This window comes from Oncorhynchus keta, unplaced genomic scaffold (assembly GCF_023373465.1).
Source record: "Oncorhynchus keta strain PuntledgeMale-10-30-2019 unplaced genomic scaffold, Oket_V2 Un_contig_29610_pilon_pilon, whole genome shotgun sequence".
NCBI classification, from domain to species: domain Eukaryota; kingdom Metazoa; phylum Chordata; class Actinopteri; order Salmoniformes; family Salmonidae; genus Oncorhynchus; species Oncorhynchus keta.
This window is the reverse complement of record NW_026286640.1, coordinates 1-60,000: the sequence shown is the minus strand read 5'-3', so window position 1 is coordinate 60,000 and position 60,000 is coordinate 1. Positions and strand designations below refer to the sequence as shown.

Sequence of the window (60,000 nt, the reverse complement as noted above, 5' to 3'; positions counted from 1 at the left end):
GGCTCCATCATGTTATGAGAATGCTTGTCATCGGCAAGGACTAGAGAGTTTTTTAGGATAAAAATAAACAGAATGGAGCTAAGCACAGACAAAATCCCAGAGGAAAACCTGGTTCAGTCTGCTTTCTACCAGACACTGGGAGATGAATTCACCTTTCAGCAGGACAGTAACCCAAAACACAAGGCCAAACAGACACTGGAGTTGCTTACCAACTGATGCTGAGTGAATGATCCTGAGTGGCCTAGTTACAGTTTTGACTTAAATCTACTTGAAAATCAAATGGCAAGACCTGAAAATGGCTGTCTAGCAATGATCAACAACCAATTTGAAGAGCTTAAAGAAAATATATATAAAAAAGTGCCAATATTGTATAATCCAGGCGTGTAAAGACCCAGAAACAGCTGTAAACGCTGCCAAAGGTGCTTCACCAGCGTATATGGACCGTGAACACGTATGTAAATGAGATATACATTTCATATTCAATACATTTTATAACATTTCTGAAAACATGTTTTCACTTTGTCATTATTGGATATTTAATACATAAGTCCAAATGTCTGAATACCTTCTGGAAGGCTCTGTACCTTTTCAAGATCCCTGGACAGGGCCCAGGGTTTAGGGGCTAGGGGTCGATTCTGGACAGGGCCTAGGGTTTAGGGGCTAGGGGTCGATTCTGGACAGGGCCCAGGGTTTAGGGGCTAGGGGTTGATTCTGGACAGGGCCCAGGGTTTAGGGGCTAGGGGTCGATTCTGGACAGGGCCCAGGGTTTAGGGGCTAGGGGTCGATTCTGGACAGGGCCCAGGGTTTAGGGGCTAGGGGTCGATTCTGGACAGGGACTAGGGTTTAGGGGCTAGGGGTCGATTCTGGACAGGGCCCAGGGTTTAGGGGCTAGGGGTCGATTCTGGACAGGGACTAGGGTTTAGGGGCTAGGAGTTGATTCTGGACAGGACCTAGGGTGTAGGGGCTAGGAGTTGATTCTGGACAGGGCCCAGGGTTTAGGGGCTAGGGGTCGATTCTGGACAGGGCCTAGGGTTTAGGGGCTAGGGGTCGATTCTGGACAGGGCCTAGGGTTTAGGGGCTAGGAGTTGATTCTGGACAGGGCCCAGGGTTTAGGGGCTAGGAGTTGATTCTGGACAGGGCCCAGGGTTTAGGGGCTAGGGGTCGATTCTGGACAGGGCCTAGGGTTTAGGGGCTAGGAGTCGATTCTGGACAGGACCTAGGGTTTAGGGGCTAGGAGTTGATTCTGGACAGGGCCCAGGGTTTAGGGGCTAGGGGTCGATTCTGGACAGGGCCTAGGGTTTAGGGGCTAGGGGTCGATTCTGGACAGGGCCTAGGGTTTAGGGGCTAGGAGTTGATTCTGGACAGGGCCCAGGGTTTAGGGGCTAGGAGTTGATTCTGGACAGGGCCTAGGGTTTAGGGGCTAGGGGCCGATTCTGGACAGGGCCTAGGGTTTAGGGGCTAGGAGTTGATTCTGGACAGGACCTAGGGTGTAGGGGCTAGGAGTTGATTCTGGACAGGGCCCAAGGTTTAGGGGCTAGGAGTTGATTCTGGACAGGGCCCAGGGTTTAGGGGCTAGGAGTCGATTCTGGACAGGGCCCAGGGTTTAGGGGCTAGGGGTCGATTCTGGACAGGGCCTAGGGTTTAGGGGCTAGGAGTTGATTCTGGACAGGACCTAGGGTGTAGGGGCTAGGAGTTGATTCTGGACAGGGCCCAGGGTTTAGGGGCTAGGGGTTGATTCTGGACAGGGCCCAGGGTTTAGGGGCTAGGGGTTGATTCTGGACAGGACCCAGGGTGTAGGGGCTAGGAGTTGGTTCTCGACAGGGCCTAGGGTTTAGGGGCTAGGAGTTGATTCTGGACAGGACCTAGGGTGTAGGGGCTAGGGGTTGATTCTGGACAGGATCTCACCATTACCAGGCTAGGAGCTAGGTTTCATCTAGCAGAGACCAGATCTCATCATTACCAGGCTAGGAGCTAGGTTTCATCTAGCAGAGACCAGATCTCATCATTACCAGGCTATATTACCTGTCTGTCTGTCTGTCTGTCTGTCTGTCTGTCTGTCTGTCTGTCTGTCTGTCTGTCTGTCTGTCTGTCTGTCTGTCTGTCTGTCTGTCTGTGACTGTGTGTGTGTGTATATGACTGTGTGTGTGTGACTGTGTGTGTGTGTGTGTGACTGTGTGTGTGTGTGTGTGTGTGTGTGACTGTGTGACTGTGTGTGTGACTGTGTGACTGTGTGTGTGTGTGTGTGACTGTGTGTGTGTGTGTGTGTGTGTGTGTGTGTGTGTGTGTGTGTGTGTGTGTGTGTGTGTGTGTGTGTGTGTGTGTGTGTGTGTTGCAAATCAAATATGGAGAATAACTTGTTACATTTAGACAAACAGGCCTCAGTCTCTCAGACTGGCTTTTTCCAGCCATGTAAATCGGGGGGAGAGGACGGTGTGTGTGTGCAGGTTATGGGTGGAGTGTGTGTGTGTGTGTGCAGGTTATGGGTGGAGTGTGTACACAAGCACAACGAGACACTTGTTGCTGGTTGGGTGTGTATCAGAAGTGGGGGGGCCCAGATGTGTGTGTGGGGGGGTTGAGAGTAGAGTGATCTCTCTGTTCCAGCGCCTCTGACTGAAGCCCTGTTTATTCTGACGTGTGTTTGAGGACCGTTGAGTGGGTATAACTGTGTCTGTGGACATTTCAAATCAAACTTTATTTGTCAAATGTATCGGATACAAGTGTAGACCTTACAGTGAAATGCTGACTGACAAGCCCTTAACCAACAGTGTAGACCTCACAGTGAAATGCTGACTGACAAGCCCTTAACCAACAGTGTAGACCTTACAGTGAAATGCTGACTGACAAGCCCTTAACCAACAGTGTAGACCTCACAGTGAAATGCTGACTGACAAGCCCTTAACCAACAGTGTAGACCTCACAGTGAAATGCTAACTTACAAGCCCTTAACCAACAGTGTAGACCTTACAGTGAAATGCTGACTGACAAGCCCTTAACCAACAGTGTAGACCTCACAGTGAAATGCTAACTTACAAGCCCTTAACCAACAGTGTAGACCTTACAGTGAAATGCTGACTGACAAGCCCTTAACCAACAGTGTAGACCTTACAGTGAAATGCTGACTGACAAGCCCTTAACCAACAGTGTAGACCTCACAGTGAAATGCTGACTGACAAGCCCTTAACCAACAGTGTAGACCTCACAGTGAAATGCTTAACTTACAAGCCCTTAACCAACAGTGTAGACCTCACAGTGAAATGCTGACTGACAAGCCCTTAACCAACAGTGTAGACCTTACAGTGAAATGCTTAACTTACAAGCCCTTAACCAACAGTGTAGACCTCACAGTGAAATGCTGACTGACAAGCCCTTAACCAACAGTGTAGACCTTACAGTGAAATGCTTAACTTACAAGCCCTTAACCAACAGTGTAGACCTCACAGTGAAATGCTTAACTTACAAGCCCTTAACCAACAGTGTAGACCTCACAGTGAAATGCTGACTGACAAGCCCTTAACCAACAGTGTAGACCTCACAGTGAAATGCTTACTGACAAGCCCTTAACCAACAGTGTAGACCTCACAGCGAAATGCTGACTTACAAGTGTAGTTAACAAAGAAGAAAATATTTACCAAGTAGACTGAAATAAAAAGTCATAATAAAAAGTAACACAATAAGAATAACGAGGTTCTATACAGGGTGGTACCGGTACTGAGTCAGTGTGGAGGTTATATACAGGGGGTACCGGTACTGAGTCAGTGTGGAGGTTATATACAGGGGGTACCGGTACTGAGTCAGTGTGGAGGTTATATACAGGGGGTACCGGTACTGAGTCCATGTGGAGGTTATATACAGGGGGTACCGGTACTGAGTCAGTGTGGAGGTTATATACAGGGGGTACCGGTACTGAGTCAGTGTGGAGGTTATATACAGGGGGTACCGGTACTGAGTCAGTGTGGAGGTTATATACAGGGGGTACCGGTACTGAGTCAGTGTGGAGGTTATATACAGGGGGTACCGGTACTGAGTCAGTGTGGAGGTTATATACAGGGGGTACCGGTACTGAGTCCATGTGGAGGTTATATACAGGGGGTACCGGTACTGAGTCAGTGTGGAGGTTATATACAGGGGGTACCGGTACTGAGTCAGTGTGGAGGTTATATACAGGGGGTACCGGTACTGAGTCAGTGTGGAGGTTATATACAGGGGGTACCGGTACTGAGTCAGTGTGGAGGTTATATACAGGGGGTACCGGTACTGAGTCCATGTGGAGGTTATATACAGGGGGTACCGGTACTGAGTCAGTGTGGAGGTTATATACAGGGGGTACCAGTACTGAGTCAGTGTGGAGGTTATATACAGGGGGTACCGGTACTGAGTCAGTGTGGAGGTTATATACAGGGGGTACCGGTACTGAGTCAGTGTGGAGGTTATATACAGGGTGGTACCGGTACTGAGTCAGTGTGGAGGTTATATACAGGGGGTACCGGTACTGAGTCAGTGTGGAGGTTATATACAGGGGGTACCGGTACTGAGTCAGTGTGGAGGCTATATACAGCGGGTACCGGTACCGAGTCAGTGTGGAGGTTATATACAGGGGGTACCAGTACTGACTGAGTCAGTGTGGAGGCTATATACAGGGGGCACCGGTACTGAGTCAGTGTGGAGGTTATATACAGGGGGTACCGGTACTGAGTCAGTGTGGAGGTTATATACAGGGGGTACCAGTACTGAGTCAGTGTGGAGGTTATATACAGGGGGTACCAGTACTGAGTCAGTGTGGAGGTTATATACAGGGGGTACCGGTACTGAGTCAGTGTGGAGGTTATATACAGGGGGCACCAGTACTGAGTCAGTGTGGAGGTTATATACAGGGGGTACCGGTACTGAGTCAGTGTGGAGGTTATATACAGGGGGTACCAGTACTGACTGAGTCAGTGTGGAGGCTATATACAGGGGGCACCGGTACTGAGTCAGTGTGGAGGTTATATACAGGGGGTACCAGTACTGACTGAGTCAGTGTGGAGGCTATATACAGGGGGCACCGGTACTGAGTCAGTGTGGAGGTTATATACAGGGGGTACTGGTACTGAGTCAGTGTGGAGGTTATATACAGGGGGTACCGGTACTGAGTCAGTGTGGAGGTTATATACAGGGGGTACCAGTACTGAGTCAGTGTGGAGGTTATATACAGGGGGTACCGGTACTGAGTCAGTGTGGAGGTTATATACAGGGGGTACCAGTACTGAGTCAGTGTGGAGGTTATATACAGGGGGTACCGGTACTGAGTCAGTGTGGAGGTTATATACAGGGGGCACCAGTACTGAGTCAGTGTGGAGGTTATATACAGGGGGTACCGGTACTGAGTCAGTGTACCCTACAGGTTAGTTGAGGTAATTTGTACATGTAGGTGGGGGCGAAGTGACATTTCCGTAGATGGCTGTACATTTGGGTGGATGTCTGTGGATTTTTGGGTGTGTATTTGTGTGTAATTGTACTGTGTATGTGTATATTTGAGTGTGTATTTTTGTGTAATTGTACTGTGTATGTGTATATTTGAGTGTGTATTTGTGTGTAATTGTACTGTGTATGTGGATATTTGAGTGTGTATTTGTGTGTAATTGTACTGTGTATGTGGATATTTGGGGTTTCCCAGGTATATCCCCAGGGGCCACCCGGTGTCTGTCCATTTGTACTTCCTGTCAGACGTGTTCCAAGGCTACTTGGTTCGTCAACATGCTAGTAACCTAGCAACCAGCCAGCTCGAGACCCTAGAGACTTGGGTCTCCCATAGCAACCACTTCACCCTGGCCCCAGCAACCAACACACTCAACAGACTACAGTTTGCAGAGGTGAGACATGCACATATACATATACTTCAAATGTAACTTATCCCTGGTACAGAGAGAGAGAGAGAGAGAGAGAGAGAGAGAGAGAGAGAGAGAGAGAGAGAGAGAGAGAGAGAGAGAGAGAGAGGTTCTGTCCCCACTGAAACGGGCTCTGAGTCACTATTTGTTAAGTGTCTTTATTGTCAGGTTGCTGCAGGTTGCTGCTGCCCCCTGGGGATGACATGTGGTACTGGATGTGTCCTGTCACGCTGTTGCTGGAACACCATTTGTTAATTAACAGGGAAGTCGTTATACAAAATCAAGTAGTGCACAGGCTGCCATTCAGGGGACTTAGATTCCACCTGGTTATCCTGCTGGAAATCCTTCACACGATTCTCTCTCTCTCTCTACAGTATCTCTGTTTTCATTCAAATCAACCCTCTGTTTCTCGATCTCTCTCAATATCTCTCTCTTTCTCTGTCCTCCCTCTCCTCCCCTCAGGTGGGTACAGACTGGGACGCCAAAGAGAGAATCTTCAGGAACTTCGGAAGCCTCCTGGGCCCCACGGAGGAGCCGGTTGCCATGCAACGCTGGGGCCGGGGACAGAACGTCACGGTAACCGTCGTCTGGGTGGACCCCACCAACGTCATAGCCGCCACGTACGACATCCTGGTGGACGGCGGGACAGAGTACACACACTACCGGCCCCCGTTAACCGTGCCGTTACGACCCGGCGTGTGGACGCTGCGAGTGTTGCATCACTGGAACCTGCTGGCCTCCACCAGCTTTGTGGTTTCACCTCTGGAGCACCACGGCCAGCAGCCTATACGCCAGGGTAAACACACACACACACACACACACACACACACACACACACACACACACACACTGGACTGAGGACTAGAACCTGGACACCTCGATATACATCACCTGGAACACACTAACACACACCAAACCACACACACATTCACAGCCTATCCTGTAACACCTTACATGGAATTAAAATAATTATCTTCCCTCCCCTGTCTCCTTCCTTCCTTCCTCCCTCCCTCCCCCACCCCTCCTCCCTCTAGAAGACACAGTGAAGCTCCACAGCGGGCCGGTCCGTAACTCCTACATGGATCAGAGTTTCCACGGCCTCAACCCCATCCTCAACCTCCCAGTGCACCTTGGACAGGTGGAGGAGGCGGAGTTTAAAGCATCACTGACCGGGGCGGAGCTCCAGAGCTGGGTGGACCATCTCCTGGCAGGGGTGTGGTCTGCAGCGGACGTGTGTTCTCAGGGTCCTAGCTCCTGTCCCGTTATGCAGCGGTGTCGGGAGACGGGATGGAGCGCGCTCAGTCCCGACCCAAAGTCAGATCTGGGTCCCCCCAGAGGGAACGGACGGATTAGGTAGCACCGTCGCCACGGCTACTGCTACAGCCAACCAATGGCTTGGAGGATGAACTAACAGGAAACGTTTTAGTGTGGTGAGATGGTCTGCTGCGTTCTAAATTGCTCCTCCATTTCCTGTATACTGAGTGGACAAAACATTAAGAACACCTGTTGTATCCATGACTGAGGCGAATCCAGGTGAAAGATATGATCCCTTATTGATGTTACTTGTTAAATCCTCTTCAATCGGTGTAGATGAAGGGGAGGAGACCTGGTTAAAGGAGGGTTTTTAAAACCTTGAAACAATAGAGACATGGATTGTGTCTGTGTTGCCATTCAGAGGGTGTATGGTAGTAGGTACCAGACACACCGGTTTGTGCCAGCAACGTTGTTGAGTTTTTCACACTCAACAGTTTCCTGCGTGTATCAAGAATGGTCCACCACCCAAAGGACATCCAGCCAACTGGACACAACTGTGGAAGACATTGGAGTCAACATGGGCCAGCATCCCTGTGGAACGCTTTCAACTCCTTGTAGAGTCAACATGGGCCAGCATCCCTGTGGAACACTTTCAACTCCTTGTAGAGTCAACATGGGCCAGCATCCCTGTGGAACGCTTTCAACACCTTGTAGAGTCAACATGGACCAGCATCCCTGTGGAATGCTTTCAACACCTTGTAGAGTCAACATGGACCAGCATCCCTGTGGAACGCTTTCAACACCTTGTAGAGTCAACATGGGCCAGCATCCCTGTGGAACGCTTTCAACACCTTGTAGAGTCAACATGGGCCAGCATCCCTGTGGAACGCTTTCAACACCTTGTAGAGTCAACATGGACCAGCATCCCTGTGGAACGCTTTCAACACCTTGTAGAGTCAACATGGGCCAGCATCCCTGTGGAACGCTTTCAACACCTTGTAGAGTCAACATGGGCCAGCATCCCTGTGGAACGCTTTCAACACCTTGTAGAGTCAACATGGGCCAGCATCCCTGTGGAACGCTTTCAACACCTTGTAGAGTCAACATGGGCCAGCATCCCTGTGGAACGCTTTCAACACCTTGTAGAGTCAACATGGGCCAGCATCCCTGTGGAACCAGCATCCCTTGGAACGCTCAACACCTTGTAGAGTCAACATGGGCCAGCATCCCTGTGGATCGCTTTCAACACCTTGTAGAGTCAACATGGGCCAGCATCCCTGTGGAACGCTTTCAACACCTTGTAGAGTCAACATGGGCCAGCATCCCTGTGGAACGCTTTCAACACCTTGTAGAGTCAACATGGGCCAGCATCCCTGTGGAACGCTTTCAACACCTTGTAGAGTCAACGCCCAGACCAATTGAGGCTGTTCTGAGGGCAATATTATGAAGGTGTTCTTAAATGTTTTGTACGCTCAGTGTATAGTGCACTACCATAGAGGGCTCTGATCAGAAGTAGTGCACTATATAGGGAACAGGGTGTAATTTGGGACACAGGAAAGGGAGGAGATTGAATGCATTGGATTACTGTATGAACGGCGTCAACACCAACCATGGCGTAAACTCAGGAGCCAGGTAGTAGAGAAGGCTAGAAGAAAAAGCTGTGGACTGAAACCAAGAAGAAATGAGATAAGGAACAGAGTCATCCTCTTCAGTATCAGGTGGCGCCACCTTCTGTCTCGGAGGCTAAACTGACTCTAGGTTTAGTTGAATTTGATTTATTTATTTATTTTTGTGTGGCACCCTTTTCCCTATATAGTGCACTACTTTAGACTAGAGCCCTATTCCCTATATAGTGCACTACTTTAGACTAGAGCCCTAAGGGGAGTAGGGTGCCATTTGGGACACATACACATGCCTGGAGAAGAGGATGGAGGAACACGACACTGTTCTCTGAAAGGAGATGGAGGAACACGACACTGTTCTCTGAAAGGAGATGGAGGAACACGACACTGTTCTCTGAAAGGAGATGGAGGAACACGACACCGTTCTCTGAAAGGAGAAGGAGGAACACGACACTGTTCTCTGAAAGGAGATGGAGGAACACGACCCTGTTCTCTGAAAGGAGAAGGAGGAACACGACACCATTCTCTGAAAGGAGATGGAGGGACACGACACTGTTCTCTGAAAGGAGATGGAGGAACACGACACTGTCCTCTGAAAGGAGATGGAGGAACACGACACTGTTCTCTAAAAGGAGATGGAGGAACACGACCCTGTTCTCTGAAAGGAGAAGGAGGGACACGACACTGTTCTCTAAAAGGAGATGGAGGAACACGACACCGTTCTCTGAAAGGAGATGGAGGAACAAGACACCGTTCTCTGAAAGGAGATGGAGGGACACGACACCGTTCTCTGAAAGGAGAAGGAGGAACACGACACTGTTCTCTGAAAGGAGATGGAGGAACACGACACCGTTCTCTGAAAGGAGATGGAGGAACACGACACCGTCCTCTGAAAGGAGATGGAGGAACACGACACTGTTCTCTGAAAGGAGATGGAGGGACACGACACTGTTCTCTGAAAGGAGATGGAGGGACACGACACTGTTCTCTGAAAGGAGATGGAGGAACACGACACTGTTCTCTGAAAGGAGATGGAGGGACACGACACTGTTCTCTGAAAGGAGATGGAGGAACACGACACCGTTCTCTGAAAGGAGATGGAGGGACACGACACTGTTCTCTGAAAGGAGATGGAGGAACACGACACCGTTCTCTGAAAGGAGAAGGAGGAACACGACACTGTTCTCTGAAAGGAGATGGAGGGACACGACACTGTTCTCTGAAAGGAGATGGAGGAACACGACACTGTTCTCTGAAAGGAGATGGAGGAACACGACACTGTTCTCTGAAAGGAGAAGGAGGAACACGACACTGTTCTCTGAAAGGAGAAGGAGGAACACGACACTGTTCTCTGAAAGGAGATGGAGGAACACGACACCGTTCTCTGAAAGGAGATGGAGGAACACGACACTGTTCTCTGAAAGGAGATGGAGGAACACGACACTGTTCTCTGAAAGGAGATGGAGGAACACGACACCGTTCTCTGAAAGGAGATGGAGGAACACGACACTGTTCTCTGAAAGGAGATGGAGGAACACGACACTGTTCTCTGAAAGGAGATGGAGGAACACGACACCGTTCTCTGAAAGGAGATGGAGGAACACAACACTGTTCTCTGAAAGGAGATGGAGGAACACGACACTGTTCTCTGAAAGGAGATGGAGGAACACGACACTGTTCTCTGAAAGGAGATGGAGGAACACGACACCGTTCTCTGAAAGGAGATGGAGGAACACAACACTGTTCTCAGAAAGGAGATGGAGGAACACGACACCGTTCTCTGAAAGGAGATGGAGGGACACGACACTGTTCTCTGAAATGAAGGAGAGGACTAAAAGGAGAGGAAGACCAGGAGAGAGGAGTGAATATACCTCCATATTCTCATTTATTCTCCTCTGAGCCCCTCCTGAAGTCATTTGGACTAAGTGTGTTCTGTGAAAGGTGATGGAGGTGTGTGTCCTCTGAAAGGAGATGGAGGAACACGTGTTCTCTGAAAGGAGAAGGAGTGTGTGTAAAAGGAGAGGAAGACCAGGAGAGAGTGTGTGAATGTGTGTGAATGTGTGTGAATTATTGTCCTGTGAGCCCCTCCGAGCGTGTGTGGGTTTTCTTCAGTGCCATGTCTGTGTCTCTGCAGGTCATCTCCTTTCTCCTGAAGTGTACACTCGTTCACTACTTCCACAATATCTCCTTTCTCCTGAAGTGTACACTCGTTCACTACTTCCCACAAATCTAAAAGCATTGTATTGGGAGAGCCGTAGTGGGAGTTCTGATACCAGTCATTTCCTGTTCAACCAGTGACAGGAAGTGAAGACACGGGGAGGAAGGAGAGATAATTGGCATGTACAGTAGCCAGGGATTATATTCATCTCCCTGTTTATCCTGTACAACTTCTCTACCCTTCATGTGCTTTTACATGAGACAGAGTACAATTCTAAGTTAACTATTTATTCAAGTTTATATTAATGAAACAGTTTTTTGTTGTTGTTGTCAATGACTGATGTTTACATTCGGCATCCTATTCCCTACATACTGTCTATGGACGCTGGTCAAAAGTAGTGCACTATGTAGGGAATAGGATGCTGTTTTGGAGGCGATCATGCTGGGGAGGGTTTTTCACGCGGCAGAGAACCTGCTGTCTTGATTTCCAAAGACCCTCAACCCCCTGTTGCCATGACATCAGACACGTTGTTCTGTTCGGGACTCCATCTCAATACTCTAAAGAGGCTTGTCTTAATATAATAATAATAATAATAATAATAATATAATAATATAATAATAATAAATAATATATGCCATTTAGCAGACGCTTTTATCCAAAGCGACTTACAGTCATGTGTGCATACATTCTACGTATGGGTGGTCCCGGGAATCGAACCCACTATCCTGGCGTTACAAGCGCCATGCTCTACCAACTGAGCCACAGCTGAGCCCCTCTCCTCTTGCTCCCTCCGGGAAAGGAGCTTAATAACAGGGATACGTTGGGCAATGAGACCTGCTAGCATGCTAACGACTGGAAGTCTATGGGTAACGCTAGTTAGCATCGGTTCGCAAAACTACCTCCAACTTCCCTCATACTGGACACAGTACACACATAAAAATACTATCCACGAGTTCAACGAACCCTGGGGAAGTAGATAAAGATAAACCTCACTGCCACAATCCCAACGTATCCCTTTAAGGAAGAGAAGTGAGGAGAGGAGCTTGAGGAGAGGAGGCGAGGAAGCCTCTGTAGACTATTGAGATGCAACCCTATGACTGTGGTCTACTGCCACCCACAGGCTACATCCCAAATGGAATCCTATTCTATATATACTACTGTTGACCTGAAAACTATGGGCCCTTTTCCCTATATTGTACATTACTTGACCAGAGTCCTACATTGTACAGTCAGTAGCCAGTTAGACAGTCAATACATCCAGACCCAGTGCATCCGGTCTGGATGTAACATTATAGACAGGATCACTGGGTCGTGATGTAACAGACAGGATCACTGGGTCTGGATGTAACATTATAGACAGGATCACTGGGTCTGGATGTAATATTATAGACAGGATCACTGGGTCATGATGTAACAGACAGGATCACTGGGTCTGGATGTAACATAGACAGGATCACTGGGTCTGGATGTAACATAGACAGGATCACTGGGTCTGGATGTAATATTATAGACAGGATCACTGGGTCGTGATGTAACAGACAGGATCACTGGGTCTGGATGTAACATTAAAGACAGGATCACTGGGTCTGGATGTAACATTATAGACAGGATCACTGGGTCTGGATGTAACATAGACAGGATCACTGGGTCTGGATGTAACATTAAAGACAGGATCACTGGGTCTGGATGTAACATTATAGACAGGATCACTGGGTCTGGATGTAACATAGACAGGATCACTGGGTCTGGATGTAACATTAAAGACAGGATCACTGGGTCTGGATGTAACATTATAGACAGGATCACTGGGTCTGGATGTAACATTATAGACAGGATCACTGGGTCTGGATGTAACATTATAGACAGGATCACTGGGTCTGGATGTGACATTATAGACAGGATCACTGGGTCTGGATGTAACATTATAGACAGGATCACTGGGTCTGGATGTGACATTATAGACAGGATCACTGGGTCTGGATGTAACATTATAGACAGGATCACTGGGTCTGGATGCAACATAGACAGGATCACTGGGTCTGGATGTAACATTATAGACAGGATCACTGGGTCTGGATGTGACATTATAGACAGGATCACTGGGTCTGGATGTAACATTATAGACAGGATCACTGGGTCTGGATGTAACATTATAGACAGGATCACTGGGTCTGGATGCAACATAGACAGGATCACTGGGTCTGGATGTAACATTATAGACAGGATCACTGGGTCTGGATGTGACATTATAGACAGGATCACTGGGTCTGGATGTAACATTATAGACAGGATCACTGGGTCTGGATGTAACATTATAGACAGGATCACTGGGTCTGGATGTAACATTATAGACAGGATCACTGGGTCTGGATGTAACATTATAGACAGGATCACTGGGTCTGGATGTAACATTATAGACAGGATCACTGGGTCTGGATGTAACATTATAGACAGGATCACTGGGTCTGGATGTAACATTATAGACAGGATCACTGGGTCTGGATGTAACATTATAGACAGGATCACTGGGTCTGGATGTAACATTATAGACAGGATCACTGGGTCTGGATGTAACATTATAGACAGGATCACTGGGTCTGGATGTAACATTATAGACAGGATCACTGGGTCTGGATGTAACATTATAGACAGGATCACTGGGTCTGGATGTAACATTATAGACAGGATCACTGGGTCTGGATGTAACATTATAGACATGATCACTGGGTCTGGATGTAACATTATAGACAGGATCACTGGGTCTGGATGTAACATTATAGACAGGATCACTGGGTCTGGATGTAACAGACAGGATCACTGGGTCTGGATGTAACATTATAGACAGGATCACTGGGTCTGGATGTAACATTATAGACAGGATCACTGGGTCTGGATGTAACATAGACAGGATCACTGGGTCTGGATGTAACATTAAAGACAGGATCACTGGGTCTGGATGTAACATTATAGACAGGATCACTGGGTCTGGATGTAACATTATAGACAGGATCACTGGGTCTGGATGTAACATAGACAGGATCACTGGGTCTGGATGTAACATTAAAGACAGGATCACTGGGTCTGGATGTAACATTATAGACAGGATCACTGGGTCTGGATGTAACATTATAGACAGGATCACTGGGTCTGGATGTAACATAGACAGGATCACTGGGTCTGGATGTAACATTATAGACAGGATCACTGGGTCTGGATGTAACATAGACAGGATCACTGGGTCTGGATGTAACATTAAAGACAGGATCACTGGGTCTGGATGTAACATTATAGACAGGATCACTGGGTCTGGATGTAACATAGACAGGATCATTGGGTCTGGATGTAACATAGACAGGATCACTGGGTCTGGATGTAACATTATAGACAGGATCACTGGGTCTGGATGTAACATTATAGACAGGATCACTGGGTCTGGATGTAACATAGACAGGATCATTGGGTCTGGATGTAACATAGACAGGATCATTGGGTCTAGATATAACACATGTACAGTCAGCTTTAAAAAGCCTTGACCTTCTCACTTTTGACCTCAAGAGTATACATGGCTACGATTGGCAAAACCCCAAAGAACATTGAGCCAATGAGACGTCTGGACCCGAGGGCGGGGCCAACAAGCAGGCCAGGCTGTCTGGTTTCAACACACCCTAAAAGCAACCTTGCTTGGGCTTTAGCTCTACAGGCTAACACCGTTTTGCAGCTCACAGTCGACCCAGGTTCAAACCCACACTGACCTCAGAAAAAACACTGTTGCTTAGTTACCTCTTGTGTCCATGGGAACAATTCAACTTTTCTTTACAGTTTCAGTCTCAGACATTTTTAAAGGTAGACTGAGCTAACTGACGTGACGCCACGAGCAGCAACCGCAGATATTGAGATGAGCGAGATGCAACACTTCTCTCTCACACAGTATCTGCGCATGTGCACAGCTTTGCTTCACGCTCCCGGTAGCCAGGAGACCAAAACAGCGGACAAGTTGAGCATCACGCTTCAACACTCTTTTAAGTTTGAGCCGCTATGCCGTTTACTTTCTGCATGTACGTCATATTGCTGAGTCTACCTTTAAATTAAACTTATTTAATAAAATATTCCACAGATGTTTTTTTATGATGTACAATAGCTATTTTAGTATGAATTATTAAAAAATAAAAATACAAAAAATGTAAATAAATATATATTTTGTGACGTTATGTGTTTTTTTAAAGTACAGTTTACAACATTAAGTTATGGAAAAGTGTCTAACAGAATGGATGGAGAAAAGGACTTTGTATTAGTTCCAATGGCTCCATATTCCCTATATATAGTACCCTACTGTTGACCAGGGCCTATAGGGCCCTATTCCCTATATATAGTACCCTACTGTTGACCAGGGCCTATAGGGCCCTATTCCCTATATATAGTACCCTACTGTTGACCAGGGCCTATAGGGCCCTATTCCCTATATATAGTACCCTACTGTTGACCAGGGCCTATAGGGCCCTATTCCCTATATATAGTACCCTACTGTTGACCAGGGCCTATAGGGCCCTATTCCCTATATATAGTACCCTACTGTTGACCAGGGCCTATAGGGCCCTATTCCCTATATATAGTACCCTACTGTTGACCAGGGCCTATAGGGCCCTATTCCCTATATATAGTACCCTACTGTTGACCAGGGCCTATAGGGCCCTATTCCCTATAATAGTACCCTACTGTTGACCAGGGCCTATAGGGCCCTATTCCCTATATATAGTACCCTACTGTTGACCAGGGCCTATAGGGCCCTATTCCCTATATATAGTACCCTACTGTTGACCAGGGCCTATAGGGCCCTATTCCCTATATATAGTACCCTACTGTTGACCAGGGCCTATAGGGCCCTATTCCCTATATATAGTACCCTACTGTTGACCAGGGCCTATAGGGCCCTATTCCCTATATATAGTACCCTACTGTTGACCAGGGCCTATAGGGCCCTATTCCCTATATATAGTACCCTACTGTTGACCAGGGCCTATAGGGCCCTATTCCCTATATATAGTACCCTACTGTTGACCAGGGCCTATAGGAGCCTATTCCCTATATATAGTACCCTACTGTTGACCAGGGCCTATAGGGCCCTATTCCCTATATATAGTACCCTACTGTTGACCAGGGCCTATAGGGCCCTATTCCCTATATATAGTACCCTACTGTTGACCAGGGCCTATAGGGCCCTATTCCCTATATATAGTACCCTACTGTTGACCAGGGCCTATAGGGCCCTATTCCCTATATATAGTACCCTACTGTTGACCAGGGCCTATAGAGCCCTATTCCTTATATATAGTACCCTACTGTTGACCAGGGCCTATAGGGCCCTATTCCCTATATATAGTACCCTACTGTTGACCAGGGCCTATAGGGCCCTATTCCCTATATAGTACCCTACTGTTGACCAGGGCCTATAGGGCCCTATTCCCTATATATAGTACCCTACTGTTGACCAGGGCCTATAGGGCCCTATTCCCTATATAGTACCCTACTGTTGACCAGGACGTATAGGGCTCTGATTGAAAGTAGTATGCTGTATAGGGAATCATTTGGGTCGCAGACTCAGTACTACAGGTCACGTGACTGTTTTAATGAGCCCTGTAAAGATGTTATGATAACGTTGTGACTGTGTTGTCTGGCCGTTATGATAGTGGTGACATGACATCAGCTCAACGTTGGTTAGCCTCTCTTTCTTTCTCTCAGTAATGTTTTTGCTCTACAGTCTCTACATCGCTCTACTCTCTTTTGGTCTTCCTTTCTGCACTCTCCCCTCTCTCTCTTCCTCCCCTCCTCTCTTTGCCACCCACACCCTCCCTCTTTCTCTGATGGGGTGGTGGGCTGTGCCTTAGCTGTTCTCCTGTCTAAGGGCTCTAATTCAACCTATATCGCTGAAGTTCAGGGTTACAGTGCGATTGAAATGTAAAGGCAATATGTTCGTTAGCTGAGACTGCATTCCCGGTCAATTCTGCACATGTTTGCTCAATCAGGAAATGATCTTCACGTTTCTATTGAGCAATCTGTAAGGCTTCGGCTTCAGACTGACTAGAGCCCTCAGGCTGGGATTCAATCAAAGACGCATTCTGTCTGCGGAGAAAGCATTTGCGTTAAACGCTACGAACGTTGTGGCTCAACCGTAATTGACCTGTAAAAGTTAAAGTGCAGTGAGCTTGTGGACAATGTGGCCGGAGTTCATTCTCAACCTTCTGTCTGTGACAAACAAACACTTCTGATGTCGTTGATACCTTCTGGATTCACTTGTGGTTTGTGTCTACATTTTGAAATAAATGAAGGAAATAAGACCGTTTGTCATCTTGATTTCAGTCAGTCAGTCAGCCAATCAGTGAGCCAGTTATTTAATCAGTCAGTCAGCCAATCAGTGAGTCAGTTATTTAATCAGTCAGTCAGCCAATCAGTGAGTCAGTTATTTAAATCAGTCAGTAAGTCAGTTATTTAATCAGACAGTCAGTCAGTTATGGAATCGGCCAGACGGTTATTTAATCAGTCAGTCAGTTATGTAATCCAATCATTTAATCAGTCAGTCAGCCAATCAGTGAGTCAGTTATTTAATCAGTCAGTCAGCCAATCAGTGAGCCAGTTATTTAATCAGTCAGTCAGCCAATCAGTGAGTCAGTTATTTAATCAGTCAGTCAGCCAATCAGTGTGCCAGTTATTTAATCAGTCAGTCAGCCAATCAGTGAGTCAGTTATTTAATCAGTCAGGCAGCCAATCAGTGAGTCAGTTATTTAAATCAGTCAGTAAGTCAGTTATTTAATCAGACAGTCAGTCAGTTATGGAATCGGCCAGACGGTTATTTAATCAGTCAGTCAGTTATGTAATCAGTCAGTCAGTCAGTTATTTAATCAGACAGTCAGTCAGTCAGCCAGTTATTTAATCAGTCAGTTATTTAATCAGACAGTCAGTCAGTCAGTTATTTAATCAGTCAGTCAGTTATTTAATCAGTCAGTCAGTTATTTAATCAGTCAGTCAGTTATTTAATCAGCCAGTTATTTAATCAGTCAGTCAATCAGTCAGTCAGCCAGTTATTTAATCAGTCAGTCAGTCAGTCAGCCAGTTATTTAATCAGTCAGTCAGTCAGTTATTTAATCAGCCAGTCAGTCATTTAATCAGTCAGTCAGTTATTTAATCAGTCAGCCAGTCATTTAATCAGTCAGCCAGTTATTTAATCAGTCAGTCATTTAATCAGTCAGTCAGTTATTTAATCAGTCAGCCAGTCAGTCAGTTATTTAATCAGTCAGTTATTTAATCAGTCAGTCAGTTATTTAATCAGCCAGTCAGTTATTTAATCAGTCAGTCAGTTATTTAATCAGTCAGTCAGATTTAATCAGTCAGTTATTTAATCAGTCAGCCAGTCAGTCAGTTATTTAATCAGCCAGTCAGTTATTTAATCAGTCAGTCAGTTATTTAATCAGCCAGTCAGTCATTTAATCAGTCAGTCAGTTATTTAATCAGTCAGTCAGTTATTTAATCAGTCAGTATTTAATCAGTCAGTCAGTTATTTAATCAGTCAGACAGTCAGTTATTTAATCAGTCAGCCAGTCAGTCAGCCAGTCAGTATTTAATCAGTCAGTCAGTTATTTAATCAGTCAGTCAGTCAGTTATTTAATCAGCCAGTCAGTCATTTAATCAGTCAGTCAGTTATTTAATCAGTCAGTCAGTCATTTAATCAGTCAGTCAGTTATTTAATCAGTCAGTCAGTCAGTTATTTAATCAGTCAGTCAGTCAGTTATTTAATCAGCCAGTCAGTTATTTAATCAGTCAGTCAGTTATTTAATCAGTCAGTCAGTCAGTCAGTCAGCCAGTTATTTAATCAGCCAGTCAGTCAGTTAATCAGTTTTTAATCAGTCAGTCATTTAATCAGTCAGTATTTAATCAGTCAGCCAGTCATTTAATCAGTCAGTTATTTAATCAGTCAGTCAGCCAGTTATTTAATCAGTCAGTCAGTAGTTATTTAATCAGTCAGTCAGTTATTTAATCAGTCAGTCAGTCAGTTATTTAATCAGTCAGTTAGTTATTTAATCAGTCAGTCAGTTATTTAATCAGTCAGTCAGTCAGTTATTTAATCAGTCAGCCAGTCAGTTATTTAATCAGTCAGTCAGTTATTTAATCAGTCAGTCAGTTATTTAATCAGACAGTCAGTTATTTAATCAGTCAGTCAGTTATTTAATCAGACAGTCAGACAGTCAGTTAGTCCTTTTCTTATGTCGTGTTGAGTCTCTACATCTCGTTCACCCAACCAGACAATGTTTCAAGATAACAGGTTTGTTCTGACATCAAGTTGACATGTTCACACGAGCACCAAGGCAGGCACACACACACACACACACACACACACACACACACACACACACACACACACACACACACACACACACACACACACACACACAGAATGGGTGATTCCACTGTGTAGACAGACATGTTGGTCCTTTGAAGAGCTGTCACCAGTGTCTCCTATATACACCTGTCAGTTAAGACTATGATCACAGGACAGATGAAAGGATTTAAACTTCAAAGAGGCCGAGCCACAACCGGTCACTGGTCTTAGGGAGAGAGGACACATGCAGAAATACTCCTTCCCTCCTGAAGTGTACACTCCTTCACTACTTCCCACACATCTAAATGGCAAATGGGCTAGTGGGAGTTTCCACTATGTTTCTGATACCAGTCGTCTCCTTTCAAACCAGAGAAGGGAAGTGAACAAGTGTACACTTCAGGAGATGTTATTGGGACGGACGACAGGAGGGACGGACGACAGGGGGGACGGACGACAGGAGGGACGGACGCTGCCTCACTAACTCATTCACAAGGGGAACAAGAGGTCTGAGAACACACACACACACACACACACACACACACACACACACACACACACACACACACACACACACACACACACACACACACACACACAGTGTAAACTCTGATGTGGTAGTCTGTGGTAGTCAAGGCTCACATCACTGTCTGTCATTATCATCTTTTCAGAAGCAAGCTAATGGTACACTACTCCTAGTGGGACCACACCCTTTACTAGACTCCTAGTGGGACCACACCCTTTACTAGACTCCTAGTGGGACCACACCCTTTACTAGACTCCTAGTGGGACCACACCCTTTACTAGACTCCTAGTGGGACCACACCCTTTACTAGACTCCTAGTGGGACCACACCCTTTACTAGACTCCTAGTGGGACCACACCCTTTACTAGACTCCTAGTGGGACCACACCCTTTACTAGACTCCTAGTGGGACCACACCCTTTACTAGACTCCTAGTGGGACCACACCCTTTACTAGACTCCTAGTGGGACCACACCCTTTACTAGACTCCTAGTGGGACCACACCCTTTACTAGACTCCTAGTGGGACCACACCCTTTACTAGACTCCTAGTGGGACCACACCCTTTACTAGACTCCTAGTGGGACCACACCCCCTTTACTAGACTCCTAGTGGGACCACACCCTTTACTAGACTCCTAGTGGGACCACACCCTTTACTAGACTCCTAGTGGGACCACACCCTTTACTAGACTCCTAGTGGGACCACACCCTTTACTAGACTCCTAGTGGGACCACACCCCTTTACTAGACTCCTAGTGGGACCACACCCTTTACTAGACTCCTAGTGGGACCACACCCTTTACTAGACTCCTAGTGGGACCACACCCTTTACTAGACTCCTAGTGGGACCACACCCTTTACTAGACTCCTAGTGGGACCACACCCTTTACTAGACTCCTAGTGGGACCACACCCTTTACTAGACTCCTAGTGGGACCACACCCTTTACTAGACTCCTAGTGGGACCACACCCTTTACTAGACTCCTAGTGGGACCACACCCTTTACTAGACTCCTAGTGGGACCACACCCTTTACTAGACTCCTAGTGGGACCACACCCTTTACTAGACTCCTAGTGGGACCACACCCTTTACTAGACTCCTAGTGGGACCACACCCTTTACTAGACTCCTAGTGGGACCACACCCTTTACTAGACTCCTAGTGGGACCACACCCTTTACTAGACTCCTAGTGGGACCACACCCTTTACTAGACTCCTAGTGGGACCACACCCTTTACTAGACTCCTAGTGGGACCACACCCTTTACTAGACTCCTAGTGGGACCACACCCTTTACTAGACTCCTAGTGGGACCACACCCTTTACTAGACTCCTAGTGGGACCACACCCTTTACTAGACTCCTAGTGGGACCACACCCTTTACTAGACTCCTAGTGGGACCACACCCTTTACTAGACTCCTAGTGGGACCACACCCTTTACTAGACTCCTAGTGGGACCACACCCTTTACTAGACTCCTAGTGGGACCACACCCTTTACTAGACTCCTAGTGGGACCACACCCTTTACTAGACTCCTAGTGGGACCACACCCTTTACTAGACTCCTAGACTCTAGTGGGACCACACCCTTTACTAGACTCCTAGTGGGACCACACCCTTTACTAGACTCCTAGTGGGACCACACCCTTTACTACCCTTTACTCCTAGTGGGACCACACCCTTTACTAGACTCCTAGTGGGACCACACCCTTTACTAGACTCCTAGTGGGACCACACCCTTTACTAGACTCCTAGTGACTTTACTAGACTCCTAGTGGGACCACACCCTTTACTAGACTCCTAGTGGGACCACACCCTTTACTAGACTCCACACCCTTTACTAGACTCCTAGGACCACACCCTTTACTAGACTCCTAGTGGGACCACACCCTTTACTAGACTCCTAGTGGGACCACACCCTTTACTAGACTCCTAGTGGGACCACACCCTTTACTAGACTCCTAGTGGGACCACACCCTTTACTAGACTCCTAGTGGGACCACACCCTTTACTAGACTCCTAGTGGGACCACACCCTTTACTAGACTCCTAGTGGGACCACACCCTTTACTAGACTCCTAGTGGGACCACACCCTTTACTAGACTCCTAGTGGGACCACACCCTTTACTAGACTCCTAGTGGGACCACACCCTTTACTAGACTCCTAGTGGGACCACACCCTTTACTAGACTCCTAGTGGGACCACACCCTTTACTAGACTCCTAGTGGGACCACACCCTTTACTAGACTCCTAGTGGGACCACACCCTTTACTAGACTCCTAGTGGGACCACACCCTTTACTAGACTCCTAGTGGGACCACACCCTTTACTAGACTCCTAGTGGGACCACACCCTTTTACTAGACTCCTAGTGGGACCACACCCTTTACTAGACTCCTAGTGGGACCACACCCTTTACTAGACTCCTAGTGGGACCACACCCTTTACTAGACTCCTAGTGGGACCACACCCTTTACTAGACTCCTAGTGGGACCACACCCTTTACTAGACTCCTAGTGGGACCACACCCTTTACTAGACTCCTAGTGGGACCACACCCTTTACTAGACTCCTAGTGGGACCACACCCTTTACTAGACTCCTAGTGGGACCACACCCTTTACTAGACTCCTATGGGAACCACACCCTTTACTAGACTCCTAGTGGGACCACACCCTTTACTAGACTCCTAGTGGGACCACACCCTTTACTAGACTCCTAGTGGGACCACACCCTTTACTAGACTCCTAGTGGGACCACACCCTTTACTAGACTCCTAGTGGGACCACACCCTTTACTAGACTCCTAGTGGGACCACACCCTTTACTAGACTCCTAGTGGGACCACACCCTTTACTAGACTCCTAGTGGGACCACACCCTTTACTAGACTCCTAGTGGGACCACACCCTTTACTAGACTCCTAGTGGGACCACACCCTTTACTAGACTCCTAGTGGGACCACACCCTTTACTAGACTCCTAGTGGGACCACACCCTTTACTAGACTCCTAGTGGGACCACACCCTTTACTAGACTCCTAGTGGGACCACACCCTTTACTAGACTCCTAGTGGGACCACACCCTTTACTAGACTCCTAGTGGGACCACACCCTTTACTAGACTCCTAGTGGGACCACACCCTTTACTAGACTCCTAGTGGGACCACACCCTTTACTAGACTCCTAGTGGGACCACACCCTTTACTAGACTCCTAGTGGGACCACACCCTTTACTAGACTCCTAGTGGGACCACACCCTTTACTAGACTCCTAGTGGGACCACACCCTTTACTAGACTCCTAGTGGGACCACACCCTTTACTAGACTCCTAGTGGGACCACACCCTTTACTAGACTCCTAGTGGGACCACACCCTTTACTAGACTCCTAGTGGGACCACACCCTTTACTAGACTCCTAGTGGGACCACACCCTTTACTAGACTCCTAGTGGGACCACACCCTTTACTAGACTCCTAGTGGGACCACACCCTTTACTAGACTCCTAGTGGGACCACACCCTTTACTAGACTCCTAGTGGGACCACACCCTTTACTAGACTCCTAGTGGGACCACACCCTTTACTAGACTCCTAGTGGGACCACACCCTTTACTAGACTCCTAGTGGGACCACACCCTTTACTAGACTCCTAGTGGGACCACACCCTTTACTAGACTCCTAGTGGGACCACACCCTTTACTAGACTCCTAGTGGGACCACACCCTTTACTAGACTCCTAGTGGGACCACACCCTTTACTAGACTCCTAGTGGGACCACACCCTTTACTAGACTCCTAGTGGGACCACACCCTTTACTAGACTCCTAGTGGGACCACACCCTTTACTAGACTCCTAGTGGGACCAGTGGGACCACACCCTTTACTAGACTCCTAGTGGGACCACACCCTTTACTAGACTCCTAGTGGGACCACACCCTTTACTAGACTCCTAGTGGGACCACACCCTTTACTAGACTCCTAGTGGGACCACACCCTTTACTAGACTCCTAGTGGGACCACACCCTTTACTAGACTCCTAGTGGGACCACACCCTTTACTAGACTCCTAGTGGGACCACACCCTTTACTAGACTCCTAGTGGGACCACACCCTTTACTAGACTCCTAGTGGGACCACACCCTTTACTAGACTCCTAGTGGGACCACACCCTTTACTAGACTCCTAGTGGGACCACACCCTTTACTAGACTCCTAGTGGGACCACACCCTTTACTAGACTCCTAGTGGGACCACACCCTTTACTAGACTCCTAGTGGGACCACACCCTTTACTAGACTCCTAGTGGGACCACACCCTTTACTAGACTCCTAGTGGGACCACACCCTTTACTAGACTCCTAGTGGGACCACACCCTTTACTAGACTCCTAGTGGGACCACACCCTTTACTAGACTCCTAGTGGGACCACACCCTTTACTAGACTCCTAGTGGGACCACACCCTTTACTAGACTCCTAGTGGGACCACACCCTTTACTAGACTCCTAGTGGGACCACACCCTTTACTAGACTCCTAGTGGGACCACACCCTTTACTAGACTCCTAGTGGGACCACACCCTTTACTAGACTCCTAGTGGGACCACACCCTTTACTAGACTCCTAGTGGGACCACACCCTTTACTAGACTCCTAGTGGGACCACACCCTTTACTAGACTCCTAGTGGGACCACACCCTTTACTAGACTCCTAGTGGGACCACACCCTTTACTAGACTCCTAGTGGGACCACACCCTTTACTAGACTCCTAGTGGGACCACACCCTTTACTAGACTCCTAGTGGGACCACACCCTTTACTAGACTCCTAGTGGGACCACACCCTTTACTAGACTCCTAGTGGGACCACACCCTTTACTAGACTCCTAGTGGGACCACACCCTTTACTAGACTCCTAGTGGGACCACACCCTTTACTAGACTCCTAGTGGGACCACACCCTTTACTAGACTCCTAGTGGGACCACACCCTTTACTAGACTCCTAGTGGGACCACACCCTTTACTAGACTCCTAGTGGGACCACACCCTTTACTAGACTCCTAGTGGGACCACACCCTTTACTAGACTCCTAGTGGGACCACACCCTTTACTAGACTCCTAGTGGGACCACACCCTTTACTAGACTCCTAGTGGGACCACACCCTTTACTAGACTCCTAGTGGGACCACACCCTTTACTAGACTCCTAGTGGGACCACACCCTTTACTAGACTCCTAGTGGGACCACACCCTTTACTAGACTCCTAGTGGGACCACACCCTTTACTTAGACTCCTAGTGGGACCACACCCTTTACTAGACTCCTAGTGGGACCACACCCTTTACTAGACTCCTAGTGGGACCACACCCTTTACTAGACTCCTAGTGGGACCACACCCTTTACTAGACTCCTAGTGGGACCACACCCTTTACTAGACTCCTAGTGGGACCACACCCTTTACTAGACTCCTAGTGGGACCACACCCTTTACTAGACTCCTAGTGGGACCACACCCTTTACTAGACTCCTAGTGGGACCACACCCTTTACTAGACTCCTAGTGGGACCACACCCTTTACTAGACTCCTAGTGGGACCACACCCTTTACTAGACTCCTAGTGGGACCACACCCTTTACTAGACTCCTAGTGGGACCACACCCTTTACTAGACTCCTAGTGGGACCACACCCTTTACTAGACTCCTAGTGGGACCACACCCTTTACTAGACTCCTAGTGGGACCACACCCTTTACTAGACTCCTAGTGGGACCACACCCTTTACTAGACTCCTAGTGGGACCATACCCTTTACTAGACTCCTAGTGGGACCACACCCTTTACTAGACTCCTAGTGGGACCACACCCTTTACTAGACTCCTAGTGGGACCACACCCTTTACTAGACTCCTAGTGGGACCACACCCTTTATTAGACTCCCACACCCTAGTGGGACCACACCCTTTACTAGACTCCTAGTGGGACCACACCCTTTACTAGACTCCTAGTGGGACCACACCTTTACTAGACTCCTAGTGGGACCACACCCTTTACTAGACTCCTAGTGGGACCACACCCTTTACTAGACTCCTAGTGGGACCACACCCTTTACTAGACTCCTAGTGGGACCACACCTTTACTAGACTCCTAGTGGGACCACACCCTTTACTAGACTCCTAGTGGGGACCACACCCTTTACTAGACTCCTAGTGGGACCACACCCTTTACTAGACTCCTAGTGGGACCACACCCTTTACTAGACTCCTAGTGGGACCACACCCTTTACTAGACTCCTAGTGGGACCATACCCTTTACTTACTAGACCACTTTACTAGACTCCTGTGGACCACACCCTTTACTAGACTCCTAGTGGGACCATACCCTTTACTAGACTCCTAGTGGGACCACCCCTTTACTAGACCCCCTTTACTAGACTCCTAGTGGGACCACACCCTTTACTAGACTCCTAGTGGGACCACACCCTTTACTAGACTCCTAGTGGGACCACACCCTTTACTAGACTCCTAGTGGGACCACACCCTTTACTAGACTCCTAGTGGGACCATACCCTTTACTAGACTCCTAGTGGGACCACACCCTTTACTAGACTCCTAGTGGGACCATACCCTTTACTAGACTCCTAGTGGGACCACACCCTTTACTAGACTCCTAGTGGGACCATACCCTTTATTAGACTCCTAGTGGGACCACACCCTTTACTAGACTCCTAGTGGGGACCACACCCTTTACAGATTTTTACCTTGTTAGCCCGGGGACTAGGCTACCTGCCACCTCTACACTCTAACCACTAGGCTACCCTGCCGTCCCTACACTCTAACCACTAGGCTACCTGCCGCCCCTACACTCTAACCACTAGACTACCTGCCGCCCCTACACTCTAACCACTAGACTACCTGCCGCCCCTACACTCTAACCACTAGACTACCTGCCACCTCTACACTCTAACCACTAGACTACCTGCCACCTCTACACTCTAACCACTAGACTACCTGCCGCCTCTACACTTTAACCACTAGACTAACTGCCGCCCCTACACTCTAACCACTAGACTACCTGCCACCTCTACACTCTAACCACTAGACTACCTGCCGCCCCTACACTCTAACCACTAGACTACCTGCCACCTCTACACTCTAACCACTAGACTACCTGCCGCCCCTACACTTTAACCACTAGACTACCTGCCGCCCCTACACTCTAACCACTAGACTACCTGCCACCCCTACACTCTAACCACTAGACTACCTGCCGCCCCTACACTCTAACCACTAGACTACCTGCCGCCCCTACACTCTAACCACTAGACTACCTGCCACCTCTACACTCTAACCACTAGACTACCTGCCGCCCCTACACTCTAACCATATTGTGCATATTACCCTCACAGCAGTCAAGCCTCTGTAACGACTCGACGGAATGCCTTGGCAATCTAGTCAGGCCGTACCTAGACCTCCTTCCACAAGGTATCAATAAATAATATCCTCTGTATGTATGGCAACCACAAATGTACATTGCTTAAAGCCACTTTTACAAATGACGACTCCAATAAGCCCCTTATTGTGAACGAGAGGCTTGTAGAATCATTTCCTCATTGACCGGTAGGGGGTCCTGCGTGCTCTGGTGCTCTGGGCATTACTGACTCTCAAGAAATTAGTCGAAAGAGGAGTTATTTTATTTATTTAAATGAGTCAAAGATCAGAGTCTGTAAAAAGAGCCGAACTTCCCATCACTACAATGCAAAATATTTCCCACAAACAGAACACTGGTGGGGTTTCTCTCCCGTGTGTATTTTCTGGTGAACTTTAAGAGAACCCAACGACATAAAGAAATCTCCACAAACAGAACACGGATGCCTTCTTTCTTCATGTGTGGTCCTCGTGTGGTCTCTCAGGGTTTTCATCGTTGGGAAGCGTTTGCCACAATCGCTGCAGAGGCACGATGGAGTCTCTGGTTGGTCGGTCTCTGGTTTCTCTCCCAAGTAGATATGTTTTAGTTCATTTGATGACATAAGGGAACTGACACAAAGAGGACATTTATATGGATTCTCTCCTCTGTGAGTTCTCATATGCCTCGTCAGAACCATCTTGTTTTGGAAACATTTGCCACACGCTTTGCAGGTATATGATTTCTCCCCTGTGTGCATTCTCATGTGCAGTCTCAGGCTAATGTTATGAAGGAAACATTTGCCACAGGCTTTGCAGCTATTAGATTTCTCCCCTGTGTGTGTCATCATGTGTTTAACCAGGAGAGATTTGATGGGGAACCGTTTGTTGCATTGAGAACATCCGTGAAGATTCTCTCCACCACTGTGAGTCATCATGTGCAGTCTCAGGCTAATTTTATGCCGGAAACATTTACCACATTCTTGGCAACAAAACGATTTCTCTCCTGTGTGAATTTTCATGTGCGTTCTCAGGTTACTGTTAACAGAAAAACATTTGCCACATTCTTTGCAGCTGTACGGTTTCACCCCTGTGTGAGTTCTCATGTGCAGTCTCAGGCTAATGTTATGACTGAAACATTTGTCACATTCTTTACAGCTAAACGGTTTCTCCCCTGTGTGCGTTCTCATGTGTTTAACCAGGTCTGACTTGACAGGGAAGCGTTTGTTGCATTGTGTGCATCCGTGCGGTTTCTCTCCACTGTGAGTTCTCTCGTGGCGTCTTAGAATGGTTGTTGAAGTAAAGCACTTTTCACACACCGAACACTTAAAAGGTTTCTCCCCTGTGTGAGTCCTCACGTGCTCTTCTAAGCCCGTCTTTGTCCTGTAGCACTTGACACAATCATTGCAGCGATACGATTTCTCTTCTGTGTGAATTTTCTTGTGGTGTTTAAGGTTGTACTTTGATTTAAAGTGTTTTTCACATGTTGGACACTGGTACAGTTGATCTTCAATGTGAATTCTCTGGTGTTTCTTTAGGTCTTTCGCTGATTTAAAGTGTTTTTCACATGTCGGACATCGATATGGTTTCTCTCCCGTGTGAATTCTCTGGTGAATCTCGAGCTCTTTCGCTGATTTAAAGTGTTTTTCACATGTCGGACACTGACTGGATTTCTCTCCCGTGTGGCATCTCATATGAGTTTTCAGATGGTTTGGTAGTTTAAAACTTTTACTGCACACGTGACACGTCGGTGATTCCTCCTCTGTGTGATTCTTCATATGTTTCTTCCATTGTTGCAACAAGTTAAATGATTTGCCACATTTCTTGCAGTGATGATTATTTTCAGTTGAGTGAATCCTCTGATGCGTTTTTAAACCGCCTCGTGTCTGATAGCGTTTACTGCACACAGGACATTTGAACGGTTTCTTATTTGCGTGAGACTTTAATGGTTCTTTCAGCTCACTGGGTGTCTTGGCCTCAGTGCAGACTTGAGAGCTTTGTCGTTTCTCTGCCTGTGTCCTCCTTGATTTGAGGGTTTTTAACACCGGTTCCTCGCTCTCATCCTCATCCACACTTACAATGATTTCACTGTGAGCTGCAGAACAGTGTGGATTTACTGCAGAGAGGAGCAGAGAGTCACTGGTTGGTTCTGATACTCTGTAGTCCTCTCCATTAGGTTCTGTTTGGATCTGTTCAGTTGTGTTGGTGGGTAGAGAGTCCCTCTCTCTCTCTCTGTCCCGATCAGAGTACTTTTCCACACAGGGAGGAGCAGTAAATATGAACTCTACAACATCTGTGGAATCAGACTCAAGTCTGTGAAGCTGCTCTTCCTCCTGACTCGTCCCGAGTTCCTCCTGACTCGTCCCGAGTTCCTCCTGACTCGTCCCGAGTTCCTCCGGACTCGTCCCGAGTTCCTCCGGACTCGTCCCGAGTTCCTCCTGTTCCTCTTTAATCTGTGTGGGCTCTGTGTCCTGCTGCCCCAGACTGGGGCTCCACTCCTGCTCACAGTGCTGCTGCTCAGGGGGAACCTCCTCTTCAGGGACAGTTAGCTGCTGGGGGTCTGGAGAGAAGGAGACGGAATAATTAGCCAGTTTGACAAAAACAAAGAAATGTCATATTTATCCAAATACACTCGTGTGTCTACTTTAACTATGCCACTTTGTTTACATACTCATCTTATATGTATATACTGTACTTGATACCATCTACTGTATCTTGCCTATGCTGCTCTGTACCATCACTCATTCATATATCCTTATGTACATATTCTTTATCCCCTTACACTGTGTATAAGACAGTAGTTTAGGAATTGTTAGTTAGATTACTTGTTGGTTATTACTGCATTGTCGGAACTAGAAGCACAAGCATTTCGCTACACTCGCATTAACATCTGCTAACCATGTGTATGTGACAAATACATTTTGATTTGCTGAGGCTAAAGGGATATCAAACAGCATATAGTAGTGAATCTAGCTGGGAGGTTGGCTGCTCTTTGCTTTGGCCACAATGACAAATGACAATGGATGAAAGGGCTTCGCTAGATATCTACTTACATTAGGCTACATCACATCCCAGAGGGCTTAGCTAGATATCTACTTACATTAGGCTACATCACATCCCAGAGGGCTTAGCTAGATATCTACTTACATTAGGCTACATTACATCCCAGAGGGCTTAGCTAGATATCTACTTACATTAGGCTACATCACATCCCAGAGGGCTTAGCTAGATATCTACTTACATTAGGCTACATCACATCCCAGAGGGCTTAGCTAGATATCTACTTACATTAGGCTACATCACATCCCAGAGGGCTTAGCTAGATATCTACTTACATTAGGCTACATTACATCCCAGAGGGCTTAGCTAGATATCTACTTACATTAGGCTACATCACATCCCAGAGGGCTTAGCTAGATATCTACTTACATTAGGCTACATCACATCCCAGAGGGCTTAGCTAGATATCTACTTACATTAGGCTACATCACATCCCAGAGGGCTTAGCTAGATATCTACTTACATTAGGCTACATCACATCCCAGAGGGCTTAGCTAGATATCTACTTACATTAGGCTACATCACATCCCAGAGGGCTTAGCTAGATATCTACTTACATTAGGCTACATCACATCCCAGAGGGCTTAGCTAGATATCTACTTACATTAGGCTACATCACATCCCAGAGGGCTTAGCTAGATATCTACTTACATTAGGCTACATCACATCCCAGAGGGCTTAGCTAGATATCTACTTACATTAGGCTACATCACATCCCAGAGGGCTTAGCTAGATATCTACTTACATTAGGCTACATTACATCCCAGAGGGCTTAGCTAGATATCTACTTACATTAGGCTACATTACATCCCAGAGGGCTTAGCTAGATATCTACTTACATTAGGCTACATTACATCCCAGAGGGCTTAGCTAGATATCTACTTACATTAGGCTACATCACATCCCAGAGGGCTTAGCTAGATATCTACTTACATTAGGCTACATCACATCCCAGAGGGCTTAGCTAGATATCTACTTACATTAGGCTACATCACATCCCAGAGGGCTTAGCTAGTTACATTAGGCTACATCACATCCCAGAGGGCTTAGCTAGATATCTACTTACATTAGGCTACATCACATCCCAGAGGGCTTAGCTAGATATCTACTTACATTAGGCTACATCACATCCCAGAGGGCTTAGCTAGATATCTACTTACATTAGGCTACATCACATCCCAGAGGGCTTAGCTAGATATCTACTTACATTAGGCTACATTACATCCCAGAGGGCTTAGCTAGATATCTACTTACATTAGGCTACATCACATCCCAGAGGCCTTAGCTAGATATCTACACATTAGGCTACATCACATCCCAGAGGGCTTAGCTAGATATCTACTTACATTAGGCTACATCACATCCCAGAGGGCTTAGCTAGATATCTACTTACATTAGGCTACATCACATCCCAGAGGGCTTAGCTAGATATCTACTTACATTAGGCTACATCACATCCCAGAGGGCTTAGCTAGATATCTACTTACATTAGGCTACATTACATCCCAGAGGGCTTAGCTAGATATCTACTTACATTAGGCTACATCACATCCCAGAGGGCTTAGCTAGATATCTACTTACATTAGGCTACATCACATCCCAGAGGGCTTAGCTAGATATCTACTTACATTAGGCTACATTACATCCCAGAGGGCTTAGCTACTTACATTAGACTACATTACATCCCAGAGGGCTTAGCTAGATATCTACTTACATTAGGCTACATCACATCCCAGAGGGCTTAGCTAGATATCTACTTACATTAGGCTACATCACATCCCAGAGGGCTTAGCTAGATATCTACTTACATTAGGCTACATCACATCCCAGAGGGCTTAGCTAGATATCTACTTACATTAGGCTACATCACATCCCAGAGGGCTTAGCTAGATATCTACTTACATTAGGCTACATCACATCCCAGAGGGCTTAGCTAGATATCTACTTACATTAGGCTACATCACATCCCAGAGGGCTTAGCTAGATATCTACTTACATTAGGCTACATTACATCCCAGAGGCTTAGCTTAGACATTACATCCCAGAGGGCTAGCTACTTACATTAGGCTACATCACATCCCAGAGGGCTTAGCTAGATATCTACTTACATTAGGCTACATCACATCCCAGAGGCCTTAGCTACTTACATTAGACTACATTACATCCCAGAGGGCTTAGCTAGATATCTACTTACATTAGGCTACATCACATCCCAGAGGGCTTAGCTAGATATCTACTTACATTAGGCTACATCACATCCCAGAGGCTTAGCTAGATATCTACTTACATTAGGCTACATCACATCCCAGAGGGCTTAGCTAGATATCTACTTACATTAGGCTACATCACATCCCAGAGGGCTTAGCTTGATATCTACTTACATTAGGCTACATCACATCCCAGAGGGCTTAGCTAGATATCTACTTACATTAGGCTACATCACATCCCAGAGGGCTTAGCTAATTACATTAGGCTACATTACATCCCAGAGGGCTTAGCTCGATATCTACTTGCATTAGGCTACATCACATCCCAGAGGCCTTAGCTACTTACATTAGACTACATCACATCCCAGAGGGCTTAGCTAGATATCTACTTACATTAGGCTACATCACATCCCAGAGGGCTTAGCTAGATATCTACTTACATTAGGCTACATCACATCCCAGAGGGCTTAGCTAGGTATCTACTTACATTAGGCTACATCACATCCCAGAGGCCTTAGCTAGATATCTACTTACATTAGGCTACATCACATCCCAGAGGCCTTAGCTACTACTACATTAGGCTACATTACATCCCAGAGGGCTTAGCTAGATATCTACTTACATTAGGCTACATCACATCCCAGAGGGCTTAGCTAGATATCTACTTACATTAGGCTACATCACATCCCAGAGGCCTTAGCTAGATATCTACTTACATTAGACTACATCACATCCCAGAGGGCTTAGCTAGATATCTACTTACATTAGGCTACATCACATCCCAGAGGCCTTAGCTAGATATCTACTTATATAAGAGTAATGTGATGTAGCCTAATGTGTGGTTGGCCAGCAACACACCACCCTGCATCCCACTGCTGGTTTACCACTCAAGCTAAGCAGGGTCAGTCCTGGTCGGTCCCTGGATGGGAGACCAGCTGGAAGTGGTGTTGGAGGGACAGTAGGAGGCACTGTTTCCTCTAGTCTAAAAAAAAAATATCCTGATGCCCCAAGGCAGTGATTGGGGACATTGCCCTGTGTAGGGTCTTTCAGATGGGACGTTAAACAGGTATTCTAGCTTAACTGCTAACTGAAAGTCTGCTGAATAATATATTCCTTTAGATACTTTTATTTCAAATTCCCCGTTATAATGACCAAAAGTCCAAGCCCACCGGCACAGGAAATGGAATTGTATTTAATTAAACGTCCGGCTTCCCGTGGACTGTTCAGGTTTTTTTGCAAAGCAATTCAAAGCAACACTAACGTAAATACGCCAATGCCAATTTGAATAGACAAAGCCATCGATCACGTGACACCATTAATTCCTATGTGAAGACTAAATAGCGCATTTGAAGCCGGTTATGATGGCCTCTCATGTGGGAAACGTATGTAGACTAATGCCTCGTTTAAAACGGGGAACTCGGAAATATCCGACTTCAGTGCGTTCAAAACAACTGGGAACTCGATTTTTTTTTTAACGGTCATCCATTTCTAGAGCTCCGACTTTCCGATCGCTGACGTCATGATTTGAACTCGTATTTTCCGAGTTCCCATTTGTTTTGAACGCGGCATTAAGATGCGACGTTCCAGCTACTCCAGAGAGTGACGTTGCAGGCTTGCTCAGTGGGGTACTGCAGGCTGCCATTACCTACTAAATTGTCCTTAACTTGTGTGTACATCTGGAGTAATGGAAGCATTTATTGGTACAATAATTGTTTTCGAAATGTGTTTATTTATACGAGGATTGGCATGTGGATGAGAGCGAGGAACCTGTGTTAAAGACCCTCAAATCAAGGAGGACACAGGCAGAGACACGAAAAAGCTCTCAAGTCTGCACTGAGGCCAAGAAAACCAGTGAGCTGAAAGAACCATTGAAGTCTCACATTTCGAAATGTGTTTATTTACACGAAGATTGGCATTTTCCTATTCACTATAATGGGTTGTCTTGTTTTCAGCGAACAATGCCGGCAGTACCGCGGGCGGTGGCTTCCCTGGGAGGGCCATTCGTTCTCCCCTGAAATACACCGGCGTTGCTTAAAAACAGCTCATTCTAGCCATGCTGTGGGCTAAACTAGCTGCCCCTCTCTGGTGGTTATTTGTTACCCGTGTAACCCACCCCCTCTCGCTCTCTTTTAAGACCTATCTACGAACCTGCTCCCAACTCCAGAAGAAGCCTCCGTAGACGTTCAATCTCCTGCTTTGAACTAGAGAGCTCTTGTTCAATCGTCGTTTCCACCGCCGCCATTATCTCAACAGTCACTGCTGCTAGTGGCTCCTGGTACTGGGCTATCCACCTTTCCTCTATCCCAAATATGTTCACGGCTGCCGATATTAATCGCTTGGCTATAAACACAGTCAACAACTGTTGTTTCGACATTTTGAAGAAACATTTATCTTGAGACTGTCGTCTATGGGCTTCTTCTTCTTTAAGGTTTACAGACTACATCCTAAAATGTCCATTGCCGCCACCTACTGGGTGGCGTAAAAACTGATACTTTAACCAAAAAATTAAATAATTATATTTTCAGTACCAGTCAAAAGTTGGGACACACCTACTCATTCAAGGGTTTTTCTTTATTTTAACTATTTTCTACATTGTATAAAAATAGTGAAGACATCAGAACTATGAAATAACACATATGGTATCATGTAGTAACCAAAAAAGTGTTAAACAAATCATATATTTTAGATTCTTCAAAGTAGCCAACCTTTGCCTCGATGACAGCTTTGCATACTCTTGATATTCTCTCAACCAGCTTCATGAGGTAGTCACCTGGAATGCATTTAAATTAACAGTTGTGCCTTGTTAAAAGTTAATTTATGTACTTGAGCCAGTCTGTTGTGTTGTGACAAGGTAGGGGTTGGTATACAGAAGATAGCCCGATTTGGTAAAAGACCAAGTCCATATTATGGCAAGAACAGCTCAAATAAGCAAAGAGAAATGACAGCCAATCATTACTTTAAGACATGGAGAGTCAATATGGGAAATTTCAAGAACTTTGAAAGTTTCTTCAAGTGCAGTCGCAAAAACCACCAAGCGCTATGATGTAACTGGCTCTCATGAGGACCTATTAAATAATACAAAGAAGACACCTAGATTTAGCTTTTAAGTATTACTTACTAAAGAATTTCTAAATAAAACAAATTAAATGGATTTTAACACAATTGTGTGAAATCCTATGCCACTGTGATTATTATTATTTGACCCTGCTGGTCATTTATGAACATTTGAACATCTTGGCCATGTTCTGTTATAATCTCCACCTCGGCACAGCCAGAAGAGGACTGGCCACCTCTCATAGCCTGGTTCCTCTCTACCCAGTACAGCCAGAAGAGGACTGGCCACCTCTCATAGCCTGGTTCCTCTCTAGGTTTCTTCCTAGGTTCTGGCCTTTCTAGGGAGTTGTTCCTAGCCACCGTGCTTCTACACCTGCATTGCTTGCTGTTTGGGGTTTTAGGCTGGGTTTCTGTACAGCACTTTGTGACATCAGCTGATGTAAGAAGGCCTTTATAAATACATTTTATTGATCATCTTCTACCGAGGTAACTGTTGCCCCTTTTCTAAAAACAAAGTTTTGTGAAATAACAAAAAAAGTGTAAACTGTAGATATTTATTTCCCTTTATAGTTAATTGGCCCACGCATAACCTTCATCCACATACCATTTATTTTCCAAACATTGCTTTCTTGTGTCAGCAATTAGACATTGATCTTAGGGGAGGGCTAGTTACCCCCCAGTAACCTAGGTAATAAACTCTGCTGCCTGTTGGATGCATAGACTAGAGCAGAAACTAGACATTATAATAGCCTATCTAATAGACCCAATGAAATGAGAGATGCGCGTGGTTATTTGTTGCATAGCTACTTTGGGCATGTGAACTCATCATGGTCAGAAAAGGTGAGAAATGTATAATGCAGCGGTTATGATATACATTCGGAAAGTATTCAGACCCCTTGACTTTTTACACATTTTGTTATTTTACAGCCTTATTATACAGCCAATCTACACACAATACCCCGTAATGACAAATCAACAACAGAAATATCACATTTACATAAGTGTTCAGACCCTTTACTCAGTACTTTGTTGAAGCACCTTTGGTAGCGATTACAGTCTAGTCTTTGGTATGACACTACAAGCTTGGTAAACCTGTATTTCTCCCATTCTTCTCTGCAGATCCTCTCAATCTCTGTCAGGTTGGATGGGGAGCATCGCTGCACAGCTATTTTCAGGTCTCTCCAGAGATGTTAGATCGGGTTCAAGTCCAGGCTCTGGCTGGGCCACTCAAGGACATTCAGAGACTTGTCCCAAAGACACTCCTGCGTTTGACTTGGCTGTGTGCTTAGGGTCGTTGTCCTGCTGGAAGGTGAACCTTCGCCCCAGTCTGAGGTCCTAAGCGCTCTGGAGCAGGTTTTCATCAAAGATCAATTTCAAGTCAAAAAGCAAAGGGGCTGAATACTTATGTAAATAAGGTATTTCTTTTTTGTTTTCATTTTGTCATTATGGGGGATTGTGACGTCATTGTGGGGTATTGTGAGGTCATTATGGGGTATTGTGATGTCACTATGGGGTATTGTGTGTATATTGATGTGTTTTTATTTTTTATTTAACCCATTTTAGAATAGGGCTGTAACGTAACAAAATGTGGAAAATGTCAAGCGGTCTGAGTACTTTCAGAATGCACTGTATGTATTATGTTAATAAATTACCCCGAGAAATAGTAATAATAATAATAAACATATATATATATATATCCTATATAAAAATATTCCTCACAAAAGTAGCACACTGGACCTTTACTAGTCCTGTATTAACGGACCGATATAGCCATCTGTAGCTAGGTCAAATTATTGCATCTTGTTATTATATTTAGCTACCTGTTTTTTGTTATAAATACGAGTTTAATCATATATTCTCAATTTACGCAAGGTTACTACTAATAGGCTACCTTTGACTTCCTGCAAAGCAATAGATTTACTTCAACCACTGGAAACTGCACACGCCTGACGCGTCTAATATTCGCGGGAGGATGAGCACGTCAAGTTCAGTTTTTATAAATGACTCGTGTGAAAACTGGCGCACTGATGTTTTGGGAGATATTCTGTGGGTATGCAACGTTTCTAAATGAGTCACCTGCGTCTCAATATGACTGACTCCAAACTACAGATAATAATACAAACAAAAACAATCCACGGACACTCAGGCACGAAAATGGCGTGATGCTAAAATGGGTCTCTCCTGTCTTGTAATTCTATATCTATGTTGTTGCTAGAATTGTTTACTTGTATCCATAACAACAGAAGTTCAACAATGATTTAGAACTTCCGATATTGTGCTTCTTGGCTGGAGTTTGGGTAAGTACAAAACATTACCGAGGAGAAGAAGGTCTTTATTAGTTACTGTATGAAGCTATGCCATTACCGAGAAGGTCTTTATTAGTTACTGTATGAAGCTATGCCATTACCGAGGAGAAGAAGGTCTTTATTAGTTACTGTATGAAGCTATGCCATTACCGAGAAGAAGGTCTTTATTAGTTACTGTATGAAGCTATGCCATTACCGAGAAGAAGGTCTTTATTAGTTACTGTATGAAGCTATGCCATTACCGAGAAGAAGAAGGTCTTTATTAGTTACTGTATGAAGCTATGCCATTACAGAGAAGGTCTTTATTAGTTACTGTATGAAGCTATGCCATTACCGAGAAGAAGGTCTTTATTAGTTACTGTATGAAGCTATGCCATTACCGAGAAGAAGAAGGTCTTTATTAGTTACTGTATGAAGCTATGCCATTACCGAGGAGAAGGTCTTTATTAGTTACTGTATGAAGCTATGCCATTACCGAGAAGGTCTTTATTAGTTACTGTATGAAGCTATGCCATTACTGAGAAGGTCTTTATTAGTTACTGTATGAAGCTATGCCATTACCGAGAAGAAGAAGGTCTTTATTAGTTACTGTATGAAGCTATGCCATTACTGAGAAGGTCTTTATTAGTTACTGTATGAAGCTATGCCATTACCGAGGAGAAGGTCTTTATTAGTTACTGTATGAAGCTATGCCATTACTGAGAAGGTCTTTATTAGTTACTGTATGAAGCTATGCCATTACCGAGAAGAAGAAGGTCTTTATTAGTTACTGTATGAAGCTATGCCATTACTGAGAAGGTCTTTATTAGTTACTGTATGAAGCTATGCCATTACCGAGAAGAAGAAGGTCTTTATTAGTTACTGTATGAAGCTATGCCATTACTGAGAAGGTCTTTATTAGTTACTGTATGAAGCTATGCCATTACCGAGAAGAAGAAGGTCTTTATTAGTTACTGTATGAAGCTATGCCATTACCGAGAAGGTCTTTATTAGTTACTGTATGAAGCTATGCCATTACCGAGAAGGTCTTTATTAGTTACTGTATGAAGCTATGCCATTACCGAGGAGAAGGTCTTTATTAGTTACTGTATGAAGCTATGCCATTACCGAGGAGAAGAAGGTCTTTATTAGTTACTGTATGAAGCTATGCCATTACAGAGGAGAAGAAGGTCTTTATTAGTTACTGTATGAAGCTATGCCATTACCGAGGAGAAGAAGGTCTTTATTAGTTACTGTATGAAGCTATGCCATTACCGAGAAGAAGGTCTTTATTAGTTACTGTATGAAGCTATGCCATTACCGAGGAGAAGAAGGTCTTTATTAGTTACTGTATGAAGCTATGCCATTACCGAGGAGAAGGTCTTTATTAGTTACTGTATGAAGCTATGCCATTACCGAGAAGAAGGTCTTTATTAGTTACTGTATGAAGCTATGTCATTACAGAGAAGAAGGTCTTTATTAGTTACTGTATGAAGCTATGCCATTACCCAGAAGAAGGTCTTTATTAGTTACTGTATGAAGCTATGCCATTACCCAGAAGAAGGTCTTTATTAGTTACTGTATGAAGCTATGCCATTACCGAGAAGGTCTTTATTAGTTACTGTATGAAGCTATGCCATTACCGAGAAGGTCTTTATTAGTTACTGTATGAAGCTATGCCATTACAGAGAAGGTCTTTATTAGTTACTGTATGAAGCTATGCCATTACCGAGAAGGTCTTTATTAGTTACTGTATGAAGCTATGCCATTACAGAGAAGGTCTTTATTAGTTACTGTATGAAGCTATGCCATTACCGAGGAGAAGGTCTTTATTAGTTACTGTATGAAGCTATGCCATTACAGAGAAGGTCTTTATTAGTTACTGTATGAAGCTATGCCATTACCGAGAAGGTCTTTATTAGTTACTGTATGAAGCTATGCCATTACAGAGAAGGTCTTTATTAGTTACTGTATGAAGCTATGCCATTACCGAGGATAAGAAGGTCTTTATTAGTTACTGTATGAAGCTATGCCATTACCGAGAAGGTCTTTATTAGTTACTGTATGAAGCTATGCCATTACAGAGAAGGTCTTTATTAGTTACTGTATGAAGCTATGCCATTACCGAGGAGAAGGTCTTTATTAGTTACTGTATGAAGCTATGCCATTACCCAGAAGAAGAAGGTCTTTATTAGTTACTGTATGAAGCTATGCCATTACAGAGAAGGTCTTTATTAGTTACTGTATGAAGCTATGCCATTACAGAGAAGGTCTTTATTAGTTACTGTATGAAGCTATGCCATTACCGAGAAGGTCTTTATTAGTTACTGTATGAAGCTATGCCATTACAGAGAAGGTCTTTATTAGTTACTGTATGAAGCTATGCCATTACCGAGGAGAAGAAGGTCTTTATTAGTTACTGTATGAAGCTATGCCATTACCGAGGAGAAGAAGGTCTTTATTAGTTACTGTATGAAGCTATGCCATTACCGAGGAGAAGGTCTTTATTAGTTACTGTATGAAGCTATGCCATTACCGAGGAGAAGAAGGTCTTTATTAGTTACTGTATGAAGCTATGCCATTACAGAGGTCTTTATTAGTTACTGTATGAAGCTATGCCATTACAGAGAAGGTCTTTATTAGTTACTGTATGAAGCTATGCCATTACCGAGAAGGTCTTTATTAGTTACTGTATGAAGCTATGCCATTACCGAGAAGGTCTTTATTAGTTACTGTATGAAGCTATGCCATTACAGAGTCTTTATTAGTTACTGTATGAAGCTATGCCATTACCGAGGAAAGAAGGTCTTTATTAGTTACTGTATGAAGCTATGCCATTACCGAGAAGAAGGTCTTTATTAGTTACTGTATGAAGCTATGCCATTACCGAGGAGAAGGTCTTTATTAGTTACTGTATGAAGCTATGCCATTACCGAGGAGGAGAAGGTCTTTATTAGTTACTGTATGAAGCTATGCCATTACAGAGGTCTTTATTAGTTACTGTATGAAGCTATGCCATTACCGAGAAGGTCTTTATTAGTTACTGTATGAAGCTATGCCATTACCGAGAAGGTCTTTATTAGTTACTGTATGAAGCTATGCCATTACCGAGAAGAAGGTCTTTATTAGTTACTGTATGAAGCTATGCCATTACCGAGAAGAAGGTCTTTATTAGTTACTGTATGAAGCTATGCCATTACGTTTTCTTCACATGATAACATTTGGTTTAATAAATAATTTCCTTATAACGGCGTATCTCATAATAAAATGAAGGATTTTATGTTTGTCAACAATGGTGGACTGTGTTTAGGCTACAAATAGAAAATAAAATGAATAATCACATTATTCTTTATTGCATTGCAATTTATTTCATGAAAATGTCGGGATGTTACTGTACAGAGAACCAGGTAACCTGGGCCCTGGTCTAATGTAGTGCACTATATAGGGAATAGGGTATCATTGGGCACTGGTCTAATGTAGTGCACTATATAGGGAATAGGTTATCATTGGGTCCTGGTCTAATGTAGTGCACTATATAGGGAATAGGTTATCATTGGGCCCTGGTCTAATGTAGTGCACTATATAGGGAATAGGTTATCATTGGGCCCTGGTCAATAGTAGTACACTATACAGGGAATAGGGTACGATTTGGGACTGAACCTTGATAGATAAAATGATATGTTGTTTTCCAGGGGACTGGCCAGCAGTATGTCTAAGAACCGGGACACAGCTGTGGTGACAGTAGGCTTCGGTCAGGGTAGTAAGGTGGATAGTGTGCCCATGGGCAGCCGGATGACCCACATCCCAGAGGCCTTGACTGGGCAGCGGGGTCCAGGCAATCCCCAGTCTTCAGGCCCGAGGCATGGGCGTCTGATGCACCAGAGCACCCTGTCACTAGGGGACCCACAGGGATCTGGGACCAGCTACACAACCACACACACTCAGGTCAGGACTGTACCACTCTAGATGGTATTATAGAACTGTACCTGTACCACACACGTGTGTGTCTTTGGCATGACCTGTCCTGAGATCCTCTTCCTGGTTCTCTCCAGAGTTACTGTGGGCGGGAGGCCGATGGCCAACCTCTGCTCTTCTTTCCCCGAGATCCCGCCTACCCCTCCCAGCACACCAGTCAGCTGAACCTGAGTCACACATCCACCAGCCAATCACAGACACACAGCAGAGACATCCATAACCCCAAAGACATCATCCCGGTACGACCAAGTGTCATTCTGGATGGATGGATGGATGAAGGACCGTCAGTTGAGCTTTATTTCATTCTGTGTTGTCTCAGTGCAACACGTACATTCATGTCATCACTATAATTGTCAGAGGCAGCTGTCTTCAGTACTTAATGTCACCAGTAGAGGGTGCTGTAGCCTCAGAGGAAGGAAACCACTGAATAAAATGGAACACCTCTATTCATTCCCCTCTATCTTCCTCTACTCATCCCCTGTATCTTCCTCTACTCATCCCCTGTATCTTCCTCTACTCATCCCCCGTATCTTCCTCTACTCATCCCCCGTATCTTCCTCTACTCATCCCCTGTATCTTCCTCTACTCATCCCCTGTATCTTCCTCTACTCATCCCCTGTATCTTCCTCTACTCATCCCCTGTATCTTCCTCTACTCATCCCCCTGTATCTTCCTCTACTCATCCCCTGTATCTTTCTATTTCGCACCCTGTTCTCCCTCGTGCTGTCCCCTAAACCCCTATTCTTATTTTCTCTCTCTGGCCCCTTCTCCTCTATACTTCTACTCTCTCTGGCCCCTCTATCCTTCTGCACCTTCTCTCTCTCTCTCTCTCTCTCTCCCCCTATATCTTTCTCTCTCCAGTTCAATGTTCTTCATAGGCTGGGTCAGAGTAATTGGTCTCGTAATCGCGAGGGTGAGGCCATGAGAGAGGTGACCAATCCCAAGGAGCCCACCCCCTACTGGACGACCTATCGCAGTGAGCACAGGAGTCCTAGCCCCTCTCCCTCACCACACGACCCCACTGGTAGACCCACACTGTGGCATCAACATGATATACTGACAGGTAATACACACTTTGTTTTCTTCTTTCTTACATTTTCTCATGTAAACCCACAGTATCCTGTACGAACCACAGCTGTTTGTGTGTGTGTGTGTGTGTGTGTGTGTGTGTGTGTGTGTGTGTGTGAGTGCGTGTGTGTGTGAGTGTGTGTGTGTGTGTTTGAGTGTGTGTGTGTGTGTGTGTTTCAGGTGAGACCAGGACTCCAGCAGGTCCAGGTAACCCTAGGAGACAGTCTGGAGAGAGAGTCCTGTGGGCAACACGACGCTGGGAGACGGACTGCTGTTCCCTCCGACTCTACTAAACACACAATTCAACTGTACGTGTACACACACACACACACACCCACACACACCCAACTCTGACCCAGTGCCAGGAGTAGAACAGTACATCTACTATCTAACCACGTCTGACAGGACATTTAACATGGAGGGTTGGCCCTTGGGGGGGCAGTCAGTACACTCTCAACCCCCCGCCCTCTCCTTCCCTAACGTCAACAACATTCAACACCCGAGAAGGTAAACTACGAAGCAGGATCAATGAGCGAGCCGCCATCCATGTTCATTTACATCAGACTTTATTCATTGTTTTGTAGAGAACTCAGACAGACGAAATGGAGGAGAGGAACAGCGAGATAAAGTAAAGAATATAAACACAGACAAGACGGAGAGATAAAAGACAGGAAGAGGATTGGCGTATTTACAATCATCGGCCCCCCCGACCAGAGAGAGACAGGGATAGAGAGACAGGGATAGAGAGACAGGGATAGAGAGACAGGGATAGAGAGACAGGGATAGAGAGACAGGGAGAGAGAGACAGGGAGAGAGAGACAGGGAGAGAGAGACAGGGAGAGAGAGACAGGGAGAGAGAGGGATAGAGAGACAGGGACAGGGAGAGAGAGACAGGGATAGAGAGACAGGGATAGAGAGACAGGGAGAGAGAGACAGGGAGAGAGAGACAGGGAGAGAGAGACAGGGAGAGAGAGACAGAAAGGACTCTAGCAGGTCCAGCCAATAGCGTTATTAGTAGATTTCATCAAGCGTTGGATTGTTCACCCACTAACAGGGAACGTGAACTGGGTTTAGACTGTCGTGAGACAGGGACAGATAAAGGACAAGCAGGTCCAGCTAGCAGCGTTATTAGTAACTAACAGGGAACGTGAGCTGGGTTTAGACTGTCGTGAGACAGGGATAGAGGGACAGATAAATGACTAGCAGGTCCAGCTAGCAGCGTTATTAGTAACTAACAGGGAACGTGAGCTGGGTTTAGACTGTCGTGAGACAGGGATAGAGGGACAGATAAATGACTAGCAGGTCCAGCTAGCAGCGTTATTAGTAACTAACAGGGAACGTGAGCTGGGTTTAGACTGTCGTGAGACAGGGATAGAGGGGGGACAGATAAATGACTAGCAGGTCCAGCTAGCAGCGTTATTAGTAACTAACAGGGAACGTGAGCTGGGTTTAGACTGTCGTGAGACAGGGATAGAGGGGGGACAGATAAAGGACTAGCAGGTCCAGCTAGCAGCGTAACAGCAGTGGGACTAGTAAGGTAAAGATCCCCTGGACTAGACAGTAAGGTCAGGGTAGGGGGCAGGTTACGCTGATCCTAGGTCTGTGCCTCTGAACCAGTGTCAGCTCACAACAGGGCGGTGTCTTAAATAGCACCATGTTCCCTAGATAGTGCACTACTGTTGACCAGGGCCTATAGGGGTAGTGCACTACATAGGGAATAGGGTGCCACTTCAGACACAGACCCAGAATTATATATTCCAAATGTCACCAGACTAGGCTTGAGTCCCAAATAACACTATTCCCTAGATAGTGCACTACTCTTGATCAATGCCTATAGGTGTAGTGCACTACATAGGGAATGGGGTGTCACGTGGGAGGCGTCACCTAGGTCTGCTTCTCTAAACTCCAGTTTCTGCTACGGTTTCAGTGCAATCTTAAAAACAGACAGAAGCAGGAATCTGAAAGTTAAAGGAACGATGGCAGCAACAACTGTGTCCCAGCCTCCTGAAACAATACTGACACTACCTACCATCAGTACGTCCATTAAACTAACCATCCTCTCTGGGAGATTGAGTTTGATTATATATGGTATTATGTGTGGGGGGAGGGGATAATAATAATAATATTGCTAGAGGTTTCTGTTCAGTAGTCTTTCCTCGGACTTCAAAAGTAATAGTAAGTGACTGGCATCTTAAACACCTAGAGACAGACACAGCTGGGGGCCACCTCCATGTGTGTGTGTGTGTGGGGGGGGTTCATATGTGTGTGTTGTAATGTTTCAGTGTGGTCTACTCGTGAACTAAAGCCTTGACCGATATGGCGACTGACTGCATGCGTAGGAGGATAGGTGGAAAAACACTTCCTGTTGAAAAACAAATCTCGCCAGGTGATTGGTTGGTTAGGTGACAGGTCAGAGGTCAAGGGGGGAGAGGGCGTGTGTAGAGTTGGTCTGAGCAGACTGAGGAAGTACAGAAGTACTTAGTGGAAGCTCCTTTTCTTTTACGTTTGATCTACGGGTTTCTCATTTTCTTCTTCTCTCTCGTTAGTCTCATCTCTCAGATCCCCTCTTCTCCTCTTTCTTCCTACTCGTTCTTCTTCTCCTTCTGTTTCAGCAGTTTGTTGATCTCTCTCTTGGCCATGCCAGCATACTTGCTTATGACGCCATGCTGGTTCAGACCAGGAAGCAGGAGCAGGAAACTCACTGGGAACAAAGGAAACAGAGTCACTACAGTTGAAGTCTGACGTTTACATACACCGTAGCCAGAAACATTTAAACTCAGTTTCACAATTTCTGACATTTAATCCTAGTAAAAAAATCCTTGTCTTAGTTAGGATCACCACTTTATTTTAAGACTGTGAAATGTCAGAATAATTAGTAGAGAGAATGATTCATTTCAGCTTTTATTTCTTTCATCACATTCCCAGTGGGTCAGAAGTTTACATTCACTCAATTAGTATTTGGTAGCATTGCCTTTAAATTGTTTAACTTGGGTGAAACTGATCAGGTAGCCTTCCACAAGCTTCCCACAATAAGTTGGGTGAATTTTGGCCCATTACTCCTGACAGAACTGGTGTGACTGAGTCAGGTTTGTAGGCCTCCTTGCTCGCATACGCTTTTTCAGTTCTGCCCACAAATGTTCTATAGGCTTGAGGTCAGGGCTTTGTGATGGCCACTCCAATACCTTGACTTTGTTGTCATTAAGCCATTTTGCCACAACTTTGGAAGTATGCTTGGGGTCATTGTCCATTTGCTTTAACTTCCTAACTGATGTCTTGAGATGTTGCTTCAATATATCCACATCATTTCCCCTCATGATGCCATCCATTTTGTTTCTGAGGTCTTGGATGATTTCGTTTGATTTTCCCATGATGTCAAGCAAAGAAGCACTGACTTTGAAGGTAGGCCTTGAAATACATCCACATGTCCACCTCCAATTGACTCAAATGATGTCAATCAGAAGCTTCTTAAGCCATGACAATTTTCTGGAATTTTCCAAGCTGTTTAAAGGCAGTCAACTTAGTGTATGTAAATTTCTGACCCACTGGAATTGTGATACAGTGAATGATAAGTGACATAATCTCTCTGTAAACAATTGTTGGAAAAATAACTTGTGTCATGCACAAAGTTGATGTCCTAACCGACTTGCCAAAACTATAGTTTGTTAACAAGAAATGTGTGGACTAACTAAACAGCATACTGCTTAAAGGGCTGTTTTCATTAGTGCATACTGTAGCAAAACGAGCCTCTCTTATTGGACAAGCTCAGGTTAGTCCCTCCACCACTGCAGTTTGGTTCCTAACGGGTCTATTAAAACAACCTACTCCACGTTTAGTGGAACAATGTCTCACCATATATATAAACAAGTGGGGATTCTGTAGGACAGTTTGTCTGGTGAACTGGGTAAAGAGACTAGGTCTGCCTCCCAAAGGGCAACCTTTTCCCTATGTAGTGCACTACTTTTGACCAGAACCCTATGGGGTTCCCGTAATAGGGACTGATCCTATGATATATAACCCTTTCTCTTAGTGGTATTTTACAGTTGCAGGATGACAATGCACTGACTACTGAACAGCTGTCAGCTGGCTATGGGGCCTTGTGCTTGTCTGTTACAGCTACGCAGTCAGACCAATAATTAGCCAAGGTCTCCGGTGATGTTTGGAATATATAGCTAATGCTGGGTCTCGGTCTAAAATTCCCTATATAGTCCACTACCCCTAATAGGCCCTAGTCAAAAGTAGTGCACTATATAGTTAGAATAAAGTGCAAATCAATACTTGTTGTGCTGGCCTGGTATGCAAAGACATGTATAAACCAAGTAACATTTGAGTCAGAATTTGACTTGTGTTGGGAAACATCCATAAACTGACAGGGTGTGTATCCCAAATGGCACCCTATTCCCTATGTAGTGCACTACTTTTGACCAGAACCCTATAGAGAATAGGGTGCCATTTGGAACATGTCCAAGGACTTCCGTTACCGTCAACCTTCGTACATCCTTCCTATGTGGTCACTTCTCTAGTGGTGTCAGGTGGTTTTAACGGTCACTGTAATTATTACTATAGCAACAGGAGAAAGCAGGAGAGAGAACAGCTACAATGTCACACACCAGAATACAACCGATTGTATTTTATTTATTTAACTAGGCAAGTCAGTTAAGAACAAATTCTTATTTACAATGACGGCCTACCGGGAAAAGCGGGTTAACTGCCTTGTTCAAGGGCAGAACGACATATTTTTAGCTCGGGGATTCGATCCAGCAACCTTTCAGTTACTGGCTCAATGCTCTAACCACTAGGCTACCTGATTGGACCTAAATACTCCTGCTTGTATTAACCTGATTGTTTGAACTCAGAACACCAGGACTGTGTGAAATAATGCAGCAATGAGTAAGCTACAGTCGTGGGACCTTTTGGCTGAGCTAGCCATCAGCCCAGGTGGGTTTAGTACAGGTGGGCTGAGTTAGCCATCAGCCCAGGTGGGTTTAGTACAGGTTGGCTGAGTTAGCCATCAGCCCAGGTGGGTTTAGTACAGGTTGGCTGAGTTAGCCATCAGCCCAGGTGGGTTTAGTACAGGTTGGCTGAGTTAGCCATCAGCCCAGGTGGGTTTAGTACAGGTTGGGTTTAGACTGAGTACAGGTGGGCTGAGTTAGCCATCAGCCCAGGTGGGCTGAGTTAGCCATCAGCCCAGGTGGGCTGAGTTAGCCATCAGCCCAGGTGGGCTGAGTTAGCCATCAGCCCAGGTGGGCTGAGTTAGCCATCAGCCCAGGTGGGCTGAGTTAGCCATCAGCCCAGGTGGGCTGAGTTAGCCATCAGCCCAGGTGGGTTTAGTACAGGTTGGCTGAGTTAGCCATCAGCCCAGGTGGGTTTAGTACAGGTTGGCTGAGTTAGCCATCAGCCCAGGTGGGTTTAGTACAGGTTGGCTGAGTTAGCCATCAGCCCAGGTGGGTTTAGTACAGGTTGGCTGAGTTAGCCATCAGCCCAGGTGGGTTTAGTACAGGTTGGCTGAGTTAGCCATCAGCCCAGGTGGGTTTAGTACAGGTTGGCTGAGTTAGCCATCAGCCCAGGTGGGTTTAGTACAGGTTGGCTGAGTTAGCCATCAGCCCAGGTGGGTTTAGTACAGGTGGGCTGAGTTAGCCATCAGCCCAGGTGGGTTTAGTACAGGTGGGCTGAGTTAGCCATCAGCCCAGGTGGGCTGAGTTAGCCATCAGCCCAGGTGGGCTGAGTTAGCCATCAGCCCAGGTGGGTTTAGTACAGGTTGGCTGAGTTAGCCATCAGCCCAGGTGGGTTTAGTACAGGTGGGCTGAGTTAGCCATCAGCCCAGGTGGGCTGAGTTAGCCATCAGCCCAGGTGGGTTTAGTACAGGTTGGCTGAGTTAGCCATCAGCCCAGGTGGGTTTAGTACAGGTTGGCTGAGTTAGCCATCAGCCCAGGTGGGTTTAGTACAGGTTGGCTGAGTTAGCCATTGCCCAGGTGGGCTGAGTTAGCCATCAGCCCAGGTGGGTTTAGTCAGGTTGGCTTAGTACAGGTGGGCTGAGTTAGCCATCAGCCCAGGTGGGCTGAGTTAGCCATCAGCCCAGGTGGGCTGAGTTAGCCATCAGCCCAGGTGGGCTGAGTTAGCCATCAGCCCAGGTGGGCTGAGTTAGCCATCAGCCCAGGTGGGCTGAGTTAGCCATCAGCCCAGGTGGGCTGAGTTAGCCATCAGCCCAGGTGGGCTGAGTTAGCCATCAGCCCAGGTGGGCTGAGTTAGCCATCAGCCCAGGTGGGTTTAGTACAGGTTGGCTGAGTTAGCCATCAGCCCAGGTGGGTTTAGGTACAGGTTGGCTGAGCTGCCATCAGCCCAGGTGGGTTTAGGTTATTGTTGGCTGAGTTAGCCATCTCCCAGGTGGGTTTAACAGGTTGGCTGAGTTAGCCATCAGCCCAGGTGGGTTTAGTGCTTGGCTGAGTTAGCCATCAGCCCAGGTGGGTTTAGACAAAAAGTGGCTGATTAGCCAAGCCCAGGTGGGTTTGTTTAGGTGGGCTGAGTTAGCCATCAGCCCAGGTGGGTTTAAAAGTCACAGGTTGGCTGAGTTTCCATCAGCCCAGGTGGGCTGAGTTGCCATGTAGCCCAGGTGGGTTTTGTAGGTGGGCTGAGTTAGCCATCAGCCCAGGTGGGTTTCGACCAATAGTCAATACAGGTGGGCTGAGTTAGCCATCAGCCCAGGTGGGTTGAACCAGTGTGGGCTGAGTTAGCCATCACAGGTGGGTTTATGTAATAGGTGGGCTGAGTCATTCCATCAGCCCAGGTGGGTTTAACACAGGTGGGCTGAGTTAGCCATCAGCCCAGGTGGGTTTATGTGACAGGTGGGCTGGTTTAGCCATGAGCTTATTTGGGTTTAGTACAGGTTGGCTAGTTATTCCATAGCCCAGGTGGGTTTAACATGGGCTGAATTCCATTTGCCATTTGTGGGTTTAATGTACAGGACACAAAATCTGAGTTAGCCATCAATCCAGGTGGGTTTGAGTACAGGTGGGCTGAGTTAGGGCATTGTGGTGGGTTTAGTACAGGTGGGCTGAGTTAGCCATCAGCCCAGGTGGGTTTAGTACAGGTGGGCTGAGTTAGCCATCAGCCCAGGTGGGTTTAGGGTACAGGTGGGCTGAGTTAGCCATCAGCCCAGGTGGGTTTAGTACAGGTGGCTGAGTTAGCCATCAGCCCAGGTGGGTTTAGTACAGGTGGGCTGAGTTACATCAGTGGGCCAGGTGGGTTTAGTACAGGTGGGCACTGTAGGTAGCCATAGCCCAGGTGGGTTTACAGCAGGTGGGCTGGCCGTTAGCCATCAGCCCAGGTGGGTTTAGGGTACAGGTTGGCTGAGTTACATCAGCCCAGGTGGGTTTAGTACAGATGGGCTAGTTAGCCATCAGCCCAGGTGGGTTTAACAGGTGGGCTGAGTTAGCCATCACAGGTGGGTTTAGTACAGGTGGGCTGACGCCATCAGCCCAGGTGGGTTTACAGTACAGGTGGGTGAGTTAGCCATTAGCCCAGGTGGGTTTAGACAGGTTGGCTGAGTTAGCCATCAGCCCAGGTGGGTTTAGACAGGTGGGCTGAGTTAGCATCAGCCCAGGTGGGTTACAGGTGGGCTGAGTTAGCCATTACCCAGGTGGGTTTAGGGTACAGGTGGGCTGAGTTAGCCATCAGCCCAGGTGGGTTTAGTACAGGTGGGCTGAGTTAGCCATCAGCCCAGGTGGGTTTAGTACAGGTGGCTGAGTTAGCCATCAGCCCAGGTGGGTTTAGTACAGGTTGGCTTGTTAACCATCAGCCCAGGTGGGTTTAGTGGGCTGAGTTAGCCATCAGCCCAGGTGGGTTTAGACAGGTGGGCTGGCTGAGTTAGCCATCAGCCCAGGTGGGTTTAAAACAGGTGGGCTGAGTTAGCCATCAGCCCAGGTGGGTTTAAAACAGGTGGGCTGAGTTAGCCATCAGCCCAGGTGGGTTTAGTACAGGTGGGCTGAGTTAGCCATCAGCCCAGGTGGGTTTAGTACAGGTGGGCTGAGTTAGCCATCAGCCCAGGTGGGTTTAGTACAGGTGGGCTGAGTTAGCCATTAGCCCAGGTGGGTTTAGTACAGGTTGGCTGAGTTAGCCATCAGCCCAGGTGGGTTTAGTACAGGTGGGCTGAGTTAGCCATCAGCCCAGGTGGGTTTAGTACAGGTGGGCTGAGTTAGCCATTAGCCCAGGTGGGTTTAGTACAGGTTGGCTGAGTTAGCCATCAGCCCAGGTGGGTTTAGTACAGGTGGGCTGAGTTAGCCATCAGCCCAGGTGGGTTTAGTACAGGTGGGCTGAGTTAGCCATTAGCCCAGGTGGGTTTAGTACAGGTGGGCTGAGTTAGCCATCAGCCCAGGTGGGTTTAGTACAGGTGGGCTGAGTTAGCCATCAGCCCAGGTGGGTTTAGTACAGGTTGGCTGAGTTATCCATTAGCCCAGGTGGGTTTAGTACAGGTTGGCTGAGTTAGCCATTAGCCCAGGTAGGTTTAGTACAGGTTGGCTGAGTTAGCCATTAGCCCAGGTAGGTTTAGTACAGGTAGGCCGAGTTAGCCATTAGCCCAGGTAGGTTTAGTACAGGTAGACTGAGTTAGCCATTCAGCCCAGGTAGGTTTAGTACAGGTAGGCCGAGTTAGCCATTAGCCCAGGTAGGTTTAGTACAGGTAGGCCGAGTTAGCCATCAGCCCAGGTAGGTTTAGTACAGGTAGGCCGAGTTAGCCATCAGCCCAGGTAGGTTTAGTACAGGTAGGCCGAGTTAGCCATCAGCCCAGGTGGGTTTAGTACAGGTTGGCTGTGAGTCTTTCTGTGTGAGTCTCTAAGAGCTTTACACACCTGGATTCTACAATATTTGCGCATGATTATTTTCAAAATTCTTCAATCTCTGTCAACTTGGTTGTTAAACCTTTCAAGTATTGCCATAGATTGTCAAGCAGATTTAAGTCGAAACTGCCACTCGGGAACATTCAACGTCTTCTTATCCAGTGTATATTTGGCCTTGTGTTTTAGGTTATTGTCCTGCTGAAAGGTGAATTCATCTCCCAGTGTCTTTGCCAGACAGCTATTTTGAAGTCTTGCCATAGATTTTCAAGAAGATTTAAGTAAAAACTGTAACTCATCTGTAACATTCACTTCTTATTGGTAAACAACTCCAGTGTATATTTGGCCTTGTGTTTTAGGTTATTGTCCTGCTGAAAGGTGAATTCATCTCCCAGTGTCTGGTGGAACGCAGACTGAACCAGGTTTTCCTCTAAGATTGTGCCTGTACTTCGCCCCAAACAAACATTAAAACTTCATATTCAGGACAAAAAGTGAATTGATTTGCCACATTTTTTTGCACTATTACTTTAGTGGATTGCTGTGTTGTTTAGGTCAGTTTTCTCCTATCACAGCCATTAAACTAACGGTTTTAAAAGATCACCATGGTGAAATCGAGTGGTTTCCTTCCTCTCCGGCAACTGAGTTGCCTGTCGGACGCCTGTATCTTTGTAGTGGCTGGGTGTATTGATACTCCATCCGAAGTGTAATTAATAACTTGACTCAAAAGGGACATTCGATTACTGCCATTTTTTGTTGTTGTTTTCACCCATCGACCAATAGGGGGCCTTCTTTGCGAGGCATTGTGAAACCTCCCTGGTCCTTGTGGTTGAACCAGTGTTTGACTGAGGGGCCTGACAGATAACTTTATGTAATAGATGAGGTAGTCATTCTAAAATATGTTAAACACTATTATTGCACACAGAGTGAGTCCATGCAACTTTTTTACTCCTGAACTTATTTAGGCTTGCCATAACAAAGGGGTTGAATAGTTCATTAGTAATTTTTATTTTATTTTTTAAAAATAAACTTAATTCCACTTTGACATTATGGGGTATAATGTGTAGATCAGAGACAAAAATCTCAATTTAGTCCATTTTAATCCAGTCAAAGGGTGTGAATACAGGTACGTTGGTAGGCTACAGATGGGTCGGTAGGGTACGGGCACTGTAGGTAGGGTACAAGCAGGTAGGTCAGCCGGTAGGGTACAGGTAGGTAGGGTGTCGGTAGGGTACAGGTACATCGGTAGGCTACAGATGGGTCGGTAGGTCACGGGCACTGTAGGTAGGTAGGGAGGCAGGGTACATGTAGATACGGTAGGTAGTGTGCATGTAGGTAAGTAGGTAGGGTACAGGTACAGGCAGGTAGACAGGTGGTGGTACGTACCGATCAGGTAGGTGAGGAAAAGGTTGTGGACTTGCTGTCCCATCCAGGCCACCGTCACCAGACTGCTGATCACCGACGCAAAGTACTGTGGGAAGACAACCGGAAGAGACATCACTACCCCGTTCTAAAACAGGCAGAGAGACCCCGTTCTAAAACAGGCAGAGAGACCCCGTTCTAAAACAGGCAGAGAGACCCCGTTCTAAAACAGACAGAGACCCCGTTCTAAAACAGACAGAGAGACCCCGTTCTAAAACAGACAGAGACCCCGTTCTAAAACAGACGAGAGACCCCGTTCTAAAACAGACAGAGAGACCCCGTTCTAAAACAGACAGAGAGACCCCGTTCTAAAACAGACAGAGAGACCCCGTTCTAAAACAGACAGAGACCCCGTTCTAAAACAGACAGAGACCCCGTTCTAAAACAGACGACAGCGCTAAAGTGGGTCTCGGTGTGTGTGTACCATCTTGGGTTTCTCCTCCTTGAGTGAGAAGAGTCTTTTCCACCAGCCCAGGATGCGACGCTGAGTCTTCACCAGGTTACCACAGATCTCATGGAAACGCTGCTGCTGCTCTGAAGACCTGGAGAGAGGGAGAAAGAGAGGAGGAGAAAGAGAGGAGGAGGAGAAAGAGAGAGGAGGAGAAAGAGAGGAGGAGGAGAAAGAGAGAGGAGGAGAAAGAGAGAGGAGGAGAAAGAGAGAGGAGGAGAAAGAGAGAGGAGAAAGAGAGGAGGAGAAAGAGAGAGGAGGAGAAAGAAAGGAGAAAGAGAGAGGAGAAAGAGAGAGGAGAGAAAGAGAGAGGAGGAGAAAGAGAGGAGGAGGGGAGAGGAGGAGAAAGAGAGAGGAGGAAGGAAAAGAGAGAGGAGGAGGAGGAGAGTGATATTATTACCATTATATCCAAGACCAGTGGTTTTATTCAGTCAACAACTATCCCTAAATCTCTCCATCCATCTGAACAGGAACACTTGATCAGAACCAGCTCAGCAGAATGAGAGGAGTCGATCAATGGGGCCATATGATATCTGATAAGGCAGTTGGGGAAGTGCCCTTCATTTCTGCTGAGCCACAACTACCCATTTCAGGCTCAGGTCAGAACATGGGCTTATGAACCAGCAGAACTCACTGCCAGACACTGAAATAGACCCAGAGTGTATGATATACCCACCCTCCACCCCAGCTATACACACCCTCCACCCCACCCTGTACCCTAGCTATACCCACCCTCCACCCCACCCTGTACCCTAGCTATACCCACCCTCCACCCTAGATATACCTCCTCCACCCGGTACCCTAGATATACCCACCCTCCACCCCAGCTATACCCACCCTCCACCCCAGATATACCTCCTCCACCCTGTACCCTAGCTATACCCACCCTCCTCCCTAGATATACCTCCTCCACCCTCCACCCTAGATATACCTCCACCCTACACCCCAGATATACCCACCCTCCACCCCAGATACACACCCCCACCCTGTACCCCAGATACACACACCCCCCACCCTCCACCCCAGATACACCCCCCCCCACCCCAGATATACCTCCTCCACCCTGTACCCTAGCTATACCCACCCTCCACCCTAGATATACCCACCCTGTACCCCAGATATACCTCCTCCACCCTGTACCCCAGATATACCTCCTCCACCCTGTACCCTAGCTATACCCACCCTGTACCCTAGATATACCCACCCTGTACCCCAGATATACCCACCCCAGATATACCCACCCCAGATATACCCTTACCACCCCAGATATACCCACCCTCCACCCCAGATATACCCACCCTCCACCCCAGATATACCCACCCTCCACCCCAGATATACCCACCCTCCACCCCAGATATACCCACCCTTCACCCCAGATATACCCCCAGGCTCTCACCACTTGTTGGATCCGAAGATGCGGGGTGCGAGGGTAGGCACCAGGTAGTCAGCCAGACACAGCAGCATGACAGTGCAGGACAGGCCGGTCAGCACCGAGGGGTCCAGGTAGTAGATCATCCTGGAGGAAGGGGGGAAGAGAGAGAGGGTCAGATGTCTCAATTCCACAGTAAGTCAAAACAAGCGGACACCAGAGAAATTAGGTATTCTATCAAGGGTTCTGAAAAGCTACATTTACTATACCGAACAAAAATATAAAAACGCAACATGCAACAATTAAAGATTTTACCGAGTTGCTGTTCAAATAAGGAAATCAGTCGCTTGAAATAAATTCATTAGGCCCTAAGAATGGCACGACAATGGGCCTCAATCTCATCACAGTCTCTCTGAGCATTCAAAATGCCCGTCCGATAAAATGAAAGTGTGTTCGTCGTCCGTAGCTTATGCCTGCCCATTACCCCACCGAGGGGCACTCTGTTCACAATGTTGACATCAGCAAACCGCTCAACCACACGAAGCCATACACACGGTCTGCAGTTGTAAATCCGGTTGGACGTACTGCCAAATTCTCTAAAATGACTTTGGAAGCGGCTTATGGTAGAGAAATTAACATTAAATTCTCTAGTAACAGCTCTGGTGGACATTCCTGCAGTCAGCATGCCAATTGCACGCTCCCTCAAAACAAAATGCCACAGATCCCTAGTTGTGACAAAACTACACATTTTTGAGTGGCCTTTTACATAAAAAGTGCATGTATGACCCTTATTCACAAATCACAGATGCAAGTTTTTTTCTGGACAGAAGTGAAGACAGTAGCCTAGCGTTACTGATTAGTTCTACAGGGAGAAGTGAAGACAGTAGCCTAGCGTTACTACACCAGGGGGTTCCTGGGACCATGAATTCCATACTAATAGGCCTACACCAGAGGGTTCCTGGGACCATGCATTCCACACTAATAGGCCTACACCAGAGGGTTCCTGGGACCATGCATTCTACACTAATAGGCCTACACCAGAGGGTCCCTGGGACCATGCATTCCACACTAATAGGCCTACACCAGAGGGTTCCTGGGACCATGCATTCCACACTAATAGGCCTACACCAGAGGGTCCCTGGGACCATGCATTCCACACTAATAGGCCTACACCAGAGGGTTCCTGGGACCATGCATTCCACACTAATAGGCCTACACCAGAGGGTTCCTGGGACCATGCATTCCACACTAATAGGCCTACACCAGAGGGTTCCTGGGACCATGCATTCCACACTAATAGGCCTACACCAGAGGGTTCCTGGGACCATGCATTCCACACTAATAGGCCTACACCAGAGGGTCCCTGGGACCATGCATTCCACACTAATAGGCCTACACCAGGCCTACACCAGGGGTTCCTGGGACCATGCATTCCACACTAATAGGCCTACACCAGAGGGTTCCTGGGACCATGCATTCCACACTAATAGGCCTACACCAGAGGGTTCCTGGGACCATGCATTCCACACTAATAGGCCTACACCAGAGGGTTCCTGGGACCATGCATTCCACACTAATAGGCCTACACCAGAGGGTTCCTGGGACCATGCATTCCACACTAATAGGCCTACACCAGAGGGTTCCTGGGACCATGCATTCCACACTAATAGGCCTACACCAGAGGGTTCCTGGGACCATGCATTCCACACTAATAGGCCTACACCAGAGGGTCCCTGGGACCATGCATTCCACACTAATAGGCCTACACCAGAGGGTCCCTGGGACCATGCATTCCACACTAATAGGCCTACACCAGAGGGTTCCTGGGACCATGCATTCCACACTAATAGGCCTACACCAGAGGGTTCCTGGGACCATGCATTCCACACTAATAGGCCTACACCAGAGGGTTCCTGGGACCATGCATTCCACACCTAATAGGCCTGGGACCATGCATTCAGAGGGTCCCTGGGACCATGCATTCCACACTAATAGGCCTACACCAGGGGGTCCCTGGGACCATGCATTCCACACTAATAGGCCTACACCAGGGTTCCTGGGACCATGCATTCCACACTAATAGGCCTACACCAGGGGTCCCTGGGACCATTCCACACTAATAGGCCTACACCAGGGGACCATGTCCCTGCATTCCACACTAATAGGCCTACACCAGAGGGTCCCTGGGACCATGCATTCCACACTAATAGGCCTACACCAGGGGTCCCTGGGACCATGCATTCCACACTAATAGGCCTACACCAGGGGTCCCTGGGACCATGCATTCCACACTAATAGGCCTACACCAGGGGTCCCTGGGACCATGCATTCCACACTAATAGGCCTACACCAGAGGGTCCCTGGGACCATGCATTCCACACTAATAGGCCTACACCAGGGGGTCCCTGGGACCATGCATTCCACACTAATAGGCCTACACCAGAGGGTTCCTGGGACCATGCATTCCACACTAATAGGCCTACACCAGAGGGTCCCTGGGACCATGCATTCCACACTAATAGGCCTACACCAGAGGGTCCCTGGGACCATGCATTCCACACTAATAGGCCTACACCAGAGGGTCCCTGGGACCATGCATTCCACACTAATAGGCCTACACCAGAGGGTCCCTGGGACCATGCATTCCACACTAATAGGCCTACACCAGAGGGTCCCTGGGACCATGCATTCCACACTAATAGGCCTACACCAGAGGGTCCCTGGGACCATGCATTCCACACTAATAGGCCTACACCAGAGGGTCCCTGGGACCATGCATTCCACACTAATAGGCCTACACCAGGGGGTCCCTGGGACCATGCATTCCACACTAATAGACCTACACCAGGGGGTCCCTGGGACCATGCATTCCACACTAATAGACCTACACCAGGGAGTTCCTGGGACCATGCATTCCACACTAATAGGCCTACACCAGAGGGTTCCTGGGACCATGCATTCCACACTAATAGGTCTACACCAGAGGGTCCCTGGGACCATGCATTCCATGCAAGGCTATAGAGTTGTTCAAAGCATGACATGTTGCCAATAAACCATGGTTAGCCAACACAGACATTATAGATTGATAAGTATACAAGATCCTAAATAATTTAAATGCAAAACCTTTTATTTTAATTCTGTGTATTCTGCAATGTAAGATGACACAATTACTATCTGTTATCTCCTTCAACCCCGTGTCATAAAGACAGGACACATCTGCTAACTGGCTGTCTACATGATATGGTGCAACGGTTACAACACAATAAGATCCACTCAAACTGCAATGAAGAAACGACATACTTCAGCAGCACCCTCCAGCCCACGAGAATACAGAAGCAAGAGCTGTCAGAGTTCTACGTGTTCCCCCACACGAGAATACAGAAGCAAGAGCTGTCAGAGTTCTACGTGTTCCCCCCACACGAGAATACAGAAGCAAGAGCTGTCAGGGTTCTACATGTTCCCCCCACACGAGAATACAGAAGCAAGAGCTGTCAGAGTTCTACGTGTTCCCCCCACACGAGAATACAGAAGCAAGAGCTGTCAGGGTTCTACATGTTCCCCCCACACGAGAATACAGAAGCAAGAGCTGTCAGGGTTCTACATGTTCCCCCCACACGAGAATACAGAAGCAAGAGCTGTCAGAGTTCTACGTGTTCCCCCCACACGAGAATACAGAAGCAAGAGCTGTCAGAGTTCTACGTGTTCCCCCCACACGAGAATACAGAAGCAAGAGCTGTCAGAGTTCTACGTGTTCCCCCCACACGAGAATACAGAAGCAAGAGCTGTCAGAGTTCTACGTGTTCCCCCCACACGAGAATACAGAAGCAAGAGCTGTCAGAGTTCTACGTGTTCCCCCCAGCATTTCTGAATTGTAGTCATGGTCGTTGATGAAGTGCTTAGGCTACTACACACATCTGTATCGGTCTCTTTCAAAAGGAAAACAGTGACATTTTGTTCCTTCTTAAAGCCACGGACTGAAAACACACATGCTCAGTTGTTACCCATCTCCAATGTTATTGCAGTCGGCCACATAAAATAATACCGATCACTTTAGGTGGAAAATAACACATTTCCTGTCTCAAAACCTATAATACTTTTGATTATATATATATATATATATATTTATTTTTAAAGAGCTCATTTGGCCATATGCTTTCAATAAAACAAAATAATTTGTCCACAATTCCCAGGTTTCTCAATCGCTCTGACTAACGGAGTAGAGCTAGTGCACAACAAAACACCACGAGTCTCGTCACTCTTTTATTTTGGCCTCTTTCCAGTTCTAGACGCCAGGGGGAGAAGGCAAAGTCCACCTAGCTAGTCAATGTATGGAATCACTTGGGAAATGTAGAATTTTAGGTTAACTTACCCTTCAAAAACTGCAAAATATCTCAAGACTGACAAAATGTGTATGTAGAAAAGCATGAAACTGCAAATTTCTCTGCCCCATAGCAAAATGTGATGCAGGAAGTTATCAGAATGTGTTACTGTAGGAAGCTAGCGAACTTCCTGCATCAACACATTATGCTATGGGGCCGAGACATTTGCACTTAGGGAGCCTCTCACTTATACTGTGTCTTCAAAATACCCCCATCAAGAGAGGCATAATGTGTGGAACTGCAGGAAATGCATTTTAACATGCGAAGACAATTCTGGAGGACCTGGAGCTGCTTGCTTGTCAAGAAATATAACATCCCTTATTGATTAAATAGAGCTAAATATGTATTACATGCTTTATTTAACTAGGCAAGTCGGTTAAGAACAAATTATTATTTTCAATGACGGCCTAGGAACAGTGTGTTAACTGCCTTGTTCAGGGGCAGAACGACAGATTTTTTTCCCCTTGTCAGCTTTCAGTTCCCGGCCCAACGCTCTAACCACTAGGCTACCCTGCCACCTCAAAATATCTACTGTATGGTGGCAACAACTGCTTCCAGAGCTCAGTGCCGTGTGGAAAGAAATGTGTTCCAATGAGCCCAGTCACTGGACAACATGTCGAAATGCAATCTGGGAAAAGACAACAGTTTTGATGGTAATAACTGAAAAAAAAAAGAGGATCCAAGCTATCCACTGCTGTATGATCTATTCCTCAACTGCAATTGGCAGTGTAGCACAACTGGAG

General features: G+C 46.5%; 4 protein-coding genes and 3 long non-coding RNA genes across 46 annotated transcripts in view; 5 read left to right on the top strand and 2 right to left on the bottom strand.

Annotated features, from left to right (window-relative positions):
* Nucleotides 1-7,232, top strand: part of LOC118382237 (xylosyltransferase 1-like) — a 60,754-nt gene extending 53,522 nt beyond the window's left edge. The window contains exons 10-12 of the mRNA XM_052507447.1: nt 5,654-5,849; nt 6,327-6,660; nt 6,899-7,232. Coding sequence (XP_052363407.1) covers nt 5,654-5,849; nt 6,327-6,660; nt 6,899-7,221 — 853 coding nt within the window. The 3' untranslated portion in view covers nt 7,222-7,232. The remainder of the gene's footprint in view (nt 1-5,653; nt 5,850-6,326; nt 6,661-6,898) is intronic.
* Nucleotides 3,664-5,449, top strand: LOC127923412 (uncharacterized). 12 transcript variants are annotated; one of them, XR_008114283.1, is made up of 5 exons: nt 3,664-3,802; nt 3,842-4,036; nt 4,076-4,309; nt 4,349-4,426; nt 4,467-4,737. It is a non-coding gene; the product is annotated as an uncharacterized LOC127923412 (long non-coding RNA). The 12 variants fall into 12 exon arrangements; XR_008114288.1 differs by lacking the exon at nt 4,467-4,737 and adding an exon at nt 4,783-4,874 and having other exon boundaries at nt 3,665-3,802; nt 3,842-4,309; XR_008114287.1 differs by having other exon boundaries at nt 3,665-3,802; nt 3,842-4,309; nt 4,506-4,737.
* A 20,208-nt stretch (nt 7,233-27,440) lies between the features above and the next one.
* Nucleotides 27,441-34,950, bottom strand: LOC118383116 (oocyte zinc finger protein XlCOF6-like). 2 transcript variants are annotated; one of them, XM_052507449.1, is made up of 3 exons: nt 34,584-34,950; nt 29,587-29,728; nt 27,441-29,544 (listed from the first exon to the last, which is right to left on the bottom strand). In XM_052507449.1, exons 1-3 carry the CDS (start codon nt 34,807-34,809, stop codon nt 27,516-27,518), a joined length of 2,397 nt encoding a protein of 798 aa, XP_052363409.1. In that variant the 5' UTR covers nt 34,810-34,950; the 3' UTR covers nt 27,441-27,515. The 2 variants fall into 2 exon arrangements, with proteins under 2 accessions (XP_052363409.1, XP_052363408.1); XM_052507448.1 differs by having other exon boundaries at nt 27,441-29,728; nt 34,584-34,945.
* Nucleotides 34,951-36,628: 1,678 nt separating this feature from the next.
* LOC127923414 (uncharacterized) lies at nt 36,629-43,127 on the top strand. 28 transcript variants are annotated; one of them, XR_008114296.1, is made up of 9 exons: nt 36,629-38,277; nt 38,735-38,915; nt 38,965-39,728; nt 39,778-39,863; nt 40,045-40,274; nt 40,580-41,719; nt 41,827-41,988; nt 42,611-42,812; nt 42,998-43,127. XR_008114296.1 is itself a non-coding variant. In XM_052507450.1 (9 exons), exons 6-9 carry the CDS (start codon nt 41,453-41,455, stop codon nt 43,108-43,110), a joined length of 744 nt encoding a protein of 247 aa, XP_052363410.1. In that variant the 5' UTR covers nt 36,629-38,234; nt 38,775-38,915; nt 38,965-39,728; nt 39,778-39,863; nt 40,045-40,323; nt 40,580-41,452; the 3' UTR covers nt 43,111-43,127. The 28 variants fall into 28 exon arrangements, 27 of the variants coding, with proteins under 27 accessions (XP_052363410.1, XP_052363421.1, XP_052363417.1 ...); XM_052507450.1 differs by having other exon boundaries at nt 36,629-38,234; nt 38,775-38,915; nt 40,045-40,323; XM_052507461.1 differs by having other exon boundaries at nt 40,045-40,130; nt 40,893-41,719.
* Nucleotides 43,128-43,778: 651 nt separating this feature from the next.
* On the top strand, nt 43,779-44,340 carry LOC127923415 (uncharacterized). Its single transcript, XR_008114297.1, has 2 exons — nt 43,779-43,927; nt 44,120-44,340. It is a non-coding gene; the product is annotated as an uncharacterized LOC127923415 (long non-coding RNA).
* Nucleotides 44,341-44,426: 86 nt separating this feature from the next.
* Nucleotides 44,427-55,027, bottom strand: arl6ip1 (ADP-ribosylation factor-like 6 interacting protein 1). Its single transcript, XM_052507477.1, has 4 exons — nt 54,906-55,027; nt 53,486-53,603; nt 53,026-53,110; nt 44,427-45,518 (listed from the first exon to the last, which is right to left on the bottom strand). Exons 1-4 carry the CDS (start codon nt 55,022-55,024, stop codon nt 45,400-45,402), a joined length of 441 nt encoding a protein of 146 aa, XP_052363437.1. The 5' UTR covers nt 55,025-55,027; the 3' UTR covers nt 44,427-45,399.
* LOC127923416 (uncharacterized) lies at nt 46,344-52,242 on the top strand. The gene is made up of 6 exons (XR_008114298.1): nt 46,344-47,793; nt 48,032-48,504; nt 48,557-48,638; nt 50,776-50,872; nt 50,914-51,077; nt 51,283-52,242. It is a non-coding gene; the product is annotated as an uncharacterized LOC127923416 (long non-coding RNA).
* Nucleotides 55,028-60,000: the final 4,973 nt, after the last annotated feature.

Excerpts from the sequence above, each read along its gene's own strand:
- LOC127923414 (XM_052507476.1), top strand. The coding sequence starts at position 41,453 with ATGTTGTTTTCCAGGGGACTGGCCAGCAGTATGTCTAAGAACCGGGAC. Across the intron at positions 41,720-41,826 it reads ACACAACCACACACACTCAG|AGTTACTGTGGGCGGGAGGC; the intron begins GTCAGGACTGTA and ends GGTTCTCTCCAG. Across the intron at positions 42,813-42,997 it reads TCAACATGATATACTGACAG|GTGAGACCAGGACTCCAGCA; the intron begins GTAATACACACT and ends TGTGTGTTTCAG.
- arl6ip1 (XM_052507477.1), bottom strand. The coding sequence starts at position 55,024 with ATGATCTACTACCTGGACCCCTCGGTGCTGACCGGCCTGTCCTGCACT. Across the intron at positions 53,111-53,485 it reads AGGAGGAGAAACCCAAGATG|TACTTTGCGTCGGTGATCAG; the intron begins GTACACACACAC and ends GTCTTCCCACAG. Across the intron at positions 45,519-53,025 it reads TTTCCTCACCTACCTGATCG|TGAGTTTCCTGCTCCTGCTT; the intron begins GTACGTACCACC and ends CTTTGTTCCCAG.
- LOC118383116 (XM_052507448.1), bottom strand. The coding sequence starts at position 34,809 with ATGTCGAAACAACAGTTGTTGACTGTGTTTATAGCCAAGCGATTAATA. Across the intron at positions 29,729-34,583 it reads TCTTCTGGAGTTGGGAGCAG|ACCCCCAGCAGCTAACTGTC; the intron begins GTTCGTAGATAG and ends CCTTCTCTCCAG.